This window comes from Oncorhynchus keta, unplaced genomic scaffold (assembly GCF_023373465.1).
Source record: "Oncorhynchus keta strain PuntledgeMale-10-30-2019 unplaced genomic scaffold, Oket_V2 Un_scaffold_1526_pilon_pilon, whole genome shotgun sequence".
NCBI classification, from domain to species: Eukaryota; Metazoa; Chordata; class Actinopteri; order Salmoniformes; family Salmonidae; genus Oncorhynchus; species Oncorhynchus keta.
The window spans coordinates 833,740-905,828 of record NW_026290798.1 but is presented as its reverse complement, the minus strand read 5'-3'; the positions used below and the strand labels follow the sequence as shown (position 1 = coordinate 905,828).

The following is a 72,089-nucleotide window of genomic DNA, read 5'->3' as shown; positions in this document are numbered from 1 at the left end:
GAGAGAGGTTGTGGAGGACAGAGAGAGGTAGGGAGAGAGAGAGAGGGAGGGAGGGAGAGGTGGTAGAGGAAAAAGATAGGTGGAGGAGAGAGAGTGTGGTGAAGGGGAGAGAGGGAGTGAGGTTGAGAGAAAGAGTGGTGGTGGAAGAGGAAGATGGAGAGGTTGTGGAGGAGAGAGTTGTTGTGGAGGAGAGAGAGAGGTGGTGGAGGAGAGAGAGATGGTGGTGGGGAGAGAGAGAGGTGGTGGGGAGAGAGAGGTTGTGGAGGAAGGAGAGAGATAGTGGAGGAGAGAGAGTGTGGTGAAGGGAGAGAGGGAGGAGGAGAGAAAGAGTGGTGGTGGAAGAGGAAGATGGAGAGGTTGTGGAGGAGAGAGTTGTTGTGGAGGAGAGAGAGAGGTGGTGGAGGAGAGAGAGAGGTGGTGGAGAGAGAGAGGTGGTGGAGGAGAGAGAGAGAGGTGCTGGGGGAGAAAGAGAGGTGTGGTGGAGGGGAGAGAGAGAGGTGGTGAAGGAGAGAGAGAGAGATGGTGGACGCGAGAAAGGTGGTGGACGAGAGAGAGATGGTGGAGGAGAGAGAGAGGGGGTGGAAGAGAGTGAGAGAGGTGGTGGAGGAGAGAGGGGGTGGAAGAGAGTGAGAGAGGTGGTGGAGGAGAGAGAGAGAGGTGGTGAAGGAGAGAGAGAGAGGTGGTGGGGGAGAGAGAGAGGTGGTGAAAGAGAGAGAGAGAGGTGGTGAAAGAGAGAGAGAGAGGTGGTGGGGAGAGAGAAAGGTGGTGGAGGAAAGAGAGAGGTGGTGGAGGAAAGAGAGAGGTGGTAGAGGAGAGAGAGGTGGTAGAGGAGAGAGAGAGAGGGTGGTGGAGGAGAGAGAGAGGTGGTGAAGGAGAGAGAGAGAGGTGGTGAAGGAGAGAGAGAGTGAGGTGGTGGGGAGAGAGAAAGGTGGTGGAGGAAAGAGAGAGGTGGTAGAGGAGAGAGAAGGAGGTGGTGGAGGAGAGAGAGAGGCAGTGGAGGAGAGAGAGAGATGTGGTGGAGGAGAGAGAGAGAGATGTGGTGGAGGAGAAAGAGAGATAGGTGGTAGAGGAGAGAGAGAGGTGGTGGAGGAGGAGAAAGAGAGAGAGGTGGTGAAGGAGAGAGAGAGAGAGAGAGGTGGTGGAGGAGAGAGAGAGGTGGTGGAGGAGAAGAAAGAGAGAGAGGTGGTGAAGGAGAGAGAGAGAGAGAGGTGGTGGAGGAGAGAGAGAGCTTTGTGGGGGAGGTTGAGAGAGAGAGGTTTGGTGGAGAAGTGGGAGAGAGAGGTGGTGGAGAAGAGAGTTAGGTGGTGGAGGAGAGTGAGAGATGGTGGTGGAGGAGAGAGAGAGGTGTTGGAGAGAGAGAGAGCTTTGTGGGGGAGGTTGAGAGAGAGAGGTTTGGTGGAGAAGTGGGAGAGAGAGGTGGTGGAGAAGAGAGTTAGGTGGTGGAGGAGAGTGAGAGATGGTGGTGGAGGAGAGAGAGAGAGAGAGGTGGTGGAGGAGAGAGAGAGCTTTGTGGGGGAGGTTGAGAGAGAGAGGTTTGGTGGAGAAGTGGGAGAGAGAGGTGGTGGAGAAGAGAGTTAGGTGGTGGAGGAGAGTGAGAGATGGTGGTGGAGGAGAGAGAGAGGTGTTGGAGAGAGAGAGAGGTTTGGTGGAGAAGTGGGAGAGAGAGTGTTGGTGGAAGAGGAGGAAGATGCAGAGGTTGTGGAGGAGAAAGAGATGGAGAAAGAGGTGGAGAGAGAAAGGGAGAGAGGTGGAGAAAGAGAGTGGTGTAGGAGGAGGAAGGAGAGATTGTGGAGGAGAGAGAGATGTTGTGGAGGAGAGAGAGAGGTGGTGGAGGAGAGAGATGGTGGAGGAGAGCGAGAGATGGTGGTGGTGGAGGAGAGAGAGGGGTTGAAGGAGAGAGGGAGTGAGGTGGAGAGATAGAGAATGGTGGTGGAAGAGGAGGAAGATGGAGAGGTTGTGGAGGAGAACGAGATGGAGAAAGAGATGGAGAGAGAAAGGGAGAGCGGTGGAGAGAGAGAGTGGTGGAGAAGGAGGAGGAGGAGGAAGGAGAGATTGTGGAGGAGAGATAGATGTTGTGGAGGAGAGAGAGAGAGGTGGTGGAGGAGAGATCGATGGTGGTGGGGAGAGAGAGAGCTGGTGGAGGAGAGATAGAGAGGTGGTGGGGAGGGAGAGAGGTGGTGGAGGAGAGAGAGATGGTGGAGGAGAGAGAGGTGGTGGAGGAGAGAGAGAGGTGGTGAGGAGAGAGAGAGAGAGAGAGAGAGAGAGAGAGAGAGAGAGAGAGAGAGAGAGAGGTGGTGGGGAGAGAGAGAGCTGGTGGAGGAGAGATAGAGAGGTGGTGGGGAGAGAGAGGTGGTGGAGGAGAGAGAGATGGTGGAGGAGAGAGAGGTGGTGGAGGAGAGAGAGAGGTGGTGAGGAGAGAGAGAGAGAGAGAGAGAGAGAGAGAGAGAGAGAGAGAGAGAGGTGGTGGAGGAGAGAGAGAGGTGGTGAGGAGAGAGAGAGAGAGAGAGAGAGAGAGAGAGAGAGAGAGAGAGAGAGAGGTGGTGGAGGAGAGAGAAAGAGGTGGTGGAGGAGAGAGAGATGGTGGAGGAGAGAGAGAGGTGGTGGAGGAGAGAGAAAGGGGTGGTGGAGGAGAGAGACTGTGGAGGAAAGATAGAGAGGTGGTGGGGAGAGAGAGACAGAGAGAAGTGAAGAGAAAGAGAGGTGATGGAAGAGATGGAGAGAGAGGTGGTTGAAGAGAGAGAGAGAGAGGTGGTGGAGGAGAGAGAAAGAGAGGTGGTGGAGGAGAAAGAGAGAGAGGTGGTGGATGAGAGAGAGAGGTGGTGGGGAAGAGAGAGAGAGTGGTGGAGGAGAGAGAAAGATGGTGGAGAGGAGAGAGATGGTGTTGGAGGAGAGAGAGAGGTGGTGGAGGAGAGAGGGAGTGAGGTGGAGAGATAGAGAGTGGTGGCGGAAGAGGAGGAAGGAGAGATTGTGGAGGAGGGAGAGATGTTGTAGAGGAGAGAGAGAGGTGGTGGAGGAGGAGATAGAGGTGTGGTGGGGAAGAGAGAGAGTGTGTTGGAGGAGGGAGAGATGTTGTAGAGGAGAGAGAGAGGTGGTGGAGGAGGAGATAGAGGTGTGGTGGGGAAGAGAGAGAGTGTGTTGGAGGAGAGAGAGGTAGTGGAGGAGAGCAAGAGAGGTGGTGGAGGACAGTGAGAGATGGTGGAAGAGAAAGAGATAGACAGAGAGAAGTGAAGAGAAAGAGAGGTGGTGGAGGAGAGGGGAGAGGTGGAGAGACAGAGGGAGAAAGAGGTGGAGAGAAAGAGAGAAAGAGAAAGAGAGTGGTGAAGGAGAGAGGGAGAGATGGTGAAGGAGAGAGAGAGAAAGACAAAGAGAGAGAGAGGTGGTGGAGCAGAGAGAGAGGTGGTGGGGGAGAGAGAGAGAGAGAGGTGGTGGGGGAGAGAGAGAGAGAGGTGGTGAAGGAGAGAGAGAGAGAGAGGTCGTGGAGGAGAGAGAGGTTTGGTGGAGAAGTGGGAGAGAGAGGTGGTTGAAGGAGAGAGAGAGAGAGTGGTGGGGGAGAGAGAGAGAAATGACCTGGTGAAGGAGTTATCAAAATCCGAAATGACCTTCCAGTGTGGTTGAAGGAGAGAGAGGTTTGGTGGAGAAGTGGGAGAGAGAGGTGGTTGAAGGAGAGAGAGAGAGAGAGAGATGGTGAAGGAGAGAGGTTCCAACGACCTTCCAGTGTCACCTTCAGTCAGTTATCAAAATCCGTTAAATGACCTTCCAGTGTCACCTTCAGTCAGTTATCAAAATCCGTTAAATGACCTTCCAGTGTCACCTTCAGTCAGTTATCAAAATCCGTTAAATGACCTTCCAGTGTCACCTTCAGTCAGTTATCAAAATCCGTTTAAATGACCTTCCAGTGTCACCTTCAGTCAGTTATCAAAATCCATTAAATGACCTTCCAGTGTCACCTTCAGTCAGTTATCAAAATCCGTTAAATGACCTTCCAGTGTCACCTTCAGACAGTTATCAAAATCCGTTAAATGACCTTCCAGTGTCACTTTCAGTCAGTTATCAAAATCCTTCGAACGACCTTCCAGTGTCACCTTCAGCCAGTTATCAAAATCCGTTAATGACCTTCCAGTGTCACCTTCAGTCAGTTATCAAAATCCTTCAAATGACCTTCCAGTGTCACCTTCAGACAGTTATCAAAATCCTTCCATGACCTTCCAGTGTCACCTTCAGTCAGTTATCAAAATCCTTCAATGACCTTCCAGTGTCACCTTCAGTCAGTTATCAAAATCCTTCCAATGACCTTCCAGTGTCACCTTCAGTCAGTTATCAAAATCCTTCCATGACCTTCCAGTGTCACCTTCAGTCAGTTATCAAAATCCTTCCAATGACCTTCCAGTGTCACCTTCAGTCAGTTATCAAAATCCTTCCAATGACCTTCCAGTGTCACCTTCAGTCAGTTATCAAAATCCTTCCAATGACCTTCCAGTGTCACCTTCAGTCAGTTATCAAAATCCTTTCAATGACCTTCCAGTGTCACCTTCAGTCAGTTATCAAAATCCATCCAACGACCTTGCAGTAACACCTTCAGCCAGTTATCAAAATCCTTCCAATGACCTTCCAGTGTCACCTTCAGACAGTTATCAAAATCCATCCAACGACCTTCCAGTGTCACCTTCAGACAGTTATCAAAATCCTTCCAATGACCTTCCAGTGTCACCTTCAGACAGTTATCAAAATCCTTCCAATGACCTTCCAGTGTCACCTTCAGACAGTTATCAAAATCCATCCAATGACCTTCCAGTGTCACCTTCAGACAGTTATCAAAATCCTTCCAATGACCTTCCAGTGTCACCTTCAGCCAGTTATCAAAATCCTTCCAATGACCTTCCAGTGTCACCTTCAGCCAGTTATCAAAATCCATCCAACGACCTTCCAGTAACATCTGACAAGGGTGCCGTAATCTTTCATTACATTTTCCACCTATAGTTTGTCATATTGTAGAGTCTGTATGCAAGGCTGGTTTCCTAGTCTTTGTGATTAACACCGGATCTCTGTCCCGCTTCTCTCTGTGTGTGTGTGTGTGTGTGTGTGTGTGTGTGTGTGTGTGTGTGTGTGTGTGTGTGTGTGTGTGTGTGTGTGTGTGTGTGTGTGTGTGTGTGTGAGGGTCTTGTCAGGCCCTTTCATCGGCAGCATTAGCATTAGCAGTAAATGGGTGGCCAATGAGAGACGTTATCATACAGCAACAAATGAGCAGTAATCCCCTGTTTAAACCAGCCAAGAAAGAGGGAGAGAACAGCCCAAGTCGATAGGAGGTACTGACCGTACGATGACAATGGAAAAGATCCAACTTGATTATGATGAAGGACAGTTAGTGTTTTTCCAACATAGAAAATGACCTCAGGCACACAGAGGTAGCATCCCTAATGGTACCCTGTTCCCTAGACTCTGGTCTAAAGTAGTGCACTACGTAGGGTTCCATTTGGAACGCAGTTAGAATCACATCTACCTGACCTCACATATACACACGTTTTCCCTAATCCTGAGACTATAAGGATTCAACCCTGAGAAGATTAAAGTGGATTTCTGCAAGGTAATGTGAATGACTTGATAAACACAATCTGATCACAGTGTGTTTGACCTTTTAACCCACATCCCCAAAACCATTTCCATTGGATAATAATCACATTTCTCTCAGTCTCTTCATTGGCTTTAGCATTTCAGTCAATGTAGAACTGTCTGACTCTCCCGTTTAGCAATTCAGCAAGGTTGAAACGACAACGTGAGGGTTATTTGATTATGATGAGCTTTAGCTCCCCCATGTGGTTACACGAGAGAGAGGAGGAGGAGTCCTTCTCCTTGGTCAGGTGACAGATCTATAACCTGCTCCTGACACACATTTTAAGTGATCAAATTCTACGTGACATCATAATAAATCCTTGTGGTAGGAATTTATGAAATCATAGTTTTGTGATATAAAATCATGAAAATCCTTGAGTCCTGTGATATGACATCACGGTCTTGTGATATAAAATCCTTGAGTCCTGTGATATGACATCACGGTCTTGTGATATAAAATCCTTGAGTCCTGTGATATGACATCACGGTCTTGTGATATAAAATCCTTGAGTCCTGTGATATGACATCATGGTCTTGTGATATAAAATCCTTGAGTCCTGTGATATGACATCATGGTCTTGTGATATAAAATCCTTGAGTCCTGTGATATGACATCATGGTCTTGTGATATAAAATCCTTGAGTCCTGTGATATGACATCACGGTCTTGTGATATAAAATCCTTGAGTCCTGTGATATGACATCACGGTCTTGTGATATAAAATCCTTGAGTCCTGTGATATGACATCACGGTCTTGTGATATAAAATCCTTGAGTCCTGTGATATGACATCATGGTCTTGTGATATAAAATCCTTGAGTCCTGTGATATGACATCATGGTCTTGTGATATAAAATCCTTGAGTCCTGTGATATGACATCACGGTCTTGTGATCAGATAGAACATGAGCTGATGCATAACAAGAAAACCTCGTAATGATCCTCTTTCGATGTGATGGGAGGCAGCTGTCCTCCAGCCATACTGAGGATGTTCCATCATTCATGAAAGGGAAGACCTTCCTTCACTCTCATAACTACCTCCTGTCCTGCTCTCTTGAATAGGAGTGAAGTTTGATGTACAGTATCAGTCAGAGGTTTGGACAAACCAACTCATTCCAGGGTTTTTATTTTAATTTTTACTACATTGTAGTAAAACTATAAAATAACACACATGCAATCATGTAGTAACCAACAACTTATTAAACAAATCAAAATATATTTTAGATTTTAGATTATTTTAAGTAGCCACGCTTTGCCTTGATGACAGCTTTGCAAACTCTTGGCATTCTCTCAACCAGCTTCATGAGGTAGTCACCTAGAATGCATTTCAATTATGAGGTGTGTTTTGTTAAAAGTTAATTTGTGGAATTTCTTTCCTTCTTAATGCATTTGAGCCAATCAGGTGTGTTGTGACAAGGTATACAGAAGATTATGCAAGAACAGCTCAAAGAAGCAAAGAGAAATGACAGTCCATCATTTAAGACATGAAGGTTAGTCAATCCAGAACATATCAAGAACTTTGAAAGTTTCTTCAAGTGTAGTTGCAATAACCATCAAGCGCTATGATGAAACTGTCTCTCATGAGGACCCCCACAGGAAAAGAAGACCCATAGTTACCTCTAATGAACTTATCCTCTGCAGCAGAAGTAACTACACCTCAGATTGCAGCTCAAATAAGTACTTCACAGAGTTCAAGTAGCAGACACATCTCAACATCAACTGTTCACAAGAGACTGCGTGAATCAGCCCTTCATGGTCCAATTGCTGCAAGAAACCACTACTAAAGGACACCAATAATAAGAAGAGACTTGCTTGGGCCAAGAAACATGAGCAATGGACATTAGAGTGGTGGAAATGTGTCCTTTGGTCCGAATTTGAGATTTTTGGATCCAACCTCCGTGTCTTTGTGAGATGCAGAGTAGGTGAACGGATGATATCTGCATGTGAGGAGGTGTGATGGTGCTTTGCTGGTGACACTGTCTGTGATTTATTTACACACTTAACCAGCATGGCTACCACACCATTCTGCAGTGATCTGGTTTGCGCTTAGTGGGACTATCATTTGTTTTTCAACAGGACAATGACCCAAAACACACCTCCAGGCTGTGTAAATGCTTTTTGACCAAGGAGAGTGATGAAGTGTTGCATCAGATGACCTGACCTCCACAATCACCTGACCTCAACCCAATTGAGATGGTTTGGGATGAGTTGGACCACAGAGTGATGGAAAAGCAGCCAACAAGTGCTCAGCATATGTGGGGACTCCTTCAAGACTATTGGAAAATAATTCCTCATGAAGCTGGTTGAGAGAATGCCAAGAGTATGCAAAGCTGTCTTCAAGGCAAATGTTGGCTACTTTGAATAATCTAAAATCTAAAATATATTTTGATTTGTTTAACACTTTTTTTGTTACTACATGATTCCATGTGTTTTTTCATAGTTTTCATGTCTTCACTATTATTCTAAAATGTAGAAAATAGTAAAAAATAAATAAAAACCCTTGAATGAGTAGGTGTGTCCAGACATTTAAATGGTACTGTAAGTACCTATTAATGAAGCGTTCAACTGTTTTCAGAGGTGTAAAAACCTTAGACATGACCCAGTAATCAACATGTACAGTTAGGGATGTGGGAGGGAGATTTTACAGTACAGGAGAAAGTCTTCCATGGTTCTGTGGCATGACATGACTCACAACCAATGATGTGCATAAACCCTGGATGACTGACAGGAGGCACTGTATTAAAGCCACAGTGCAGCCATCTTGGTACTCCTCCTCCATTGTAAAAATAATAATAATAATTTATGAATGTCTAGATTCGGGTTTTAACATGTTTTCTATTAATGCATTGAAATTGTATCATGTGCACTAAACATGTTAAAATGAAAAAATACATTAAAAAAATTCCTTAATTAAAGTATAGATTTTTAGAGATTATGAATGTTACTGTCCCCACAACAACAACAAAATCATGAATTATGTAATTTTGTCCTTAATTGAAATAGTGTGAATTTTATTCATTCCTACACAGCAGTGGTTCCCAAACTTTTTATAGTCCCGTACCCCTTCAAACATTCAACCTCCAGCTGTACCCCCTCTAGCACCAGGGTCAGCACACTCTCAAATGTTGTTTTTTGCCATCATTGTAACCCTGCCACACACACACTATATGATACATTCATTAAACATAAGAATGAGTGTGAGTTGTCGTCACAACACGGCTCGTGGGAAGTGACAAAGAGCTCTTATGGGACCAGGGCACAAATAATAATATAATAATAAATCAATAATTTAGCTCTTTATTTAACCATCTTACATATAAAACCTTATTTGTTAATTGAACATTGTGAAAAACTCACCACAGGTTAATGAGAAAGGTGTGCTTGAAAGGATGCACTTAACTCTGTAATGTTGGGTTGTATTGGAGAGTCTCAGTCTTAAATAATTTTCCACACACAGTCTGTGCCTGTATTTAGTTTTCATGAGGGCCGAGAATCCACTCTCACGTACTGTAGGTACGTGGTTGCAAAGGGCATCAGTGTCTTAACGGTGTAATTTGCCAAGGCAGGATACTCTGAGCGCAGCCCTATACAGAAATCTGGCAGTGGTTTCTGATTAAATAAAATCTTCACAGAACCACTTGTTGCAATTTTGATGAGTCTCTCTTGTTCAGATATCGGTAAGTGGACTGGAGGCAGGGCATAAAAGGGATAATGAATCCAGTTGTTTGTGTCATCAACCATTTTGGGAAAGTACCTGTGTAATTGCACACCCAACTCACTCAGGTGCTTTGCTATATCACATTTGACATTGTCCGTAAGCTTGAGTTCATTTTCACACAAAGAATCATACAATGATGGAAAGACGTGTGTGTTGTCCTTGTTAATGCAGACAGAGAAGAGCTCCAACTCCTTCATCATAGCCTCGATTTTGTCCCGCACATTGAATATAGTTGCGGAGAGTCCCTGTAATCCTAGATTCAGATCATTCAGGTGAGAAAAAGCATCACCCAGATAGGCCAGTCGTGTGAGAAACTCGTCATCATCAAGAGGTCAGACAAGTGAAAACGATGGTCAGTGAAGAAAACTTTAAGCTGGTCTCTCAATTCAAAACAACGTGTCAATACTTCAATACTTTTATGTTGTAAAAACATTACATGGTCACTGTCCATATCATTGCATAGTGCAGAAAATACACAAGAGTTCAGGGGCCTTGCTTTATCAAAGTTAACCATTTTCACTGTAGTGTCCAAAATGTCTTTCAAGCTGTCAGGCATTCCCTTGGCAGCAAGAGCCTCTCGGTGGATGCTGCAGTGTACCCAAGACCCTCTCAGTGGATGCTGCAGTGTACCCAAGTGGCGTCGGGAGAAACTGCTTGCCTGCGCGTTATCACTCCACTATGTCTCCCTGTCATGGCTTTTGCACCATCAGTACAGATACCAACATGAGCAGCAGCTACGTTTGGCTACATACGGACCGTTAGTGGAATCTCCGCGAGAGAGCAACGGTTCATGTGATTGGATGTTAATTATTTAACTAGGCTACCTGTATTTGACATTGTGTTGTTAACCACTAGATGGTTTAATTTTATTTTTGGCAGTGAAACAAGGTTAATCAGGCCAGGAAAAAACCTCACCGAAATGTATATCCCCATTGGACTGTTTGAAAATGTGAAATACAAAACTAAAGGATTACTTCTACTGGGGAAGAGACCGGTGGTTTTCTAGCCTCTCAATGGCCAATACATCAGCAATCCAGGGTTTATATGCATCATTGGTCACAACTTTAGACTAACGATTATTGCCTTTTCTCTTCTGCAGGACAATGTAGAACCAATATCGCCATCTCCGGTCTTCTCTAGGACAATGAAGCATCAATATCACCATCTCCAGTCTTCTCTAGGACAATGAAGCATCAATATCACCATCTCCTGTCTTCTCTAGGACATTGAAGCATCAATATCGCCATCTCCTGTCTTCTCTAGGACAATGAAGCATCAATATCACCACCTCCTGTCTTCTCTAGGACATTGAAGCATCAATATCACCATCTCCTGTCTTCTCTAGGACAATGAAGAACCAATATCACCATCTCCTGTCTTCTCTAGGACAATGTAGAACCAATATCACCATCTCCTGTCTTCTCTAGGACAATGAAGAACCAATATCACCATCCCTTGTCTTCTCTAGGACAATGAAGAACCAATATCACCATCCCTTGTCTTCTCTAGGACAATGAAGAACCAATATCACCATCTCCTGTCTTCTCTAGGACAATGTAGAACCAATATCACCATCTCCTGTCTTCTCTAGGACAATGAAGAACCAATATCACCATCCCTTGTCTTCTCTAGGACAATGAAGAACCAATATCACCATCCCTTGTCTTCTCTAGGACAATGAAGAACCAATATCACCATCCCTTGTCTTCTCTAGGACAATGAAGAACCAATATCACCATCCCTTGTCTTCTCTAGGACAATGAAGCATCAATATCACCATCTCCTGTCCTGACCACTGATCTAGCTGGCGTTCCAATCCATAGCCTCATCAAGTGCAGCTACAGTATATGATTGCATTACCTTCAAAGTCATTATTTAAAGATGGTCAATTAAGATTTGAAATGACCTGCATGACAATGTGGAGCTGCCATTTACGGTAAACCAATTGTTATCTGAAATTAACTGTGTTGACCTGAGGAGAACACCGGTGCCATTCAATGTGATGATGACACTGATCATTTTAAATCACCATTACGGATCTTGAGATTGGATTGCTTATTTAGACAATATGGGTTTCTCATGCAGAGCGGTCGCTGGAAGCAGTTTTAAGAGGACATCCAGTCATTCACATGGGCGAGTGGTTATCAAGGTTCAGCCCATTTCATTCAACAAGCCGTCATTTGGTCATGAAGTTAAATTGACTCAGATTCAATACGCCGGTATGTATTCTATTCCATTAGGTGTTGATTATCTCAGACTGCCTGAGACCCCAATCTGCTGACTGCAGTTGAATACAGTGGCCAGTTAGAACGTGCAGTGAATGTAACATCAATTATATGGCCTAGAGTTAAACTTCATCACCAATGGTTTGGTTCACCTTGAACACTACAGATCCAAATACTGCTGGGTGAGACTCACTTTCTTTTTCTGTCTTCAAACTACCCAACCAATACTCTCCTCTCTTCCTTTTGAGGAGTTGTGAAGAGACCCAGTGGACAGTACTTTAAAGTGAGATATATTAAAAACCATTAGTCATTTAGAAAAACTGCTCTGATGGACACAATTAAATCTTATTCCCCAATTCACTTCCATCAGGCAGATGCCTTTCCAGATGAATGCTGTGTGAGGAGAGCAGGGGACTCCCACAGGTTATCAAATAAGCTTCCACATACAGTTTATATACTCAATAGTATAGAAGTACCTTTCCTTTATATATTCATCTTTCTCCATACTTTCCTTAGAAAACAGCTTTAATAACCATATGATTTATTATGTCTTAGTGCTTTTCTTTGAACAATTGTGACATAAAAGGCTCAGGACACCAGTTATTTTTATAGGGATCGTCACTTTATTTTGTAAATAAAATATGATTTCCGTTTCAAATTAACACAGTGTGCATATCATATTTTTCCATGTCCATTATTGAAAGATGTCACGTTAAAATATGACATTAACAAAGAATGGTCCAACAGAACAGCCATCATCCCCAGTAACCCTTCAACAGCCCAGACACTGAGACACACAGGTCCAATCCAGCTGTACTTTAGGACCAGGACTTTTACCCAATGTAGGCAACACATTAAATAGCGCCTAGACTGCACTTTACCACAGGAAAACATCTCTATCCACCAGTTAAACAACAAAACATGTGGATGTTTCATTCACTGTGTACAATGACAGACTGATTAAGTAGTGCACCGTAAAACCTCTCGACAGGAATGTCATCTCAAGACCTCATAACCTGTTATAATCAGTACCCTAACCCAATCACATGAAACGGACAGGAGTGGAAAAGTGAAGTGCATCTTTTAAGAGAAAGAGTGTGAGATAAGACTAGGAGCGATGTGAAAAGAAAGAAAAGGTTGTGTCCATCTTAATGCAGCTACCCAGTAAAACTATTATTTGTAGATATGGGTTCAAATACTATTTGGAATCATTTCAAGTACATTAGGTGTTCTTAATTCTGCTTGCCTGCTGGCACAATGGATCCAATAGAAAAGCGCTGGCTAAACTGCCAACCCAGCCCCTCTGGCAGGTTAAAGTAAACCACACTATTTTTGAAATAAATCAAATAGTATTTAAATCCAGGTCTGATTATTTGGCACTGTGGCAACTCCACGGGAGTGCCTGGTTGCGTACATGTTGTACCTGGGGTAAAGAAGAACAGATAAAGACTAGAGATCACGTTCATTAGGCACCAAACGGAAGAAAACAGGGAGGGACTATCTGGACTAACTTCCCATATTCATTTTCCGTTGCGTGGTCCTAATGAAAGTGACCCAGGTGTTTTCCCTGACCTGACAAGTAGAAACTCTGGGCCCTCAATGTATAACTATATAACTAGGGCCTGTTTTCCCCCCTGGTGAGGTCTCGTGGTCAGGAGTAATCTCCTGTTCCTACAAGACATTTTCTGAACTAGCTACAATAGTGTTTCAGGATGCAGTTCTGTTGTTAAACAATGCTAGCACGGGAATAAATGGAGCCTCTGAAATCCCTTCTGCCTCAGAAGTAACTGTAAGAACAGGTACATGGAATGGTTTTGGGCCATCCTCGCTGACAGACAGCCTCCTTGGACGTGGCTGATAACTGCCCATCCTTGAGTGGAGGGCTGTGACGGTCATGGAGCTTTGTAGAACGGCAGTTTCGTCACCAAATGACTGCGGTCACCGTAACAACCGTTCAAATAGCAAAATAAATACAAATTAATAAATGTAGACGCACATTTCTCCTCCGTTCCTGACTGCATGTGCTGCCATAGAAACAGAATGAATAGAACGGGAGTCCCCGTTCAACTCAACGTTGGCATAATGGGTGGACTGGCAGTCATTGCGAGTCTACCCATAGGACCAAAGCAGGAAGTAAAATATGTGCTGTGATTTGGTGATTCAACTCAATAGACATGACAAAAAGTACAGTACATTCCATTGCATGAGCCACAGCAGTTAACATAATTTGAATGAACATTCTACATTACAACAAAGTTTAATCAAGAGTCCATGTTGCAGAAGAAAGGGACTTCACTGCACACATTAATTTTCTATGGTAATGGAGGTTACTTTCTATCCGGTATTCATCCATAACCGTGGGTTACAGGGTAATAGTGCCAGCCCTACGTGTGTTTCAGGGGTTGATCCACTACACTAGTGTGAATAGAGGCTGGAGATCAACCCCTAGCCCCTCCCCGCAAGGCCCTTTTCCTGACCTGAAAGGGACAGACAGCTATAACCAATTAGGTGGAGATTCCATCCAGCAGGCAAATCCCATCAGGAGGCCAAGGAAGTAACTACCATATTGCCTAAACTTTTCTAATCCCTTCAGGTCTACAGGTGTGCTTAGGGAAGAGGGGATAGGGCTCCATTTGGAATTCAGCAAAACACTAAGCTCAGCGGAGGTCAAGCCCATTGGCCAATTGACCTAACCCACTGTCAACATTCTAAAAGACAAATTCAAAAAGTGTCAGATTTCATAATACTGCTCCAAAGTGCTATGCATGTTTTTCTATACATGGAGGTACAGTCTTTGGTCACTAATACATATTTTCACAGACTAATTCAAGTTGCACTGTCAACATGTGAAGTACCAGATCATCTTTGTAGAAAACAGTAACATGAACAACTCTAAAACAGCTAATGAAGTAATGAATGGCAGGCAGGATGTGTGTCTGTTCAATGGAAGTGGCCCATAGCTTCAGCTGCCTTGACTCTCACCACTGGGTCTGGGTCCTGGAGCAGCATGACCAGACCTGGGAGACACCACACACAGAACACAGTATGAGGTCATTGTCTTCCCCCAGGTGGCATCACTCCTATGCAACGCTGGTCAGACAAGAAAATGAGGTTTCCCTGATCCCTGGTCAGACAGAAGACAATGAGTATGAGGAGGTTTCCCTGGTCAGACAGAAGACAATGAGTATGAGGTAGGTTTCCCTGGTCAGACAGAAGACAATGAGTATGAGGTAGGTTTCCCTGATCCCTGGTCAGACAGAAGACAATGAGTATGAGGAGGTTTCCCTGGTCAGACAGAAGACAATGAGTATGAGGTAGGTTTCCCTGGTCAGACAGAAGACAATGAGTATGAGGTAGGTTTCCCTGATCCCTGGTCAGACAGAAGACAATGAGTATGAGGAGGTTTCCCTGATCCCTGGTCAGACAGAAGACAATGAGTATGAGGAGGTTTCCCTGATCAGACAGAAGACGATGAGTATGAGGAGGTTTCCCTGATCCCTTGGATCTGAGCAGGAATAACTCCTGGCCCGACATACACAAGCACCTTTAGTGACAGTAATATCACATGGAAGGAGTACTCATCACACAGATTACTACAACCGTTCCAACAGGCCCAACTCACTGGGAAGCAGAACTAGAGAAACAGCCTACCTTTGGTCACACTCCCCATGTTGATGTGAGAAAATAATTCCTCAGGAAGATTACCCAGAAGGAAACCTACAAAGAAATAAAGGACTTTAACGTTTCATTAGATAAATATTTAAGTGAAAATCTCTACCATGGTAAATGAGAGAGAATATTTGGTTTGTGCAAACAGCTTCACTGATATTCTCTTCTTGAAAATTACAACTAATTATGACATGTATCCTATATTAATAACAGAACACTGTCTGAAAAATGACTAATACTTTTCTAACTCACGAATGACTACAAAGGGATAGCTACAGAAGCTAAGACACAGAGCAGAGCCATGTTGAGCAGGGTTGAGGTCAATTCACAAGGTAAACTAAATTCCAATTTTCCTTATTGAAAAGCATTGAAGAGAATTGGGATTTCAGTGTACTTCCTGAATTGAAATAGAACCCAACCCTGGTGTTGAGGTGAAGTTGAGGAAACAGAGACATCCCACTAACCAGTTTCCCTACCTACCGATAAACATAGCAGCGCCGGCCCGAACCTCGGCCCAGCTGCTTTTGAAGAACTGGATGACAGTGATGTGGTAGAAGTTGAGCATGCCAGGGAAGTCTTGAATCTGGGGACAGATCAAAGAACAGTTCTATCATATGAAGAGAGAAAAATAACTGTAACCTTTTGTAGTAGAACATTATTCAAGGTGGGTTTCCAAGGCAACTGCTCTAGTGATTGCATAGCGTGCAACGCATTTAAAAAGCTGTTTACAACAGTAAATCATTTCCGCCTCCTGACGCCAGATCTCCGTTACTGGTTTTGATGGCCGACGGTGAGGTCTGTACCAGTTTGTGGATGGTGAGTAGAGTATTACAGTATTAGACAGTGATCAACTCACAATATATTTGGTGAGGTCGTTGATGAACTCTCCGTAGTGCAGACTCTTGTCCTCGTGGAGATGGTTCTGGAACATAGTGGTGATGAGCTCTGAGCCCACCACCGGAGCACACACTCGCATGGCATACTTACACGCCTGCACGGACAAACAGACAGGAAACAGTCTTTTAGCCTACCATCTGAGTCTCTGCACAAAGGCTGCTTCAGTTCAATCCACATGACGTAATAATGTATCGTTTACTTTAATCTATGACATAAACCAGACTATATCAGATGAATCTTTGATATAACCTTTTGTAACTAGGGGGCAGTATTTTCATTTTTGAATAAAACACGTTCCCATTTTAAATGGGATATTTTGTCACGACAAGATGCCCGACTATGCATATAATTGACAGCTTTGGATAGAAAACACTGACGTTTCCAAAACTGCAAAGATATTGTCTGAGTGCAACAGAACTGATGTTACAGGCGAAACCCAGATAAAAATCCAACCAGGAAGTGCCCCATTTTTTGAAAGCCCTGCATGCCAATGACTCCTTATATGGCTGTGAATGGGCTACGAATGAGCTTACACTTTCTACGTATTCCCCAAGGTGTCTACAGCATTGTGACGTCTTTTTACGCATTTATGTTGAAGAATAGCCGTAAGGGACCACATTGAGCAAGTGGTCACATGATGGCTCCCGCAGAAAATCTTGCATAAAGTACACAAGTAGCCATTTTTCCAATCGCTTCTTATGAGAAACCAATTGTCCCGGTGGATATTTTATCAAATAGATATGTGAAAAACACCTTGAGGATTGATTCAAAACAACGTTTGCCATGTTTCTGTCGATATTATGGAGCCAATTTGGGAAAAAGTTCGGCGTTGTAGTGACTGCATTTTCCGGTCGATTTCTCAGCCAAACGTGAAGAACAAACGGAGCTATTTCAACTACAAATATAATATTTTTGGAAAAAAGGAAAATTTGCTATCTAACTTGGGAGTCTCCTGAGTGAAAACATCCTAAGTTCTTCAAAGGTAAATGATTTAATTTGATTGCTTTTCTTATTTTCGTGAAAATGTTGCCTGCTGGTAGCAGAGCCTAGCATAGCATTATGCCATGATAAACTTACACAAATGCTTGTCTAGCATTGGCTGTGAAGCATATTTTGAAAATCTGAGATGACAGTGTGATTAACAAAAGGCTAAGCTGTGTCTCAATATATTTCATTTGTGATTTTCATGAATAGGAACATTTTCTTGGAAGATTTGTCCGCTGTGTTATGGTAATTAGTTTGAGGCTATGATTACGCTCCCGCATGCGGGATGGGTAGTATCAGGAAGATAAACCAGACTATATCAGATTAATCTATGATATAAACCAGACTATATCAGATTAATTCTAGGTATGTAAAGCACAGGACTGCAAAGAAAACTAGACAACAGGTATAGTATACCAAACATCAAACCAGTTTGTAGAACCATAGTTCCCCAAGTCCACTGCCTGAGTGTTGATGTGAAGTTACCCACCTTGACCACCTGCAGGTTGGGGTCACTGAGGTGCAGCAGCAGGCTGACCAGTACGTTGTGGATCTGGTCTTTGAACACAGGCTCTCCTGAACCAAACTTCGACAGGTTCCCCAGGAGCATGATGGAGGCACAGCGGATCTCATCATTCTCCTGTTGGGTCAACAGTACAGGAGCGCAGTTAGAGGATTCACACTAAACCCATCATTACATTAAAACACAGCAGTAGACCTACAGTACAGGAGCGCAGTTAGAGGATTCACACTAAACCCATCATTACATTAAAACACAGCAGTAGACCTACAGTACAGAGAACCATGAGAGGATTCACACTAAACCCATCATTACATTAACACACAGCAGTAGACCTACAGTACAGGAGCGCAGTTAGAGGATTCACACTAAACCCATCATTACATTAACACACAGCAGTAGACCTACAGTACAGGAGCGCAGTTAGAGGATTCACACTAAACCCATCATTACATTAACACACAGCAGTAGACCTACAGTACAGGAGCGCAGTTAGAGGATTCACACTAAACCCATCATTACATTAACACACAGCAGTAGACCTACAGTACAGGAGCGCAGTTAGAGGATTCACACTAAACCCATCATTACATTAAAACACAGCAGTAGACCTACAGTACAGGAGCGCAGTTAGAGGATTCACACTAAACCCATCATTACATTAACACACAGCAGTAGACCTACAGTACAGGAGCGCAGTTAGAGGATTCACACTAAACCCATCATTACATTAACACACAGCAGTAGACCTACAGTACAGGAGCGCAGTTAGAGGATTCACACTAAACCCATCATTACATTAACACACACCAGTAGACCTACAGTACAGGAGCGCAGTTAGAGGATTCACACTAAACCCATCATTACATTAACACACAGCAGTAGACCTACAGTACAGGAGCGCAGTTAGAGGATTCACACTAAACCCATCATTACATTAACACACAGCAGTAGACCTACAGTACAGGAGCGCAGTTAGAGGATTCACACTAAACCCATCATTACATTAACACACACCAGTAGACCTACATAACAGAGAACCTTGAGAGGATCCAACCTAAACCCATCATTACATTAACACACACCAGTAGACCTACATAACAGAGAACCTTGAGAGGATTCAACCTAAACCCATCATTACATTAACACACAGCAGTAGACCTACATAACAGAGAACCTTGAGAGGATCCAACCTAAACCCATCATTACATTAACACACAGCAGTAGACCTACATAACAGAGAACCTTGAGAGGATTCACACTAAACCCATCATTACATTAACACACACCAGTAGACCTACATAACAGAGAACCTTGAGAGGATCCAACCTAAACCCATCATTACATTAACACACAGCAGTAGACCTACAGTACAGAGAACCTTGAGAGGATTCAACCTAAACCCATCATTACATTAACACACACCAGTAGACCTACATAACAGAGAACCATGAGAGGATTCAACCTAAACCCATCATAACATTAACACACACCAGTAGACCTACATAACAGAGAACCATGAGAGGATCCAACCTAAACCCATCATTACATTAACACACAGCAGTAGACCTACATAACAGAGAACCTTGAGAGGATCCAACCTAAACCCATCATTTAAAACAATAATTTGTTCTTAACTGACTTGCCTAGTTAAATAAAGGTTTAAAAAAAAAAAAAACATTTTTAAAGGTAAGAAACCTCTTTTGCAACCTTGCAAAGTTTCAGTAATCGTATTATTTTTTATTTATTTAACCTTTATTTAACAAGGCAAGTCAGTTAAGAACAAATTATTGTTTTCAATGACGGCCTAGGAACAGTGGGTTAACTGCCTTTTTCAGGGGCAGAATGACAGATTTTTACCTTATTAGAGCTGGGATTCGATCTTGCAACCTTTCAGTTACAAGTCCAACGCTCTACCCACTTTATTTTGTCCCCCTACACCAAACGCGATCACGACACGCAGGTTAAAATATCAAAACACACACTGAACCTGCCGCCCCTAAGTAATAAAGTCAATAGACAAAAGCTACTGGACATGGAATCAATGTACAGGGACCAGGATTCACCTCTATTTATTTGATTGAACCCAAACTACCAATTAAGTTGACTGAAAAACACATTCCCATTTACAGCAATGATCTGGGGAATAGTGGCGATGAATGAGCCAATAGTAAGCTTGGGATGATTAGGTGACGGTATGAGGGCCAGATTGGGAATTTAGCCAGGACACCAGGGTTAACACCCCTACTCTAACAATAAGTGCCATGGGATCTTTAGTGACCACAGAGAGTCAGGACACCAGTTTAACGTCCCATCCGAAAGACAGCACCCTACACAGGGCAATGTCCCCAATCACTGCCCTGGGGCATTGGGGCCCTCCCACACCACTTCCAGCAGCATCTGGTCTCCTATCTAGGGACCGACCAGGACCAACCCTGCTTAGCTTCAGAGGCAATCCAGCAGTGGGCTGCAGCAGGGTGGTAATGCTACCATGACAACAGTGGGCTGCAGCAGGGTAGTAATGCTACCATGACAACAGTGGGCTGCAGCAGGGTGGTAACCATGACAACAGATGTGTGTATCTGCTCAACTCACACTCTCCAGGAAGGGTTTGATCTTCATGAAGATGTAGACGACCAGCAGCTGGACGTTCTTCTTGTCCAGGTAGAGGAGCACCTTGGACAGGCCCGACATGGCCTCCAGGGTGATGAGTTTCCCAGGGTCGTCCTTCTCCTCCATCCCAGAGCTCATAGCAGCCAGCAGCTCCTTGGCATACTTATTTACCTAGAAAATAGATTTGGTATAGGTTGTGATTACCTAGGAGATGCATATTTGTCTGAAACATTGTTCCCCTCTGCTTCTGTCTTGGTTAGACGAGAAGGATGTACTACAAAGTAGGATTAGCCAGAACTTGCCTAATATTCTGAAATCACTTATTTTATATAAGCTTGAAATTGGCATGGTCTAATTGATTCAACCAAAAACACAGTTCAGATTTCTTAATGAACCAGAAAATCAATATATATTTTGGGTTGTTTATAAAACATATCTGGCTAACTCATTGCTCCTGCTCTGTAGTATATCCTAACCCGATCCATCTGATATCTCTTGAAACTTCTGTTAATACTTTTTGCCTGCGTAATATTGCCACATTGAGGTAAGATTAGTCATACCTTCTCAGGTGATCCTATGGTGATGTTCCCCAGCCCCCTGACAACCAGCACCTCCCCTCCCCCCTCCATAAGTACCTTCTCAGGTGATCCTATGGTGATGGTCCCCAGCCCCCTGACAACCAGAACCTCCCCTCCCCCCTCCATATGTACCTTCTCAGGTGATCCTATGGTGATGTATCCCAGCCCCCTGACAACCAGCACCTCCCCTCCCCCCTCCATATGTACCTTCTCAGGTGATCCTATGGTGATGGTCCCCAGCCCCCTGACAACCAGCACCTCCCCTCCCCCCTCCATATGTACCTTCTCAGGTGATCCTATGGTGATGTATCCCAGCCCCCTGACAACCAGCACCTCCCCTCCCCCCTCCATATGTATCTTCTCAGGTGATCCTATGGTGATGTTCCCCAGCTCCCTGACAACCAGCACCTCCCCTCCCCCCTCCATATGTACCTTCTCAGGTGATCCTATGGTGATGTTCCCCAGCCCCCTGACAACCAGCACCTCCCCTCCCCCTCCATATGTACCTTCTCAGGTGATCCTATGGTGATGTTCCCCAGCCCCCTGACAACCAGCACCTCCCCTCCCCCCTCCATATGTACCTTCTCAGGTGATCCTATGGTGATGTTCCCCAGTCCCCTGACAACCAGCACCTCCCCTCCCCCCTCCATATGTACCTTCTCAGGTGATCCTATGGTGATGTTCCCCAGTCCCCTGACAACCAGCACCTCCCCTCCCCCCTCCATATGTATCTTCTCAGGTGATCCTATGGTGATGTTCCCCAGTCCCCTGACAACCAGCACCTCCCCTCCCCCCTCCATATGTATCTTCTCAGGTGATCCTATGGTGATGGTCCCCAGTCCCCTGACAACCAGCACCTCCCCTCCCCCCTCCATATGTACCTTCTCAGGTGATCCTATGGTGATGTTCCCCAGCCCCTGACAACCAGCACCTCCCCTCCCCCCTCCATATGTACCTTCTCAGGTGATCCTATGGTGATGGTCCCCAGCCCCCTGACAACCAGCACCTCCCCTCCCCCTCCATATGTACCTTCTCAGGTGATCCCACAGCGATGTTCCCCAGCCCCCTGACAACCAGCACCTCCCCTCCCCCCTCCATATGTACCTTCTCAGGTGATCCCACAGCGATGTTCCCCAGCCCCCTGACGGCCAGCATGCGGACGGTACAGCAGGGGTCAGAGATACGCTCCATCATGTTGTTCATCAGGACATCCATCATCATCAGCTCTGTCACTACGTGGTGGTTCAGCAACTAGCGTTACAGAGACAGAACACAGTAGTTCAGCAACTAGCAATACAGAGACAGAACACAGTGGTTCAGCAACTAGCGTTACAGAGACAGAACACAGTAGTTCAGCAACTAGCGTTACAGAGACAGAACACAGTGGTTCAGCAACTAGCGTTACAGAGACAGAACACAGTAGTTCAGCAACTAGCGTTACAGAGACAGAACACAGTAGTTCAGCAACTGGCGTTACCCACAGAGACAGAACACAGTGGTTCAGCAACTAGCCTTACACACAGAGACAGAACACAGTGGTTCAGCAACTAGCCTTACACACAGAGACAGAACACAGTGGTTCAGCAACTAGCCTTACACACAGAGACAGAACACAGTGGTTCAGCAACTAGCCTTACACACAGAGACAGAACACAGTGGTTCAGCAACTAGCCTTACACACAGAGACAGAACACAGTGGTTCAGCAACTAGCCTTACACACAGAGACAGAACACAGTGGTTCAGCAACTAGCCTTACACACAGAGACAGAACACAGTGGTTCAGCAACTAGCGTTACACACAGAGACAGAACACAGTGGTTCAGCAACTAGCCTTACACACAGAGACAGAACACAGTGGTTCAGCAACTAGCGTTACACACAGAGACAGAACACAGTGGTTCAGCAACTAGCCTTACACACAGAGACAGAACACAGTGGTTCAGCAACTAGCGTTACACACAGAGACAGAACACAGTGGTTCAGCAACTAGCCTTACACACAGAGACAGAACACAGTGTGAAGCCGGTACATTGAGATATACATGAAGGAGACCTACAAAAGCACAACAAATGCAATGTAAACTACTTTGACTCCTGGTGACAACGACAATTAAAATGCAATCCCTTCTAAGTATTATAATACTGTAAAGCCACTATGTCCAGTTTGACATCCTAACTCTGTCACACCTGTGGGCAGCCCCCCCTCCAACACCAGGTTTTACCTTACGACCCCCCCCACAAGCATCACGGGTACATCCGATCTGCCAACTGCTGTCTGTAGTGTTTGAACAGTTTGGGCTACACACTAATATGATCCTCACAAACATGTACATGTCAGTTGTTTCACTCCAGGACGCCCACAACCCTTATAAGACTAGTCTGAAGGTAGCCGTGCACCACTTTTAAAAAAATATACATGGAACTTTATGGAGATAGTTTAGTGCTTAAACTAAGGGGTTAAATACATCAACAAAATGTTAGCTTAGTAAGCAGAGTTGCAGTTCTTGACACAAACCAGTATGCCTGGAACCTACTGTACTACCATACCCTGTTCAAAGACACTTCTATATTGTCTTGCCCATTCACCTTCTGAATGGTACACATATACACTCCATATCTCAATTGTCTCAAGGCTTAAAAATCCTTCTTTAACTTGTCTCCTCCCCCAGACCTTTCTGTCCAACATGAACTGCGCTAGCTAGCTAACTTAGCTCATCGCTAGCTTGGTTTGCTAGCTAGTTACAGTAGCTTGGCAAAACAGCAACATTTTCGATAACTAGCTAAATTTTACAGCCAGCATTGTCTATAACGATTATGTTACAATTACCAAACGTTTGGCAAAACAAATAATTTATGATACCATGATGTATGACAGGGTTGGATGTTGCATGCAATTTCTATTGCATTTGAATTGCTTTGTGTAGCAGCAAAGCTGATGTCACTTGCATCTGCAACAGAAATTGCATCCAAATTGCTGGGTGTGACACAGGATTTATATGTTTGCAGATGTGAAGGGTCTGGATGGGTATAATCAGTGTGGTGGTGGACATTCTACCATATTCCCTCCTTACAGACCTACAACAGTGGGCCCTGGGCTTGGCTCACCTTACAGACCTACAACAGTGGGCCCTGGGCTTGGCTCACCTTACAGACCTACAACAGTGGGCCCTGGGCTTGGCTCACCTTACAGACCTACAACAGTGGGCCCTGGGCTTGGCTCACCTTACAGACCTACAACAGTGGGCCCTGGGCTTGGCTCACCTTACAGACCTACAACAGTGGGCCCTGGGCTTGGCTCACCTTACAGACCTACAACAGTGGGCCCTGGGCTTGGCTCACCTTACAGACCTACAACAGTGGGCCCTGGGCTTGGCTCACCTTACAGACCTACAACAGTGGGCCCTGGGCTTGGCTCACCTTACAGACCTACAACAGTGGGCCCTGGGCTTGGCTCACCTTACAGACCTACAACAGTGGGCCCTGGGCTTGGCTCACCTTACAGACCTACAACAGTGGGCCCTGGGCTTGGCTCACCTTACAGACCTACAACAGTGGGCCCTGGGCTTTGCTTACAGACCTACAACAGTGGGCCCTGGGCTTGGCTTACAGACCTACAACAGTGGGCCCTGGGCTTGGCTCACCTCAGAGAAGAAGGCTGTGATAGTGACCCTCTGACACTCGTAGATGTTGTTGAGACAGGGGCACAGACACTCCACTATGGCCGGGAGACGAGGGCCTGCGTGTTTGGCCATGGCCCTGAAAACAACAACACACCTCTCACACTAACTGGTACAGCATATAGGGTAGCTATACTGTACATATCATGAAGAAAGAGTTAGGGCTGAGGTTAGGGTTGAACCAGGATGTGGACATGAAGCCAGGGTCAGGGTGTACCTGGCGAGGAGGGTGACCCCGGTGATGTGCTGCTGGGGGTCCTTCATCTTGTCCCAGGCCCCCTCCTGGTCCAGGGGTTTAACTACATGGTCCAGCTGGGCCCGGGCCAGGAGGATCCGCAGCGCCTCCACCGCTACCCTGCAGACCCAGGAACACACACAGACAAAGGAGTTAAACCTTGAATAAAAATAACTACATTTTTCTTCACATTGTATGGTAACTTTGATCAGTGAAACAGATACTGTCATTACCTGTACTGAACTTCATAGAGTATGTCACCAGTACTAAGTGTATATTTACATTTTATATGTGTGGATGACTTCCGGTATCACATTTCTGGGAGGTATATGTGGACCCCTGTAGGACCTAACCTCTAGTTATTTTCTAACAGTGTCTCTCTAGATAATCTAATGGAGTGTCCCTGCACTCCAGCCCGTGTGTCTTATGATACAGTATGTGCTAGCTAGCGTGTGTCTCTCCAGATGATCTAATGGAGTGTCCCTGCACTCCAGCCCGTGTGTCTTATGATACAGTATGTGCTAGCTAGCGTGTGTCTCTCCAGATGATCTAATGGAGTGTCCCTGCACTCCAGCCCGTGTGTCTTATGATACAGTATGTGCTAGCTAGCGTGTGTCTCTCCAGATAATCTAATGGAGTGTCCCTGCACTCCAGCCCGTGTGTCTTATGATACAGTATGTGCTAGCTAGCGTGTGTCTCTCCAGATGATCTAATGGAGTGTCCCTGCACTCCAGCCCGTGTGTCTTATGATACAGTATGTGCTAGCTAGCGTGTGTCTCTCCAGATGATCTAATGGAGTGTCCCTGCACTCCAGCCCGTGTGTCTTATGATACAGTATGTGCTAGCTAGCGTGTGTCTCTCCAGATGATCTAATGGAGTGTCCCTGCACTCCAGCCCGTGTGTCTTATGATACAGTATGTGCTAGCTAGCGTGTGTCTCTCCAGATGATCTAATGGAGTGTCCCTGCACTCCAGCCCGTGTGTCTTATGATACAGTATGTGCTAGCTAGCGTGTGTCTCTCCAGATGATCTAATGGAGTGTCCCTGCACTCCAGCCCGTGTGTCTTATGATACAGTATGTGCTAGCTAGCGTGTGTCTCTCCAGATGATCTAATGGAGTGTCCCTGCACTCCAGCCCGTGTGTCTTATGATACAGTATGTGCTAGCTAGCGTGTGTCTCTCCAGATGATCTAATGGAGTGTCCCTGCACTCCAGCCCGTGTGTCTTATGATACAGTATGTGCTAGCTAGCGTGTGTCTCTCCAGATGATCTAATGGAGTGTCCCTGCACTCCAGCCCGTGTGTCTTATGATACAGTATGTGCTAGCTAGCGTGTGTCTCTCCAGATGATCTAATGGAGTGTCCCTGCACTCCAGCCCGTGTGTCTTATGATACAGTATGTGCTAGCTAGCGTGTGTCTCTCCAGATGATCTAATGGAGTGTCCCTGCACTCCAGCCCGTGTGTCTTATGATACAGTATGTGCTAGCTAGCGTGTGTCTCTCCAGATGATCTAATGGAGTGTCCCTGCACTCCAGCCCGTGTGTCTTATGATACAGTATGTGCTAGCTAGCGTGTGTCTCTCCAGATGATCTAATGGAGTGTCCCTGCACTCCAGCCCGTGTGTCTTATGATACAGTATGTGCTAGCTAGCGTATGTCTCTCCAGATGATCTAATGGAGTGTCCCTGCACTCCAGCCCATGTGTCTTATGATACAGTATGTGCTAGCTAGCGTATGTCTCTCCAGATGATCTAATGGAGTGTCCCTGCACTCCAGCCCGTGTGTCTTATGATACAGTATGTGCTAGCTAGCGTGTGTCGTCTCCTAACCCACCCGCACACGTCGAAGCCGGCGGACACTTTGGTGGGGCTCTTCCTGTGTGTTCCGGAGCTGTTGATGTCTTTGGGTAGTGTGACCCCCACGCTGGAGCCCAGGCGGACCAGCAGGGAGCTGAAGAGCTGGGGGAACAGGGACACCACCGCCTCCTGGCTCTGCCCGTTCAGCATCATCTCCTTCAGGGCACAGGTCATCTGACAATAGAATAGCATAGAAAATGATTGCTCAGACTTGTACATTTGATACAAATATACCGAGCAAAACACCACTACCCAGATATCTACAGTCTCATCATAGCACTCTACAACCTGCTACTCACAGCTAGAGGGTGACTGGTGGCCACCTTGGTGAGGCCTCCTCTCATCATGGACTCCTTCTTGTCCACGTAGGGCACCATGATGTTGAGCTTCTCCATCAGCATCTCCATGATCTGAGAGGCCAGTTTACTGTCTGCCCCCAGGGCAATCCACATCTCACAGCTCCAACTGGGGATCACACAGGGAGAAGTGACCATGAGGGGTAGGGCTCACTTTGAATGGGAGGCAGTGAAAACATTTCCTCTGCTACTAAACAGAGTTGCAAAATGTCAAACATTCCCCAAATCCATCAGTTCTCCAGAAATACTGGTTGGAAGATTCATGGAGTCTCACTCGTGTGTGTGTGTGTGTGTGTGTGTGTGTGTGTGTGTGTGTGTGTGTGTGTGTGTGTGTGAGAGCAAGAGAATTAACATGTCAAATGAAGCAGGGAGAAAGGGAGTTGACTTTTGGAAAGGAGAAGGACAGGAGGAGAGAGCTGTCACTTGTCAAATGGAGAAACAAAAACAGAGGAATCTTCCTTGTTGAACAGAGGGGAGATAGAAGAGGGAGAGAGAGATGGTTCTCACCTGTCAAAGGGTAGGGGGTAGGAGATGGAGGGAGAGATGGTTCTCACCTGTCGAAGGGTAGGGGGTAGGAGATGGAGGGAGAGATGGTTCTCACCTGTCGAAGGGTAGGGGGTAGGAGATGGAGGGAGAGATGGTTCTCACCTGTCAAAGGGTAGGGGGTAGGAGATGGAGGGAGAGATGGTTCTCACCTGTCGAAGGGTAGGGGGTAGGAGATGGAGGGAGGGAGGAGAGGAAGAGAGAGATGGTTCTCACCTGTCGAAGGGTAGGGGGTAGGAGATGGAGGGAGAGATGGTTCTCACCTGTCAAAGGGTAGGGGGTAGGAGATGGAGGGAGAGATGGTTCTCACCTGTCGAAGGGTAGGGGGTAGGAGATGGAGGGAGAGATGGTTCTCACCTGTCGAAGGGTAGGGGGTAGGAGATGGAGGGAGAGATGGTTCTCACCTGTCGAAGGGTAGGGGGTAGGAGATGGAGGGAGAGATGGTTCTCACCTGTCAAAGGGTAGGGGGTAGGAGATGGAGGGAGAGATGGTTCTCACCTGTCAAAGGGTAGGGGGTAGGGGAGGGAGGGAGGAGAGGAAGAGAGAGATGGTTCTCACCTGTCGAAGGGCAGGGGGTAGGAGATGGAGGGAGGGAGGAGAGGAAGAGAGAGATGGTTCTCACCTGTCGAAGGGCAGGGGGTAGGAGATGGAGGGAGAGATGGTTCTCACCTGTCGAAGGGCAGGGGGTAGGAGATGGAGGGAGGGAGGAGAGGAGAGAGAGATGGTTCTCACCTGTCGAAGGGCAGGGGGTAGGAGATGGAGGGAGGAAAGGAGAGAGAGATGGTTCTCACCTGTCAAGGGTAGGGGGTAGGAGATGGAGGGAGCTGGTTCTCAGGAAGGGTAGGGGGTAGGAGATGGAGGGAGATGGTTCTCACCTGTCGAAGGGCAGGGGGTAGGAGATGGAGGGAGGATGAGAGGATGGTTCTCACCTGTCGAAGGGCAGGGGGTAGGAGATGGAGGGAGAGATGGTTTCTCACCTGTCGAAGGGCAGGGGGTAGGAGATGGAGGGAGGAAGAGAGAGATGGTTCTCACCTGTCGAAGGGCAGGGGGTAGGAGATGGAGGGAGGAAAGGAAGAGAGAGATGGTTCTCACCTGTCGAAGGGCAGGGGGTAGGAGATGGAGGGAGAGATGGTTCTCACCTGTCGAAGGGCAGGGGGTAGGAGATGGAGGGAGAGATGGTTCTCACCTGCCGAAGGGCAGGGGGTAGGAGATGGAGGGAAGGAGGAAGAGAGATGGTTCTCACCTGTCGAAGGGCAGGGGGTAGGAGATGAGTGTGTTGATGACAGTCTGGAGGTGCTGTGTAGCCAGGATGAGGATGGACTGGGCCACAGACACCTTCACCTGCTCCTCACTGATCATCTGCAGACGGATGTGAAGCACCTCCAGCATCTCTGATACCTGACACACACAGATCATTTAGAGGGGGTGAACGTGTGTGAGAGAGCCAGTGAGTGTGAGAGCCAGTGAGTGTGAGAGCCAACCAGGTCTTGTAGTCCAGCTCCTCTGTTTTTCAGCAGGGTGTTGAGTAGAACACTGGAAGCTCTGGAGCAGTTAGATTGGGAGTCCACCAGCCCCTCAATCAACATGAAGATCAGAGTGTTGAGCTGCTGCTGGGGCAGACGCTTACTGATGATCTACACAGATGAGGGGAAAAGACAGACAAAATAAACACACACATTATGAAAGCAGAGTTGCAAAAATCCAGTAACTTTCCCTAAATTCTCAGGTTTTCCAGAAAGAGTTGACCAGAATTTTGAAACCCAAGGTGAAACATGTGTAAATATGTTTGACTATGTAATGCTGTATTCTCCTATCCTCACCTTGGCCAGCTCAGAGCACGTCTTGTAGAGGACAGAGTGGTCTGGGTTGTCCATGTTCTCCCTCAGTGTGATCAGTCTCTCCACAGAGTCGTCTTTATAGTCCAGAGAGAAGCCTACCGGGGCAGGGAGACAATGAGACCAGCTGCAGCTGAGCTCCACACACTGCAATCTCCCTCCCAGCGGAATGCCACACAAACAGAGGTGTGCTTCCCAAATGGCAGCCCATTCGCTATATAGTGAACTCCTTTTGACCAGAGCCTTATTGGCCCTATATAGGGAATAGGGTGCCCTTTGGGAGGAACCAGAGTTTCCTGTATTAAAGGGGCTCACAAATGGGCTGTATTGGTCGCTGGGAGAGTTAAGCTGGTCGCTGGGGGAGTTAAGCTGGTCGCTGGGGGAGTTAAGCTGGTCGCTGGGGGAGTTAAGCTGGTCGCATTAAGCTGGTCGCTGGGGGAATTAAGCTGGTCGCTGGGGGAATTAAGCTGGTCGCTGGGGGAATTAAGCTGGTCGCTGGGGGAATTAAGCTGGTCGCTGGGGGAATTAAGCTGGTCACCAGAGAATAGGAAACTAAACAAAACAAGGCGTCCTGAATCAGAGACAGTTTGTGTGTGTGTGTGTGTGTGTGTGTGTGTACCTTCGTAGCGTAGCTGGATGTAGAGCAGGGTGTAGATGCAGTCGATGGCTGCCCTGCGGACCAGGGGGTTGGGGTCGGTGCATCGGGGGGCCAGGCGGCCCAGGAGAGAACCCAGGTTGTGGAAGGTTACCATGTTCTACAAAGACAGAACACCCAGATTAAGGCTATGGGTTGGTTCCACGTTTAAAGGGATCCTTCAGGATTTTGGCAATGAGGCCCTGTATGAGGCCCTGTATGAGGCCCTGTATGAGGCCCTGTATGGAGGCCCTGTATGGAGGCCCTGTATGGAGGCCCTGTATGGAGGCCCTGTATCTACTTCCCCCACTTGTGGATACCATTTTTATCACTCTGTGTCCAGTATTAAGGAAATTAGAGGTTGTTTCGCAAGCAAATGCTAACTAGCTTTAGCGCAATGACTGGTATCTACAAGGCTGCTGCTAGCAGATACCCATAGACTTTAGTTCAGTTCACCTGTTCATCAGAGTCTGGGAAAGTAAATAAATGGCCTCATTGCAAAAATCCCCAAGAATCCTTTTAACAATAAAGAAGCACTTTTATCAACTACTACTGTTCTCCAGGAGTTCTCCAGGAGTCCTTCAGTATTTTGTGGTGCTGGTACCACAAGCCCCATATTTCTTCCAAATGGGCCTTTAGAACAACTGCAAACATCGGTCAGCTCATAAGATACACTACTGAACATTATGGCAACGTTTTGAAGAACACAAACGCAGCTATATTTGCTGTTAGTTCATGTCTACAGAACTCAGCTAGTAAGGCTTCAGCTAGTACGGTCCAAATATACCTGAGAAAGAAGGGTTTGCAGAAGTTTTTCTGACTCACTTTGACGTGGAGGTTGTTGAAGTAGAACTCTAGGATGTGAGAGGTGGTGATCATCGCCCTCTCCCTCTCATGACCCTGAACAGAACTCAACCACTCCTCAATGTGCTGAGGACAACCAAAGACAGGGTCAAAGTGGAGTTCAAGATCAAGGTATAAATAAGTCAACATTTAAGCGTATAATTCTTATCACCAACTTACCTTGAATACACTCTGAAGTCCGTCTGGACTCAGGTCTCTTGCAAGAATATTCCTCAACAACTCCTGAAGAGCATTGAAGGTGTCTTTGTATAACGCCTGTGGGAAAAGCAGTAGATAGAAGCTTTACCATCTCCACTGTCAGGGTATCTGCTGGTTCCATGAAGTTGAATTAAAGACTGTTCCCAAGCATTCCCACACAGAGAGAGACACGTGATCATACACAAATGTAAGCAAGGTTTGATCTGTTTGGGCTTCTTGTGGTCAACTTGTAGTCTACAAATTATTAGTCATTATGTTCCATCCGCTCAATAAAAAAATGAATATTTTTGTTGTTGTTTTAATTAGCCTGCGTCTGAAACTAGTTGATGATTCCTGGGCTGCTAGGCTATAGATGACTGAAGCATGGAGTCGCCCATCTGCATTTGTTTAGGCCCAATGGGCTGATCATTAACTAGATCACAAACTAAGGCTTCGATACCTATACCTGCTACAATGATACTTCATAACATCACCAACATACCACTGTGAACAAATGCTTTAAGTCAAAAATACAGCACAGTAAGTGTATAAACACGTGGTCAACTCTCCACCTGGAGAACCAGGTCACTGGGTGTGCAGGCGTTTGATTCAGCACCGAGTCAGATTAACAAGGTCCTGTTGAGCAGCTGATTTGTAGAATCTGACGTGTTAGACTGGGGCTGGAACAAAAGTCCACACACCCAGTAGGTCTCCTGGAGGTATTATCCAATAATAATTATGGGATATGACTAGAACATTAGCCTACAACCAAAAAGTCTAATAAAATAACTCATTCAGTGAATCCAGGATCAAACGGTGGTACTTTGAAGCAAGGTAGCTGAGAGGGAAGGCTCTAAGACTGACTTTATCCAGTGCAAAGACAGACATTATTATAGACATCTGACGTGTTCAGGGAATGTATGATAGTTATTCTGATGTGCAATAACAAAATAGGATCCAGAATAATCAAATATTAGTTTGATTTATTTGCCTGCATGTTTGTGTATATTGTCCTAGGCTTTATGCTACATAATGATACAAATAAATAAATATAATGTATTGTCACATACACCAGATAGGTGCAGTGAAATGTGTTGTGAAATGTGTTGGCTTTAAAGGGTCAGCCATAGTAGTGAGGCACCCCTGGAGCTAATTAGGGTTGAGGTGCCTTGCTCAGATTTTTCACCTTGTCGAGTCAAATATTGAAACCAGAAACCTTTTGGTTACATGCAGTGGATCCAACAGTAAATGTAACATCCTACAAAAACCTTCCATTGTATTCACCCCAGATGCTACGCCCCTCTCCGTTCCACTGGCTCATCATCCGTTTGTAAAGTGGTGTCATTTCCTCCATCTTGACAGAAATTATTTTTACCGTATACACAAGGTTGAGACTCTACTCTTAACAGTAACAGTAGTTGTTTTAAAACAGCTGTGTCTTTCCCACAATTATATTTCTAAAATGTTGCTCAACTGTCAGTATGCTCTTATCAGAACGCATCTCTCCCTTCACTCCGTGTGTAAAGGGGGGAGAAGGAGCGAGAGCCGGCAGCGAAACAGGGCAGATTCTTTCATTTCAGGAAGCAGATTAATGCACATTACTGTTGAGCAAAAAATGTTTTTAACAACCAAAACAATCTGCAGGAACGTTGTGTAGCCTCATCACCAACATAAGCAAAATGTATTAGGTAAGAAGGACAAAGTCCGTTTATCATCCCAGATCGGGTTGTTGTCTGATTGTATAGGCTACCTTCTCTCTCCCGACACACACCTAACATCTTGAAAGTGCGGTTAGATTGTTATTTAATATTGCCCTTTTGTCACTGTAGCAACAATTACGCAGAAGCACATTGTAAAACAGTGTAGTCATCTCCGTCACATTATTTAAGAGACTTAAACTGAATTTAAGGCATTCTTAAGACTTATTAAAATTATTCAAATCAGATAAATTAATACATTAAGATTTTAAGGACCCGCGAACACCCTGTTTCATACTGTCACAAAATGAGTGTGAAGGAACAAAGTGCAGGTTTATGTTGAGATGCCTGTATGTCTACACACAGAGAGAAGGTCTGTGCATACAGTATATGTATACTTGTTGTTCAGGTGTGTCCTAAAGTTGAACATAACTAAGGTTTCTCTATAACAGGATACATAATAATTCACTTACTGCTTTAGTCACATGGCTTGTGACTCACCCTATGCCAATCCACTGACTTTGAAATGTCCTCGATGCAATGGTTTGATTGCACTCGGGTCAAGATCAATTATACTGAATCAGGAACACACTTCCTTTTCAATATGGATTGGTTGATTTGTATGAATAATGGTTCATGTACCTACATGTACAGTAATTCTCATTTTGCTCCCCCTCCAGGTTTGTGCACCTGTTGACTACAGCAACCCACTGACGGTGAAGAATCACAACGAGGTATTGAGATGCTCCAGTTCTCACCTCTCTCTGTTGGGGCTCCAGCACCTCCTCGTCTTTTCCCCTGTCCTTGTCCGGAGTGTTCACCGGGGGAAGGCCGTACACACCGTTCAGACACGTCCGCAGCATATCAAAGTTCTCATTCTCCGTCAGCGCCGGCTCCAGGTTACTGGGGTCAACCTGGGGTCAAGGACCAACTATGTCACTCAGTAGAGGCTAGGGTTGCAAAAACTGCCCAGGTTTTCCAGACATCCTGGTTGGAAGATTCCTGGAATCAGGAGGGAAGGAATATCCAGAATCATCCAACGAGGATTATTGGAAAACCTGGGAGTTTGGGGAAAGTTCCCTGATTTTTACAACCAGAGAAGAAGATGAAACACCTGGTACTGACAAGCTCCTGACAGGCTGACAGTCTACAGCTGACATCTCTGGGCTCTGTTCCAATATGCAACCCACTAGCACACCTCTGGGAATTAAAGGATACATGAGGTTGGCACACGTGGTCATCACAAGGTGGCGAACCGGAGTCCGCATGGCATCCGTGGGTTCTGCCTTGATAAAATCCTTCAACAAAATGAAGATATTGAGATGGGTCAACACAATCAGAACCACTTGACTGTAGCAGACCTTCTATCATAAAGCCTTTCTAACAGCTGCCTAAGATATAACAGCTGTCATAGGCAGTCATAAACAATGTTTTACAGTTGGTGTGATCTAAATCCAGTAACATTTAATGTAACCCTCCATCATAAGGACGACAACACTGTCCTAACAACGACACAACACTGTTCTAACAACACTGTCCTAACAACGACATAACAGAGCACATAAACATGACAAACACTGACCATCATGACTCCCATGAGTTCCTGCTTGCGTACGAACATGTAGCCCTGATTACGTACGACGGTGCTGATGGCCCTGGCTATGAGCCCCACACTCTGAATCAGACTCAGCTTCATGGTCAGGTCCTGACGGGGGGGGATACAGCGTACACACACACACACACACACACACACACACACACAGAGACAGGGAGACAGACAAACAAAAACACGGACACAGAGACAAACACAGCCTCAGACTGTGTTCATGGCAATTGGCGATCGCAGTCAGAGGTTTAGTTTGTTCGCATCATTGTGAGCAAGACAACCAAATATTAGTTGTATAGTGCAGCCCTCAAGCATACATAGACAGTCACTTACCCTATGATTCTAAAGTTCCCTATGCCATTCATAAAACATCTAGAGATATCTGGATAGCCTAGAGCAGGAACAAGGATTTCAACCAGAGTGATTTTTAGATTCTGTTGAAAATGTCAGGGGTCCATAAAAAATAAAAAAACTTATAAAAAACTTAAGAGCATCTCAACAATAGAACTGTTTCAGAAAATGGCATAAGAAACAACAGCTTATGGTTGGGTAAGACACACATTCTACTGAAGATGAATTTGACTACTTTTCAGTTGGCTTAAAAATCAATGTGTAGATACAGGTCAATATGAATTAAACAATCAAAGAGTAGAGGGTGTATTGCCTTGATTTGGAGACTGTAAATGTCAGACAGAAATGTAAGCTTTGCGATCTGGAAGGGGAAAAAGAATTTGAACATCAAATTCCACCATCTGATTTGGCATCACAACCTAAGAGCTGGTGTGTGTCTTCGATCAAAAAGGGGAAGGAGGAAACCACAAGGCCCTAGAAACACCATAGTGTCAGACCGTGTTAGTAGGACATGGAGGGCATTCAGAAACACCATAGTGTCAGACCATGTTAGTGGGACATTCAAAAGCACTAAACGTTCTGAACTTTTGAAACACAGGCAAACAAATACACTGCCTCCCATCATAACTACATGTGGTGCTGATCTTTCAACTGGAGCCATTTACTTCTAAAAGTTCAGAAAGTTGAAGCAGCAGTGTTCTAGAGAGAAGAGATTGTTAGAGGAGTTTTAGTGAGAGATCGACAGAGGATCCTTCATTAGGGTCCAGTCACGGTACCTTGGTCTCTATTTTAATTCCCAGAACCTGTACAACATAAAAGCAACAAGGGGTTTAATCCACAAGTGTACGCTACTAGACGAGAATATATCCTATCCCCCTAAAGAGAAGAGAATATGCTCTTTCCCCTCATTAAGAAAATGTTATGAGACTACAGTGTTCCCCGGTTAGATGGTTAACCATGGTATGGGACAGCGATACATTAAATGTCTCACAGATACAGATGAACTCAACCTCTATTTCCACATTGCAGTAAAAAGGTTAGCAAATGTTACAGTGCTAGCCAACTAGCCAATTAAATGAGCCCTGTGTGGAACCCAAACGACTCGATGGATATAGACTCGGCTTCTTAACATTAAACACCTTGTGTGTGCGTGTGTGTGTGTGTGTGTGTGTGCCCAATGACCCACCCTAACCACGGACATAAAATCCCATGATCCAATTCAAGTGGACATCTGGAGGTCATAGTGTACATTGGCAGCGGCCCCTGAAGGCTGCAGTTTAACAGGACTCATTTAACCAAGACAACTAGTTTTCAGACAGTCATTGTGATGCTAAGCATATGGCCGGCAGCTACAGGAGAAGAACCCGAGGATATAAACCAGGTTCATCGGTAGCCATGGAGAGACAGAGACCTCCTGAATGAAAGGAGTGAGACATTTGAAACACTACAACGTAGCGTGACTTCTCCAACTGGTTGATATAATCACACATTCCTTTCACTGTGGTTTGTGCTGTGTGGTTTTATGTACCTTTCAAATGCCTCAATTATGACCCATCGTTGGTTTTAACGATATAACCACCAGTATGTAATTGTGAGCAGTGAGCCTAACCGACTGTCTGTGTACATCCCAAATTCACTATATAGTGCACTATGTAGGGAATAGGGTGCCATTTGGGATGGATCCTCTGTCTGACCAGCATGTCTTAACTCCATCAGACTCAGCCTTATCACAACTTCTGCTCTGTGAGGTCACTCGGTACCATGCCAACCCAAGCATGCTCACTGGGCCAACGGAGAAGGTTAAAAAATAGATTTTCAGGAATAATGTGAAACTGCAGCTATTCTGACTAGGCTAGCTAACGCTGCCATTGAGGAAAGAGAGAGCATTACAAGTCGATGGTAAAACACAGTGCTGTGTGGTGATCAGCAACGGGTATCGCTCAGTGACTATTCTCTCTCTCTGCAATGGGGGGATAAATGGATGGTTGGAGATGGGAGTGGGGTTTAATTTGACTGGCCTCTGTACTCTAACAGTATGGGCAGCCAAATGTAACACCCAAACTAACTCTCTTCGGTCTTTATGCTGATGAAGGCCTGGGCCTGTAGTGTCTCAGAGTAGGAGTGCTGATCTAGGATCAGGTCCCCCCCCTCTTATTCATTATGATTTAAAAGATAAAACTGATCCTAGATCAGCACTCCAACTCTGAGACACTTTGTGACTGTGCCCTGAAGGCCAAAACGGGTCCATTGAGACTGATGACAACATCTAAAATAACTATTTAAATTTGAGAGATGCTGGCTGTCGGTTTCATCCAGGGCTTCCTGACAGAGATTCCCTCTTGGGTGGAAACGTTGTGGACTAGCTTTATTAAAGGGATGTGGTGGAGCAATCATGTGAGTGTCTTCCCCAAGACCTAGCTCCTTACCTTGGTGTTGAAGTGCTTACTGATGCTGCGGAGGACGTCCGAGTCGATGCGGGACAGGATCTGGTCCTCTGGGGCGTGGAGCGCTACGTAACCGTAACACAGGATCAGCGTGCTCTTCATCTTCTCTACATCCAAGTCATTCTTGTCCTGAGGAGGAGGTGGTAGAGATGGGAAGATTATGGTGTAGGGGCTGGTCTCCCAGACACAGATTGAGCCTAGTAGGACTAAAAAGCTATGTCAACATTATAAAAACATTCAAATATATAAATTATATATATTAATTAAAAATCAGTTTATCAATACCGGTACACGTTTCCTTTAAAATGACTTTAGCAGGGCTTGATCGAGCTTTTCTGGTGAAATGGAACCAATGGAATAGTCCCAAAAGTGCAAACCGTGCCTACTGTACCTGGCACTCCAGGCAGGCTCAATCAAATGCTCAAAGTAGTAGAAAGAGATCAACAAACTCCATAAAATCTTCAATCTGAACGTGTTAAATTGCTGACTGTACGGTGCAGATAGAACCTCCAAGGCAGGCAGACATTGCCAAGTTTGTGTTTATCCACCTACAATGAAAATAAAAACACGAATAGCATACTAACTTTGAGCAGGCTGAATATTCCTGAGGCTTTCTTGAAGGCGTCAGATTTCCCGAAGTCGTCCAGTTTGGCCAGAGTGGCATCGAGATGACTGCTTGCACACAGCCCGATCCCCATGGCGACACCCTGGGAAACCCATTACCCCACCCTATTAGCACAGTTTAATGGACGCTTCAGCCTCCAATGACCAAACAGTACATCTAGATTACCATTAACACCGGCATTACAATTTCACTACCACTCTCCATTAGGCCTAAAGACTGTAAAAACACCACAATTCCCAATCATCTGGTTAAAATACAACAGAAATGAGGGGAAACTTAACACCAGACACAAATTACAGCTTAGCAAGGCAGACGTGACCTCCATTTTGAAAATAAGCAAAGGCTTAGGAGTGCATGTCACAAGACTGTCTTAACTGGGCAATTCAGCTGCACAAAGAAACACTGTCCTGCCCGGCGACGCTCTGCCTTACACAGACAATTACATCACAGGTCACGCTGAACATAAGATGATAAATAAAAGCAAATGCTATCAAGAGGATCATGGCCTGACTCAAAACGGGGACTAAGAGGTTTTACCGCTCTCTCGATGGCGTCGTTGTGTCGTGCACTGATCAGCATCTCCTGTAGCTGCTTCTGGACCACTTCCTTATTGGAACACTGCTGCAGAGTCACACCAATGCACCTGTAGAGGAAACTCTGGAAAGAGCCATGAAGCCAAGACGAGAAACCTTGATCGTTTGTAGAAGACATTATTTTACTAAGATTTTGCTAAGGCTTATGAGGTTCTACCAACCTGGATACTTTATAAAATATATTGTTTTAATATGTTAACGCTTATTAGGTTCAGAAGAGTTCCTTGAGGTACTTTTAAATAAGATCATGTTCAAAGAGACAAATAAATAGAATGTGTTACATCTCATGGTTAGGGCCAGGAGTTTTCCCTGAACTATAAGTAGAGACCAGAGACCTTCCTGGTCAGGTCAACTCTTGGCCCTACTCATGTTTGAAGAGAGGTTAGGATGAGGTTGTTCACTAACCTTCTCTTCCAGGGACTGGTTGTAGGTGGACAGGTAACGTGTGGCCTCTACAGCCAGCTGACAGCTCCACTTGTCATCAGCTATGGCCACCAGGGACTTGGCTAGGAACTGCATATGTCCAAACAAAACCCCACCACACAGACATGTGACCACATCATAATGTTGTATATCAAATCCCTTTGAAACAGAAAACACTTATCCAACACTGTCAGACAGTGCATGCATCCCAAATGGCACCCTATTCCCTATGTAGTGAAATACTGTTGACCTTGGTTAAAAGTAGTGTATTATAAAATTAATAAGATGCCATTTGGGACAAAATTTGTTCTACATATTGACAGTGTTGTGAGGACAGACAAAGAGGATGTTAGATAAAGATCACCATAGTGACTGTTATTGACAGTGTTGTGGGGACAGACAAAGAGGATGTTAGATAAAGATGGGCATACCTGTAATAGACTCTCTTCCCATTTCTTGTTGTCTAGTGTTTCTGGGGTAGACTCTGTAAAGAAGAATAGACCATACTACTCAGACTAGTAACCGGAAGGTTGCAAATTCAAAACCCCGAGCTGACAAGGTACAAATCTGTCGTTCTGCCCTTGAACAGGCAGTTAACCCACTGTTCCTAGGCAGTCATTGAAAATAAGAATTTGTTCTTAACTGACTTGCCTAGTTAAATAAAGGTAAAATAAAAATAAATAAAAGACCTCGCTTGCCGGACTTCCTCACTGACAAAAACAAAAAAATAAAAAGAGCAGCAGCAGAATATTCTGTACATGTTCCAAAACCGACCAAAGAGCTAAAATGATTTAAGATGCGTTTTAATACCCTGCTCTACTTCAATCCAAGCTATGTATTTTTATGATGGAAAGATGAAAATGGCCCACAGCTAAAAAAATTAAAAAAAAGTTCTCAAAAAAAATATATAGCCCATAAAATATTGCCTTTAAAATTGTGAATCAATTATAACATCCCTTAACTGCAGCTGTTGTGGTAGAAGCATGCGTCTTTTTTTATGTCAGTTCTCAGTAGACTACATGGAGGAAAAACTATTTTAAACCAGTGACATTAAAATAAGTTTGAAACAGCCTCCTATGCTGTCAATACTGCAGCAGCAATACAAGTCCCTCAGGGTTATTTCTGCTTTGGAGAGAGAGAGATATATTATGAGCCCCAAATGGCACCCTCTTCAGTGCACTACTTTTGACCAGGGTCCATAGGCACTACATAGGGAATAGGGTGCCATTTGACAAACAGACATAGCTCGCTACAGGTTATAAGACTCTGGGGTCATTGAGTTGAGGTCCTTTACCTTCCAGGTAGCTGAGGAGAGCAGGGATCTCCTTCTCCCAGAGTGTCTCAGCGTTGGGGTGGATATTAGGACTTATAACGTTCAGTAGAGACAGAGACGGTGCACCATGGCCACGACTCCGGAACGGGAACGAACCATTCACCTGAGACACACACATCCCAACTTACAGGTAAGACAAAGACATAGCCTAGCTATTACTGGAGACATTGATCATATTTCATGGGGGTTTAAATCAAGTTCACGTTTTATAACACCCACATAGCAAAGTGAAATCCATGAGCATTCAAGTGGCCTGTCATTAGGGTTTCATACTCACCAAGAGCCGCACCATCAGTATATGTGGGGAGGGAAGATTAACTGAATTAGAAAGAAGAAACAGATGAGAATAAACAAGGTTGATAGCAGACTAAGCATTATAATGAATGACTGAATGATTAACTGGCCAGGCTCATACTTCTCCCACAAAGAGTTCAGCTTAATCATTGAAACAATGACCTTACAGTTCAGGACCCAGCTGACGCTAGTGCTTTATTTAGTGATACATGTGGCTTCTCATTCAGCTAATCAGAACCAGACACTCTGGTCTGTCTGGCCTCTAAGAACCGACCAACAGCCCTTTAATGAGAACAAAATGGCTGTATAAAATACAGTTTCAACGAAGAAAAAAACTAAAACATTCCCAATCCCAAAGAAGTGCTGACGAGGAGTGGGCCCGGGCTGTGACCATCTCCTTTACATTAAAACATTCCCAATCCCAAAGAAGTGCTGACGAGGAGTGGGCCCGGGCTGTGACCATCTCCTTTACATTAAAACATTCCCAATCCCAAAGAAGTGCTGACGAGGAGTGGGCCCGGGCTGTGACCATCTCCTTTACATTAAAACATTCCCAATCCCAAAGAAGTGCTGACGAGGAGTGGGCCCGGGGTGTGACCATCTCCTTTACATTAAAACATTCCCAATCCCAAAGAAGTGCTGACGAGGAGTGGGCCCGGGTGTGACCATCTCCTTTACATTAAAACATTCCCAATCCCAAAGAAGTGCTGACGAGGAGTGGGCCCGGGTGTGACCATCTCCTTTACATTAAAACATTCCCAATCCCAAAGAAGTGCTGACGAGGAGGAGTGGGCCCGGGGTGTGACCATCTCCTTTACATTAAAACATTCCCAATCCCAAAGAAGTGCTGACGAGGAGTGGGCCCGGGGTGTGACCATCTCCTTTACATTAAAACATTCCCAATCCCAAAGAAGTGCTGACGAGGAGTGGGCCCGGGCTGTGACCATCTCCTTTACATTAAAACATTCCCAATCCCAAAGAAGTGCTGACGAGGAGTGGGCCCGGGCTGTGACCATCTCCTTTACATTAAAACATTCCCAATCCCAAAGAAGTGCTGACGAGGAGTGGGCCCGGGGTGTGACCATCTCCTTTACATTAAAACATTCCCAATCCCAAAGAAGTGCTGACGAGGAGTGGGCCCGGGGTGTGACCATCTCCTTTACATTAAAACATTCCCAATCCCAAAGAAGTGCTGACGAGGAGTGGGCCCGGGCTGTGACCATCTCCTTTACATTAAAACATTCCCAATCCCAAAGAAGTGCTGACGAGGAGTGGGCCCGGGGTGTGACCATCTCCTTTACATTAAAACATTCCCAATCCCAAAGAAGTGCTGACGAGGAGTGGGCCCGGGCTGCGACCATCTCCTTTACATTAAAACATTCCCAATCCCAAAGAAGTGCTGACGAGGAGTGGGCCCGGGGTGTGACCATCTCCTTTACATTAAAACATTCCCAATCCCAAAGAAGTGCTGACGAGGAGTGGGCCCGGGCTGCGACCATCTCCTTTACATTAAAGGGACTGTGTGCCGAATTCCAATACGGAAACGCCAGACTGACTCCGAGTGGGAAAGGGAGGGAGGAAAAGACCCCCCCGGCTCATGGTGATGACATCATAATGCCTTGTTAATATGAATGGAATGTGTATGAACCTACTGTAAATGTCTACCAGGGAGGAAGGGATAGAAAATATACATTTCTGTTGCACACCTAGTAAATAGAGCTCCTTCTTCTAAAAGACACCTACCATGCTCGTTGAAGTCGATGTTGAAGTTGGGTTCCTGGGAGGCTCTCTTCTTGGTTCCCAACAGCGTGAGGCTCTTACAGAGCGGTGCGGTGGCGTTGGAGTACTGACCTGGGGTCAGGTAGTACAGCAACATGGGCCACAGGACCTGAAGAGAGACAGTCAGGTAGTACAGCATGCAACACAGCACCTGCCACAGATGTACAGTAATATCACAAGATTGAGTTTGCCTGGTGCAATTGAACCAATAGAATAGTCAAAAAAGTGCAAACCCAGAGCTCCTAGGCATGCTAAATCAAACCCAGAGCTATAAATCAAACAAAATATTTCATGTATGATTTGAACCCAATTCTGCAGACATGTAATACCATGAAGACATGGTAAATCATTGTTCTCTTCAGTCTCTGTCAATGCCTTGTCTCATAGCTTCCAGTGGGAAGTAATACAAGAGACATATCATCTCAGAGAGTGTTGATGTTGGGAAGTGCAAAGGAACAAGTAACTAAGAGCAGAGTGATTGGCTGTAAAACAGACAGGGTGATGCCGTCTTTGGATGTGAGCTGGTTTTCCCCTCAAGACATCTGATGATAGGAAAATATGAACTGACTGAGCTTCTTTACACAAAACTCCATATTATAGCAATTCCACCCTCAGGCTCTTCTCATAAAACGGTATTATGTTTGGTGTTAAGTGTGACTTGGCTTCGATGTATTCGAAAGCCGTTTTTCCAGCAGGAACAAACATTAAAATGTCATTTGTTCACTGCCTCTATACCTGAAATGATTTCATGAACGACAAAATATGTTTGTGCATAAATATGCTGATCAGATAAATAATGTTAATGTGAGAGAAGAAAACAGGTGATGGATTGCCTGCCGAGAGAGACCTCTTATCTCCATGCAGTAGACTCACGTCAGTCAGGCGTCCCACGGTCGTAGTGAAGAGGTGAAGTGTGTTGTCACACATGCTCCGCAGCGCCTCATTGGTTACTTCCTCTGGGTCACTGGGGCGCTGGCCTGGACGCTGCAACAGACCAAACCCACACACAGTTCTTTAGAAACACACGGACCACCGTCAGAGAGTAGTTTTAGCTGATCCACCATCTACAATGTCATGCTAATCCCTCGCCGAGGAGAATGTCTCCAGGCCAAAAGGGATTGTCGATATGACAAACGTACATAGTAGGTGTCGGGGAGAGCACAGTGTTGGATGATAAACTTGACCAGCAGGTCTCCTCCCTCCAGCTCCAGGTAACCATGGTGAGCCATGGCACTGATCACCTGGACAACCCTCTTCTTCACCTGCAGGGGGCAATGATTGATCTCTGTCTGAGGTCAAGCAAAATACTAATACAACACAACAAGAATAAAATGTAGCGCTGGTTTCCTGATTAAGCATATGTTTGTACTGAAAGACATGTTATAGTCTATTGAAAGTGATTTTCAAACCAGGACCAGATTTAATGCATGTCTGGGAATTGGCCCATAAAGTGTGATATGTTTCCCAATGGAAAATGTGTTTTTACAGCACATGGATATGGGTCATTGAAACTGTGTTCATTGTTATTTTCTATGCCTTTTAGGAGAGAAAACTATGCCACATTGTATCAGTTCAATATTTACACGGCATGAGGTTACCTTATTGCTGTGGTCAGCCAGTGGTTGTCTGATGCTGGCCAGGATGAGAAGCTTCTTCGACTCCATAATGGATGCTAGATCACAGACAGAAAGCCTTCAGTAACATCATGAGGTCATTTCATATCAAAACAAGTCCTTTGTAAGTACCAGTGATGCTTTCAAATCCAGAGAACAGGGTCAAATAACACTAACTGCTAATGTAGTCATTTTGACTGTTCATGAAAGTATTTTATTACTCTGCCATTTAAGTCATGCCCCCCCCCCTGTCCTTGACTTCCCTTAAATAAGTCTACATAAAAAGACACGGGTTGTTAGAATCTTAATATCACAAACAGAACTGGAGTTAGAACCAGTTTTAAGAGGGCATATAATTATTTGAATGGTTTTACACCATAAATTGGTGTGGATGTTTTTGATCAGATGGCACAGCTGCACTCTGAAAGGAGGCACCCGATGCTGGCCTGTTGCTGTGTTTTACAACATGCTTGACTTGGCTGCTGTCACCACACACACACACACGTGTTGTTCAAGAAGTACATGGCCAACACCATGCCCAGGAGAGACTTCATCACGATTCTGGCATATGGGCTACCTGAGAGACATAGGAGAGTCAAGGTAGCAGCAGATTCCCCATGAGCCTTTGCACGAGGCAAATTGCACACAGCTCCCAGGGAGGAGACAGATGCACAGAGAACAGAACCCAAGACACCTGTGTCCCCTGCAAATGACGTGTGGTGAAAAAAAAAAAGTGGTGAAGATGTGTCGACTGTTAGGACATGGGATAACCGCTAAATAAAATCCAACTGATGCCATTATGTGAAGCACACCATGTACAGTGGCTTGGGAATGTTTTTTCTCTACATTTTGTTATGTTACAGCCCTATCCTAAAATGTATTAAAGGTTTTTTCCCCCTCATTAAATCTACACACAATACCTCATAATGACAAAGCAAAAACAGGTTAAGACATTTTTGCTAATTTATCAAAATAGAAAAAACAGAAATATAACATTTACATAAGTATTCAGACCCCTTACTCGGTACTTTGTTAAAGCACCTTTGGCAGTGATTAAAGCCTTGAGTCTTCTTGGGTCTGACGCAGCAAGCTTGGCACACAGCTGTATTTGGGAACTTTATCCCATTCTTCTCAAGCTCTGTCAGGATGGATGGGGAACATTGCTGCATAGCTATTTTCAGGTCTCTCCTGAGATGTTCGCTCGGGTTCAAGACCGGGTTCTGGCTGGGCCACTCAAGGACATTCAGAGACTTGTCCCTTAGCCACTCCTGCGTTGTCTTGGCTGTGTGCTTAGGGTCGTTGTCCTGTTGGAAGGTGAACCTTCGTCCCATTCTGAGATCCTGAGCTCTCTGGAGCAGGTTATCATCAAGGATCTCTCTGTACTTTGCTCCATTCATCTTTGCCTCGATTCTGACTAGTCTCCCAGTCCCTGCTGCTGAAAAACACCCACACAGCCTGATGCTGCCACCACCATGCTTCACCATAGGGATGGTGCCAGGTTTCATCCAGATGTGACACTTGGCATTCAGGCCTAAGAGTTCAACCGTGCTTTTATCAGACCAGAGAATCTTGTTTCTCATGGTCTGAGAATCTTTAGGTGCCTTTTAGGTAGGAAAAGCAGCCAACAAGTGCTCAGCATATGTGGGAACTCCTTTAAGACTGTTGGAAAAGCATTCCAGGTGAAGCTGGTTGAGAGAATGCCAAGAGTGTGCAAAGCTGTTATCAAGGCAAAGGGTGGCTACTTTCAAAAATCTCAAATGTAAACTATATTTTGATTTGTTTAAAACTTTTTTTGGTTACTATAGGATTCCATGTGTTATTTCATAGTTTTGATGTCTTCACTATTATTCTACAATGTAGAAAACCGGTAAATAAAGAAAAACGCTTGAATGAGTAGGTGTGTTCAAACTTTTGACCGGTACTGTATATAATGTAGTAAATTAGTAGTAGTGTCTATGTATACTGTAGCAGTGACTATAGGCATACGGTAAGTTAGTAGTAGTGCATATATATATATATATATAATCAGTCTGTAGTAGTGTCTATATATACACTGCAGTAAGTGCCTCCTGTCCTGTGCAGACAGGCCCGAGCCAGACTAATTAGCAGTCTTACTGGAGGAGTTGATGAGGTGTCGGAGCACAGCCAGGGAGCCCATGCGGATCCTCTCATTACTGTTCTCCAGTTTCTGAAGCACAAACATGACCAGCCGGTCTGGGAAGGTGTTGGCTGAGAAGGAAGGAAGCGTATGGCACAGAGTCAGACCACTGTTTAAAGTTTAAACACATTTACCTCTGAGTGAAGTCATACCATCTAAGATCTAAATCATGGATTATCTCATTACAGGAGGACATGGTGTCCATCATGTAGTTTCTCTGCAGAAGCTCTGTGTTCTAGAATAACAAAGACCTTGTTCACAATAGCACCCTATTCCCTTTATTGTGCACTACTGTTGACCAGGGCCTATAGGGTTCTGGTTAGAAGTAGAGCACTATATAGACAGTAGGGTGCCTCTTGAGACACAAGGAGTCTTGTATTAGTTGTAGAGGGAAAACAGTCGAACTCTGAATATGTTATATCGGCCTAGTACCGTACCATGTAGGTAACAGAACCAATTAATACTGATTCTACAATTCCATGATCATTTTATATTATACAATGTGAAGGAAATTACCCAGATCTGAAAATATATAAACACTGCTCAAAAAATAAAGGGAACACATAAACAACACAATGGAACTCCAAGTCAATCACACTTCTGTGAAATCAAACTGTCCACTTAGGAAGCAACACTGATTGACAATAAATTTCACTTGCTGTTGTGAAAATGAAATAGACAACAGGTGGAAATTATAGGCAATTAGCAAGACACCCCCAATAAAGGAGTGGTTCTACAGGTAAAAACCACAGACCACTTCTCAGTTCCTATGCTTCCTGGCTGATGTTTTGGTCACTTTTGAATGCTGGCGGTGCTTTCACTCTAGTGGTAGCATGAGACGGAGTCTACAACCCACACAATTGGCTCAGGGAGTGCAGCTCATCCAGGATGGCACATCAATGCGAGCTGTGGCAAGAAGGTTTTCTGTGTCTGTCAGCGTAGTGTCCAGAGCATGGAAGCGCTACCAGGAGACAGGACAGTACATCAGGAGACGTGGAGGAGGCCAACAACCCAGCAGCAGGACCGCTACCTCCGCCTTTGTGCAAGGAGGAGCAGGAGCACTGCCAGAGCCCTGCAAAATGACCTCCAGCAGACCACAAATGTGCATGTGTCTGCTCAAACAGTCAGAAACAGACTCCATGAGGGTGGTATGAGGGCCCGACGTCCACAGTTGGGGGTTGTGCTTACAACCCAACACAGTGCAGGACGTTTGGCATTTGCCAGAGAACACCGAGATTGGCAAATTCGCCACTGGCTGCAACATCCTCCAGCATAACCGGTTTGGCGGTGGGTCAGTCATGGTGTGGGGTGGCATTTCTTTGGGGGGGCCGCACAGCCCTCCATGTGCTCGCCAGAGGTAGCCTGACTGCCATTAGGTACCGAAATGAGATCCTCAGACCCCTTGTGAGACCATATGCTGGTGCGGTTGGCCCTGGGTTTCTCCTAATGCAAGACTTCATGTGGCTGGAGTATATCAGCAGTTCCTGCAAGAGGAAGGCATTGATGCTATGGACTGGCCCGCCCGTTCCCCAGACCTGATCCAATTGAGCACATCATGTCTCGCTCCATCCACCAATGCCATGTTGCACCACAGACTGTCCAGGAGTTGGCTGATGCTTTAGTCCAGGTCTGGGAGGAGATCCCTCAGGAGACCATCCGCCACCTCATCAGGAGCATGCCCAGGCGTTGTAGGGAGGTCATACAGGCACGTGGAGGCCACACACACTACGGAGCCTCATTTTGACTTGTTTTAAGGACATTACATCAAAGTTGGATCAACCTGTTGTGTGGTTTTCCACTTTAATTTTGAGTGCAACTCCAAATCCAGACCTCCATTGGTTGATAAATTTGATTTCCATTGATAATGTGTGATTGTTGTCAGCACATTCAACTATGTAAAGAAAAAAGTATTTAATAAGAATATTTCATTCATTCAGATCTAGGATGTGTTATTACTAAAATAATATATATTAGGCCCAGACAGTAATATCTAGATGCAAGCACACAGAATGCTCACAGTCCAAACTATGATGACCAGCCCCTCATAACATCCTTCTACACGTTGCAGCCCAAAGGTCTTCAAGCCAAACTCCATAAGTTGGAAGAGCAGTGAAGACAGACATGTGGCATATTGCTGCAGCAGCATTGTGTCTGTGTGGCAGGGGGACTGTTGCTTAAATCCCTCCCTCTCCAACAGGCAGCAAATGACTCCTGGATTACAACTCCACATACTGGTCTAACAAAGACCAGGTCAAGGAGCCTGTTCTAGAACCTTCCAGTAGAAATAGATTGGGTAGAACAGTTGTGATTGTCATGTAGAATAAGGAATCGTGTCAATTCTATTCAACACATTTCTATCTGTAACATTCACTTAAATGACTACAACCCTGACCTCTCAATCCAATAAACCCAGAGAACAACACACACACACGGATTATTGAAGAACAGACAACCAACCTAGAATGCTGAAGCATCTCAATACCTCGTTGTGATTCTTCACCGTCAGTGGGTTGCTGTAGTCAACAGGTGCACAAACCTGGAGGGGGAGCAAAATGAGAATTACTGTACATGTAGGTACATGAACCATTATTCATACAAATCAACCAATCCATATTGAAAAGGAAGTGTGTTCTTGATTCAGTCTAATTGATGTTGACCTAAGTGCAATCAAACCAATTTGAAATTTCAAAGGCGCATAGGGCGAGTCACAAACCATGTGACTACAACAGGAAGTGATTTATTATGTATCCTGTTATAGAGAAACCTTATAGTCCGTGTCTAGTATTACTAGCTATGCTAAATACAGAAAAACATCCTATTGACATTGCGCAAACAGCCCAGGCAGAGTGACCAGAAGCTTTGTGTGTTCAAGGAAGTACTTTCAAATCAAATGTTATTAGTTATATCAACAGTGTGCAGCATGTGTAAAAGGTGCAGTGAAATGCTTGCATGCTAGCTCCCTCAACATTGCATTGTACTGTGCCATCAGGGGACTGTCACGTTGCCGTACCTGCTGGTATAGAGTAGTGAGCAGGCTGTCGATCTGCGTCTCCAGAACTCTGCTGCCCATGTTCACAGAAGCATCCAGAACTTGACACAGGCTCTGCAGGAGAGGTGAAAACAACATGAGCTGATTAGTGAGCAGAGCAGACAGTGTTGGGAAACTTAGACTAAAATACTGATACAGGACTGATGAATGACTGGGAGAATAGGACTCCATTAAAGAAGAAATGAAAGTCCCAATCAACATAAATACCATAGTGCCAGACTGCAGAGTACCCTGGTCTGAATCGGTATGTGCTTCAGTCAACTCCACAGCTAACTACCATTGTCATGCCAAGACAACCAGGCATCTTGGTGTGAGAACATGACAAGCATACCTCCTGGGGGAGCCCTACCTCCTGGGGGCCCTACCTGATTGACAGGACACTGGCAGGTCAGAAGAGTTAGCTAAACTATTACACACACAGATCTGGACCAGGCAAACTGCTGAACTCTCTGGGTGCCTCACATACAGCACTTTATTCCCTGTATAGAACACCAGCAGCGGTCATTAGAGGCCGACCTACCTTACTGATGACGTAATGCTCCGTGTTCTTCTTGTACAGGGAGAGGATTGTGGGAATGAGTTTGGGAAGCTGCTCCTCCAGTTTATCATGGGCCATCAGGTGACTCATGGATCCCACTGCTTCTGCCACCGTCAGTCGTAGCTACGGCCCCAGCCAGGGAAAGAGAGAAACACCACAGTTAGTCATAGCTACAGCCAGGGAGAGAGAGAGAAACACCACAGTTAGTCATAGCTACGGCCCCAGCCAGGGAGAGAGAGAAACACCACAGTTAGTCGTAGCTACAGCCAGGGAGAGAGAGAGAAACACCACAGTTAGTCATAGCTACGGCCCCAGCCAGGGAGAGAGAGAGAAACACCACAGTTAGTCATAGCTACGGCCCCAGCCAGGGAGAGAGAGAAACACCACAGTTAGTCGTAGCTACAGCCAGGGAGAGAGAGAGAAACACCACAGTTAGTCATAGCTACGGCTCCAGCCAGGGAGAGAGAGAGAAACACCACAGTTAGTCATAGCTACGGCCCCAGCCAGGGAGCGAGAGAAACACCACAGTTAGTCGTAGCTACGGCCAGGGAGAGAGAGAGAAACACCACAGTTAGTCGTAGCTACGGCCCCAGCCAGGGAGAGAGAGAGAAACACCACAGTTAGTCGTAGCTACGGCCAGGGAGAGAGAGAGAAACACCACAGTTAGTCGTAGCTACAGCCATGGAGAGAGAGAGAAACACCACAGTTAGTCGTAGCTACAGCCATGGAGAGAGAGAGAAACACCACAGTTAGTCATAGCTACAGCCAGGGAGAGAGAGAGAAACACCACAGTTAGTCGTAGCTACGGCCAGGGAGAGAGAGAGAAACACCACAGTTAGTCGTAGCTACAGCCAGGGAGAGAGAGAGAAACACCACAGTTAGTCGTAGCTACAGCCAGGGAGAGAGAGAGAAACACCACAGTTAGTCGTAGCTACAGCCAGGGAGAGAGAGAGAGAAACACCACAGTTAGTCGTAGCTACAGCCAGGGAGGAGAGAGAGAGAAACACCACAGTTAGTCGTAGCTACAGCCAGGGAGAGAGAGAGAAACACCACAGTTAGTCGTAGCTACAGCCAGGGAGAGAGAGAGAGAAACACCACAGTTAGTCGTAGCTACAGCCAGGGAGAGAGAGAGAGAGAAACACCACAGTTAGTCGTAGCTACAGCCAGGGAGAGAGAGAGAGAAACACCACAGTTAGTCGTAGCTACAGCCCCGGCCAGGGGGAGAGAGAGAGAGAAACACCACAGTTAGTCGTAGCTACAGCCAGGGAGAGAGAGAGAAACACCACAGTTAGTCGTAGCTACAGCCAGGGAGAGAGAGAGAAACACCACAGTTAGTCGTAGCTACAGCCAGGGAGAGAGAGAGAAACACCACAGTTAGTCGTAGCTACGGCCAGGGAGAGAGAGAGAAACACCACAGTTAGTCCTAGCTACAGCCCCGGCCAGGGGGAGAGAGAGAGAAACACCACAGTTAGTCGTAGCTACGGCCAGGGAAAGAGAGAGAGAGAGAGAAACACCACAGTTAGTCGTAGCTACGGCCCCAGCCAGGGAGAGAGCGAGAAACACCACAGTCAGTCGTAGCTACGGCCCCAGCCAGGGAGAGAGAGAGAAACACCACAGTTAGTCGTAGCTACGGCTAGGGAGAGAGAGAGAGAAAACACCACAGTCGTAGCTACAGCCCAGAGTTAACACCACAGTTAGTCGTAGCTACAGCCAGGGAGAGAGAGAGAAACACCACAGTTAGTCGTAGCTACAGCCCCAGCCAGGAGAGAGAGAGAAACACCACAGTTAGTCGCCAGCTACGGCACCAGCCAGTGGAGAGAGAGAGAAGAGAGAACACACAGTCCTAGCTACAGCCAGGGGAGAGAGAGAAACACCACAGTACTAGCCAGGGAGAGAGAGAGAAACACCACAGTTAGTCGTAGCTACAGCCAGGGAGAGAGAGAGAAACACCACAGTTAGTCGTAGCTACAGCCAGGGAGAGAGAGAGAAACACCACAGTTAGTCGTAGCTACAGCCAGGGAGAGAGAGAGAGAGAAACACCACAGTTAGTCGTAGCTACAGCCAGGGAGAGAGAGAAAACACCACAGTTAGTCGTAGCTACAGCCAGGGAGAGAGAGAGAAACACCACAGTTAGTCGTAGCTACGGCCAGGGAGAGAGAGAGAAACACCACAGTTAGTCCTAGCTACAGCCCCGGCCAGGGGGAGAGAGAGAGAAACACCACAGTTAGTCGTAGCTACGGCCAGGGAAAGAGAGAGAGAGAGAGAGAGAGAGAGAAACACCACAGTTAGTCGTAGCTACAGCCAGGGAGAGAAAGAGAGAGAGAGAGAAACACCACAGTTAGTCGTAGCTACGGCCCCAGCCAGGGAGAGAGCGAGAAACACCACAGTCAGTCGTAGCTACGGCCCCAGCCAGGGAGAGAGAGAGAAACACCACAGTTAGTCGTAGCTACGGCTAGGGAGAGAGAGAGAAAACACCACAGTCGTAGCTACAGCCCCAGCCAGGGAGAGAGAGAGAGAGAGAGAGAGAGAGAACCACCACAGTTAGTCCTAGCTACAGCCCCGGCCAGGGGGAGAGAGAGAGAGAGAGAAACACCACAGTTAGTCGTAGCTACGGCCAGGGAAAGAGAGAGAGAGAAACACCACAGTTAGTCGTAGCTACGGCCAGGGAGAGAGAGAAACACCACAGTTAGTCGTAGCTACGGCCAGGGAGAGAGAGAGAGAAACACCACAGTTAGTCGTAGCTACGGCCAGGGAGAGAGAGAGAAACACCACAGTTAGTCGTAGCTACGGCCAGGGAGAGAGAGAGAGAGAAACACCACAGTTAGTCGTAGCTACGGCCAAGGAGAGAGAGAGAGAGAAACACCACAGTTAGTCGTAGCTACGGCCCCAGCCAGGGAGAGAGAGAGAGAAACACCACACTAGGACTGCGTCCCAAATGGCACCCTATTCTCTACAGTGTGCTATTTTTGACCAGATACAGCAGCATCAGGTTTGACCAGAACCCTATGAACCCTAAGGGTTCTGGTCAGAAGTAGTGCACACTATAGGGCAGGGGTGTCACTCTTTCCACGGAAGGCCTAGTGTCTGCAGGTTTTTTTTTTTTCCTCTCAAGAACTCAACAGCCAGGTAAGGAGTTGTTTACTAATTAGTGACCTTAATTCATCAATTAAGTACAAGCGAGGAGTGAAAAGCAGCAGACACTCAGCGCTCCATGGAATTAGTTTGACACGTGATTTAGGGAATACAATGCCATTTGGGACACATACCACCACTGGAAAAAGATTGAATCAACAGAATCCACATCTAACTGAAGCAGAAATCTGTTTACCAATGCAGAGACGGGGAGTCATGTTACTTCTGGCATTCTCAAACATGAAGAGAGCAGCAGTTATGCTGCAGTTACTCTGTGGCTAATCATGTCATAACCAAATGGAGGAATACAGAGTTTATGACCAGATTACAGATAAGGGAATATTTGTTAGCCCACAAGCCTAGACCAACCTGCACTGTGATTATGTCCTCTACTCGGAAACCACAAGAAAACATTTCTGCATAACCTTGCTGAGAATTAACCAGGCAAATATGTTCAGGAAACTCTCCTCAATGTCTTTATTCATCTGATATCAGTCATTGACCTGGCTGTGACTGTGGACCTCTCCTCCCTTCCCTATAAATACCAGCACAGTCTAAGGGGTTGCGTTCATCAAGACATCCCTACAACAGAGGGACCGTTGAGACAGAAATGTAATTAGGAGAAATAAATTGGTTTCCTGCTCCTCTTAATGTCATGTGGTGTACCTTGGATTCCCTGCTCTGGAGCCAGCTGCAGTAGAGGATGTCATAGGCTGCGTAGATCTCACTGGAGAACGTGTCCTTTCTCACCGTCGGGTCGGGAGCTTTGTCCAGGTTGGCTAAGTACTCCAGGATACTCTCACTGAAGTGGGACAGAGCTGGGAGAAGGAGGGAAGGTCTGTCTATAAACTGGGTCTGGTAATGCATGTTTAACCATGTACAATAATAATAATAATAAACTATAACACTATAAACTATAATACAGTATGTTGGACATAGTGCATCTAGTCCTACCAGAGGAGAACACCCACTTCATGTTGTCCTGCTTGGCCATGCCCAGCATTGGGAGCATGGTGCCCAAGATGGCATTGAGAAACGGCACCATGCCATAAACTGTCAACAAAAGTGAGATTAGACGTTAGACTCTACCTCTATTACAATGCCAAGAGATCTCTAAGCAATTTGAAAACACTGAGGGGGATAGTCTTTGTAAAAAGACAAACAACTGCTTCTCGGAAGCTAGGTGACAGGACAGAAAGGATACATGACAGCAGCCTCAGTATTTAGACAGCTCTATACAGTGTGCTTGACACCGTTGTGTCTGGCGTTTGCCTACCATTGGATTCAGAGAGACTTGATAATGTTTGGACCACAAAAAAATGAGGCAGGATCCCTGGCTGGAACTTGCTGAGGATTTCCTCCATGATGTCATTGATGTACTTGTTTCCCACAGCAACCAGAATATTGCTGGCTGCCTGTTGCCAATCAGGTACAACATCCTGTAAAAACATGATAACTGAGCTGTTGAAATCAAACCCTGGGCCATTGTTTTCATGTAAATACAAAAACTAACAGGTACTATTCATGTGTTCAGCTTGATGCAATGGCCTCAATGTTAGAACAAAGTATAACCACTGATAAATCAAGTACATTCTCAGAAGAATAACTAGAGTACATGTTAATATTAGGCTAAAAGCATAGAAATTTAATGACCAACTTTGTATTTCAGATGAGACCAAATAACAATCATCAGAAACAATCTAACCTTTGATCGGGTCATTTCATCGGAGGCCAAAGAAATGATGCTTTTGATTTTCGGGTAACTGATATCGTCTATCTTGGTCTTCACAATCAGCTCAATCGTCTGCAGTATGACAACTCTGTGCCCAACGATAAGCTGCAGGAAAATAAGTTTACATTGTAATTCACTTCAAAACACAGGCCTTAAGTCTACATGCATTAATGTCAACACAGTGGCCTGTATGAAAAGTCTCTCCCATACAGTACATTTCATCATCTCTTTTGTATTCATATCATTGGTGCAGCACATGCAGAGTCCCAGTCAACAGAGAAGTGATGATAAGGTCTCCAGCTTCTGGAAGGATGTGTGTTATTTCTTCATGTTAGAACATATCACATCCTAATGCAATACTTTATTATTTCATATTGTTGTTGCACTGTCGAGAAGGAACCTGCAAGTGAGCATTTCATTGGACGATGTATACCATGTGTATCCCATGCAAACGACTAATACAACTCTAAAACCTTATCTCTCCAGCATTGTAAGGAAATCTGCAGCACAGAGCAGCATTGGTGCTGTCTGAAATTGCACTTGCATCAGAGGGCTATGGTCACACAGTACAGTAGCCTTCTCATCTCTAAGAACCCTTTCACTGTCACACCTCCACTTCCCATGTTCTGAGAGTGAAAGTTACATCAAGGATGTTGACAGGACAGATAAATGGCTGAAATTAAGAGGAACGACACCTCAAAAACAGAACTAGAAATCTATGCTGTTATTCAGGTACAATGGAAACACATGACTGCCACAGTAGGTTTTAAACATCAGGCTTGTATTACAATTTTATTGGGTCTTGGTAGTAAAAGGATTATATTAATATTGTTAACATAGAGCAATGTTTACATAGGCCAGCATTGAGTACCACCTACCTCAACACAAATACAGACACAGACAGCCTACAAACATGGGCCACATCAAGTTCTGCATAAATTGCTAATGAGACTGGGGACTTTCTATTATAGTGTTCCAGTCTCTCTAATCAACAGTAAGTGGCAGTAGTAGTGGTGGTGTCTGACCTTGGGGTGCTTGACCAGGTAGTCCTGGCACATGGACAGGACCTTGTTAGGCTGCTGCTTCCCCAGGGTCAGTATGGACTTCCTGACCTGCTCCCTGACCACTGGGTCCTTGTCATTGGCTGAATCCAGCAGGGCCAGGGTAACCTCTGACGGGGAGAGAAGACGGAGGAGGAGGAGTGAGAGAACACAGAATAGACGAGGAGGAGGAGTGAGAGAACACAGAATAGACGGAGGAGGAGTGAGAACACAGAATAGACGGAGGAGGAGAGAACACAGAATAGACGGAGGAGGAGAGAGAGAACACAGAACAGGAGGAGGAGGAGAGAATAGACGAGGAGGAGTGAGAGAACACAGAATAGACGGAGGAGGAGGAGTGAGAGAACACAGAATAGACGGAGGAGGAGGAGTGAGAGAACACAGAATAGACGGAGGAGGAGGAGTGAGAGAACACAGAATAGACGGAGGAGGAGGAGTGAGAGAACACAGAATAGACGGAGGAGGAGGAGTGAGAGAACACAGAATAGACGGAGGAGGAGGAGTGAGAGAACACAGAATAGACGGAGGAGGAGTGAGAGAACACAGAATAGACGGAGGAGGAGGAGTGAGAGAACACAGAATAGACGGAGGAGGAGGAATAGACGGGGAGGAGGAGTGAGAGAACACAGAATGAGAGAACACAGAATAGACGGGAGGAGGAGTGAGAGGAAGAGAACACAGAATAGACGGAGGAGGAGGAGAGAACACAGAATAGACGGAGGAGAGAGACACAGAATAGACGTGGAGGAGGAGGAGTGAGAGAACACAGAATAGACACAGAATAGGAGGAGGAGGAGTGAGAGAACACAGAATAGACGGAGGAGGAGTGAGAGAACACAGAATAGACGTGGAGGAGGAGTGAGAATAGACGGAGGAGAGAGGAGTGAGAGAACACAGAATAGACGGAGGAGGAGGAGTGAGAGAACACAGAATAGACGAATAGAGGAGGAGGAGTGAGAGAACACAGAATAGACGGAGGAGGAGGAGTAGAGAACACAGAATAGACGAGGAGGAGGAGTGAGAGAACACAGAATAGAGAACACAGAATAGACGGAGACACAGAATAGACGGAGGAGGAGTGAGAGAACACAGAATAGAGGAGGAGTGAGAGAACACAGAATAGACGAGGAGGAGTGAGAGAACACAGAATAGACGGAGGAGGAGAGAGAGAACACAGAATAGACGGAGGAGGAGGAGTGAGAGAACACAGAATAGACGGAGGAGGAGTGAGAGAACACAGAATAGACGGAGGAGGAGGAGTGAGAGAACACAGAGAGGAGGAGTGAGAGAACACAGAATAGAAGAGGAGGAGGAGTGAGAGAACACAGAATAGACGGAGGAGGAGTGAGAGAACACAGAATAGACGGAGAGGAGGAGTGAGAGAACACAGAATAGACGGAGGAGGAGGAGTGAGAGAACACAGAATAGACGGAGGAGGAGGAGTGAGAGAACACAGAATAGACGGAGGAGGAGGAGGAGAACACAGAATAGACGGAGGAGGAGTGAGAGAACACAGAATAGACGGAGGAGGAGTGAGAGAACACAGAATAGACGGAGGAGGAGTGAGAGAACACAGAATAGACGGAGGAGGAGAGGAGGAGTGAGAGAACACAGAATGACGGGAGGAGGAGAGAACACAGAATAGACGGAGAGAACACAGAATAGACACAGAATAGACGGAGGAGGAGGAGTGAGAGAACACAGAATGAGAGAACACAGAATAGAGGAGGAGGAGAGAAGAACACAGAATAGACAGAATGGAGGGGAGGAGAGAACACAGAATAGACGTGGAGGAGGAGTGAGAGAACACAGAATAGACGTGAGAGAACACAGAATAGACGTGGAGGAGGAGTGAGAGAACACAGAATAGGAGGAGTGAGAGAACACAGAATAGACGTGGAGGAGGAGTGAGAGAACACAGAATAGACGTGGAGGAGGAGTGAGAGAACACAGAATAGACGTGGAGGAGGAGTGAGAGAACACAGAATAGACGTGGAGGAGGAGTGAGAGAACACAGAAGACGTGGAGGAGGAGTGAGAGAACACAGAATAGACGTGGAGGAGGAGTGAGAGAACACAGAATAGAGGAGTGAGAGAACACAGAAGTGGAGGAGGAGTGAGAGAACACAGAAGAGGTGGAGGAGGAGTGAGAGAACACAGAATAGACGGAGGAGGAGTGAGAACACAGAATACAGAAGTGAGAGAACACAGAATAGACGTGGAGGAGGAGTGAGAGAACACAGAATAGATGGAGGAGGAGTGAGAGAACACAGAATAGACGGGGAGGAGGAGTGAGAGAACACAGAATAGACGTGGAGGAGGAGTGAGAGAATACAGAATAGACGTGGAGGAGGAGAGAACACAGAATAGACGGAGGAGGAGTGAGAGAACACAGAATAGACGGGAGGAGGAGTGAGAGAACACAGAATAGACGTGGAGGAGGAGTGAGAGAACACAGAATAGACGTGGAGGAGGAGTGAGAGAATACAGAATAGACGTGGAGGAGGAATGAGACACAAATGAGAGACCTGGGGTCTATTCATACCACCAAACAGCATGCAAGGGATAGCCAATATCAAAAGAGGTAATGGCATAAGCACACAACTATGAATAGAGGTCACTCACGCTCCACATCTGACTCCTCCATTGTGCCTGTCTGAAGGCTGGGACTGGAGATATTTAGGATTTCATTTGGTGGTCAGAAAGAGTTCAAACTTGTTCATCTGGTTTCACCACACTGCAAAGAGAGAAAACATGCATGTTTGACATGTCAAAGAATGTAGTCTATGGTAAAAGTCGGGCGAATGGAGAATACACCAACACAACGTGATTATTATTAATGTGCTTAAAACGGTGCAATCTCCATTATATTCTCACTGGCGATGATGTTCAGTAACATCATGACTAGCTCAGTGGCGTCACTTTATGTGGCAACTTTAAGACTAGTGCGAACAGCCACATGACATGTCCTATGCTGGATACAAACAAACTGAGTTGCAACACACCGTTGCAGTGCATGACAAAGTAAATCAACTGTTAACTAGCTGTCAAATCATAACGAGCCTGAACCTGAAAACAGTCAAGAGAAGTGCAGCACTTCCTTGTCAGACCAAGACTTGTTTTTCCTTGGTTGGGATATTACTGTGGCTAATTTAGCTATTCCACATGTTCTGCGCTGGTAGGTGGTTAATAGTATGGTTGTTGTCAATGTACTATAATTGAATTTGGATACATGAAGTGTCGTCGACCTATTTTGTCTATTACTACAGGTGACAACAAGCTAGCTCTGTTTCGGACTGAGACAGAAGGGCAAGTCCTGTAACAGAGCTCGCTAGCGGTCACCTGTAGCAATAGACAATGTGGGTCGATGACATTTCACGTATTCAATTCTAGTATATTGACAACATCCATACTGTTAACCTTATACCAGCGGCGACCATGTGGAATGATGAGCGTCGTTAAATGCAGCAAAGTAGGCTCCCCACCTTTCAAACAGCCCGTCTGACAGGCTAGCTGGATGTTAACTAACTAGCAAGCAGGCTAGCTAAAATTACACACAAATGCAAGGATGAATCTCCTCACGCGCAGTAATCCAGTGAAGATGCGATGTATATTGTCCGATACTTGGCTGACTAACTGTCTTCCACTGTGATATCGTATTTGTCCTCAATATAAAGAGAGAGACTTGTTAGCATCCAGTAGCTAGATTAGCCCTACGCCACTGCAACGCATCGCAGGTTAACACCCCTAATCATGTGCGTCATCAGTGTGGGCGTGACTTTGACAGCAGTTCAGCAGGTTGAATGATTTTGATCCATGTGATAGATCACTGACTGGATATCACGAGGTACGTGAGATATCACTTTTCTGTAACTTTTGCAACTTTATAGCCATAGGAAAGTAATGTGTTTTTGTGTCATGCACTTGAAATACTTTGACAATGTGTACTGGATACATCTCAATATCTATGTTTTCATATTCTATTTCTATTTTCTATCCGACAATTACAGCAATATTAGCCATATTACTGTGAGCATGCGCTGACCAACCAGCAACCGTATTCACTGACATTTTCAACCTTTCCCTCTCCGAGTCTGTAATACCAACATGTTTTAAGCGGACCACCATAGTGCCTGTGCCCAAGAACACTAAGGTAACCTGTCTAAATGACTACTGACCCGTAGCACTCACGTCTGTAGCCATGAAGTGCATTGAATGGCTGGTCATGGATCACATCAACACCATTATCCCAGAAACCCTAGACCCACTCCAATTTGACTGAAAATATTTGGCGTGGGTCCTCAGATACTCAAAAGGTTCTACAGCTGCACCATTGGGAGCTGGTTGCATCACCGCCTGGTATGGCAACTGCTCGGCCTCCAACCGCAAGGCACTACAGAGGGTAGTGCGAACGGCCCAGTACATCACTGTGGCCAAACTTCCTGCCATCCAGGACCTCTATACCAGGCGGTGTCAGAGGAAGGCCCTAAAAATGGTCAAAGACTCCAGCCACCTTAGTCATAGACTGTTCTCTCTGTTAATACACGGCAAGCTGTACCGGAGCGCCAAGTCTAGGTCCAAGAGGATTCTAAACAGCTTCTACCCCCAAGCCATAAGACTCCTGAACATCTAGTCAAAAGGCTACCCAGACTATTCACATTTCCCCTCCCCTCTCCACACCACTGCCACTCTCTGTTGTCATCTATGCATAGTCACTTAAATTAACTCTACCTACATGTACCTACTACCTCAACTAACCGGTGCCCCCCTCCACTCTCCACACCACTGCCACTCTCTGTTGTCATCTATGCATAGTCACTTTAATGAACTCTACCTACATGTACCTACTACCTCAACTAACCGGTGCCCCCCCACATTGACTCATCTATGCATAGTCACTTTAATGAACTCTACCTACATGTACCTACTACCTCAACTAACCGGTGCCCCCCCACATTGACTCTGTACCGGCACCCCCCTGTATATATTGTTATTTTTTACTGCTCCTCTTTAGTTACTTGTTACTTTTAGAATGTATGCACACATGACTGTAAGTCGCTTTGGATAAAAGCGTCTGCTAAATGGCATATATTATATTATTATTATTCTTATCTGTATTTTTTGAAACTGCACTGTAGGTTAGGGGCTCGTAAGTAAGCATTTCACTGTAAGGTGATACACCTGTTGTATTTGGCGCATGTGACTAATACAATTTGATTTGTTTTTTAAAATGTGATTTGATTACACAGGAGGTTGGTGTCATAAGAACGGGCTCGTGGTAACGGCTGGAGCAGAACAGGTGGAATAGTATCAAATACATCAAATCATTGGTTTCCATTTAGTTCCAGCCATTGTTATGAGCCATCCTCCCCTCAGCAGCCTGCTGTACCATCTTGGCTATTTAACATCTCTTGCTGAAGGTAATAACATTAACAACAAGCCACGGGGACTTGGACAAACCCTAGAAAACTGCACTAGGGGGAGCCAGTCAGTTGGACAAGGCTCCTATATTTACCTGCTTCCAGTGCACTCCAGCCAGAGGCCGAGGCATGTGCTGTACCATTACCATCACCTGCAAAAACACCAGCACAACCTGACAAATGTTTTCAATAAGCTCTTAGTGATGACAACATCAGCACCACTCTTCAAATTAAAAAGATAATGGCATCATGGTCGCTCCAAGAGAAGAGAGGGGGAAAAACATGGTTTATGGTCAAGGACATTTGGATCCAAGGTAGGCCAATAGTCAAGGCATAGCAACATCCTGTGGAACTCATAATGAAACTGCCCTTCTTTCTTGAAGCCTTTGGAAATTGGAGAGGCAGATCAATCTAGGGCTTCATTATGAGTGTAGTGAATCACGTTTGCCTCTGTTAAAGGTGCAATGCCATATCTATCAAGATAAAATCTTGCTATACTCATGGTAAATAAACACAACTTACTTCCTCTCTTTCTCAACTATTAGGGATCCGTCCTCAATGGCACCCTATTCCCTTAACCCCCCCTATTCCCCATGGGCTCTGGTCAAAAGTAGTGCACTATATAGGGGGTAGGATGCCATTTGGGATGCTCAGTGGAGATAAAGACGAGTCATATTGTTTTAGGCATGGTGAATGTAATTACTTTCTCTCTTCCTCAACTATAAGTGCTATTGCAAGTCAAACAGGACGAATGTGATATTACATCCCATGACTTCTTCTATTCAATGTGGCACAAGTCTATCATAATAATTCATCAGCATGAACTAAACCCAACCCAACAATTTACTGGGGGGGACTGGTCCAACTCAAGGTGTCATTGAAAGAAATGCACCCCTCTCCCTAAAGTTATAAATATTTTCACATTACCCTCCCCTTGTACTGTAAAATAAATTGAACATGCTCATAAAATTTACTCAAAATAATGTTTACGACCACAAATAACAATCCCTGTAGCGACTCTGTGTTTATAACCGTGGATATCGACTTTACTACTTCAGCATGGGTTCGTGGTACAGTTGATGCCACGCAGGGATACGGGCCAGAAGGTTTAGGGTTCGCCGACCACCACAGACGAGCTCACTCTCCCTGCCTATTTCATTACAGTACAATCAGATCTGGCAGCAGACAATGATCAGCTAGGGGGAAATTCAATTTTCAACATTTTTATGCCATATTTCTAATTATATAAAATAAATGCAATGAACTTAACACAAAACAGGTTTCTGTGCCAATGCACCACACAACCAATAAACAAAGCATACCATCTTCGGGCACTTCAATATCATGGTTTGCATTTTCAACACCACAATAGATTGACTATTCACACTGTAGATATGTCAACCTCTACAAACAGAGAATACATCCTTCCCCACCTTGTAGAATTACTCAGTATCGAAGGCTTGGCTTCACAATCTACGAATGTCATTCAACTTTATGCTGTTTTGTAACAGATTTGTTTTGTAACAAACTACACAACCCTCCCCTGTGCCCCCCAAAAACTCTACAACCCCCCCAATTGTGCCCCCCAAAAAATACACAACCCTCCCCTGTGCCCCTCAAAATTACACAACCCTCCCCTGTGCCCCCAAAAACTCTACAACCCCCCAATTGTGCCCCCAAAACTACACAACCCTCCCCTGTGCCCCCAAAAAAATACACAACCCTCCCCTGTGCCCCTCAAAAGTACACAACCCTCCCCTGTGCCCCCAAAAACTCTACAACCCCCAATTGTGCCCCCAAAAACTACACAACCCTCCCCTGTGCCCCCCCAAAACTACACAACCCTCCCCTGTGCCACCCAAAACTACACAACCCTCCCCTGTGCCCCCCCAAAACTACACAACCCTCCCCTGTGCCCCCAAAAACTACACAACCCTCCCCTGTGCCCCCCCAAAACTACACAACCCTCCCCTGTGCCCCCCAAAACTACACAACCCTCCCCTGTGCCCCCCAAAACTACACAACCCTCCCTGTGCCCCCAAAACTACACAACCCTCCCCTGTGCCCCCAAAACTACACAACCCTCCCCTGTGCCCCCCAAAAACTACACAACCCTCCCCTGTGCCCCCCCAAAACTACACAACCCTCCCCTGTGCCCCCAAAAACTACACAACCCTCCCCTGTGCCCCCCAAAACTACACAACCCTCCCCTGTGCCCCCCAAAAACTACACAACCCTCCCCTGTGCCCCCCCAAAACTACACAACCCTCCCCTGTGCCCTCCAAAAACTACACAACCCTCCCCTGTGCCCCCCCAAAACTACACAACCCTCCCCTGTGCCCTCCAAAAACTACACAACCCTCCCCTATTTTGGACCACCCTCCTCCCAGTCAATTTGGCATGAAAGTATTTTGTCTGATGTTTGTAGTAAAATATTGTGGTGTGTTTGAATGCTGTCTAATGAGCTATTTAGGACATGGAGTTGTAGTCTCTGTGTGGATAGAGTTGTAGTCTCTGTGTGGATAGAGTTGTAGTCTCTGTGTGGATAGAGGCTTTGTTTGTCATTTGTATGGGAATGTATTTATTATCTATTTAATAAACCACAAATAATAGTTTTCCGAAACAGTGCAGCTGTAGTAACAGGCCCAGACTGTATATCTTGATATTTAAACTTCATTACACAAATTGTATATTTAAATGAGGCACTTGTTAAAAGAATGTGTCAAATCCAAGTCCTGCTTCAAATTCACAGGGTGTGTGTGTGTGTGTGTGTGTGTGTGTGTGTGTGTGTGTGTGTGTGTGTGTGTGTGTGTGTGTGTGTGTGTGTGTGTGTGTGTGTGTGTGTGTGTGTGTGTGTGTGTGTGTGACTTTGACTTTCAAGGGCACTGAGCTGTCACTCTAAGCAACCTAAGCAAACATCTAAATAACCATGATTTGGTAGGTGCAGAGTGGATACGGATATTTCAAGACTGATGGACATGAATCAGATATGAAATAAAATGACAAAGCATTACTTTGACATTTGATTTATACATTTTCCAATACCACATTGCTTACATAAAGGTTTACATTTGCCAGCTAGTTAAATAATATCCTACATTCAAACATTTGCTATAGCTTAAAGTCAGTATAAACAATGAGGGTGAGAGGCCCATTAGGAAACCAGTCATGGTTAAAGCTCAATAACTCCGTTAAATATCGCTGCATCTGTTGATTTGGGGAGCCAACTGTTTATAAAACTACGCATTTTCACGGCTCCAAGTCCGTTAGCTCCCCGAGCCAAAATGAATGGTCTCTCCTGGCGGCCCAGTCTATCCTCCTGAGTTTTAACACAGTCCATAATGAAAGGTTTAAGGAGACAGACGAGACGGAACGGAGGTTTAGACTTTTATTAAACAACATTAAACAAATTACAGGCCAACAGGCAAATCAACCCTGTGACCAATTTTAATTAGGAATGCAAAGCATTGAGACAATATGGCCCTGTCCATATGGTGACTGAGACAGTTTGGCCCTGTCCATAGTCCATATGGGGACTGAGACAATTTGGCCCTGTCCATAGTCCATATGGGGACTGAGACAATCTGGCCCTGTCCGTATGGGGACTGAGACAATCTGGCCCTGTCCGTATGGGGACTGAGACAATCTGGCCCTGACCATATGGGGACTGAGACAATTTGGCCCTGTCCATATGGGGACTGAGACAATCTGGCCCTGTCCATATGGTGACTGAGACAGTTTGGCCCTGTCCATAGTCCATATGGGGACTGAGACAATTTGGCCCTGTCCATAGTCCATATGGGGACTGAGACAATCTGGCCCTGTCCGTATGGGGACTGAGACAATCTGGCCCTGACCATATGGGGACTGAGACAATTTGGCCCTGTCCATAGTCCATATGGGGACTGAGACAATCTGGCCCTGTCCATAGTCCATATGGGGACTGAGACTATTTGGCCCTGTCCATAGTCCATATGGGGACTGAGACAATTTGGCCCTGTCCATAGTCCATATGGGGACTGAGACAATTTGTCCCTATCCATAGTCCATATGGGGACTGAGACAATCTGGCCCTGTCCATAGTCCATATGGGGACTGAGACAATCTGGCCCTGTCCATAGTCCATATGGGGACTGAGACAATCTGGCCCTGTCCATAGTCCATATGGGGACTGCATTGACAACCATGAACGTAAATCAATGTGATCCCTGGTTGCCATGGAGGATCAGCCCGTTGAATAGTTATAGGTTCTAGAAATGGTTAGTACAATAAACACAACTCTGTCCCTCATTCTCAACAAACTAACGCCTCTGAAGGAAAACCAATCACCTGATGAAATAAGGGCCTAGTTTGAGCGTTGTTGAATGTATTTTCCCCACTACTGAAAATTGACCTTGGCTTGAAAGTTGTGGGAGAAAGTTAATTCACTCTGATGAGGGGAAAAATTTGCTTATTCAGGTATTTCTAAACTGTAACAGGTATAGTCAAGTTTTGTACAAATATGACAAACCAAACTGTAAAAGTGTTGTTTTATGAAACCACAATCTATAGTTCAAACATATTGTTAACATATCAGTGAGACATTGTCACGTACTGTATTTCACCCTAAAAACAGAGTTACCAGGTACACTCTTGGTAAAAAAGGTGTTCTATAGAGCCTATAAGGGTTTTCTGCTATCCCCATAGAAGAACCGTTTTAAGAACCCTTTTTGGTTCCAGGTAGAACCCTTCTGAGTTCCATGTAGAACCGTTTCCACAGAGGGTTCTACATGGAACCCAAAATAGTTTTATGTTGAACCAAAAAGGGTTCTTACTGGAACCAAAAATGGTTCTCCTATGGGGCCCTTTTCTCCTTCAGAGTGTACAGGGAAGGGCTCTCAGGGTTCTGCACTAGGTCAAACCATATGGCTCTGGGTCAAACTTGTGGAAATCATTTAAATCCACCTAAGCTATATGTACCAGTTAAACAAATCTTTATGCCCCTCAGGCAAGTACCTCACCCTCTTCGTTAATATTTTCACATTCAATAAAATGAGGGTGTTTAAAGCGCATTAATACAAAGGTTAGGCACAGGCCAAAGCCCTTAAGTCTGGGTCCACCCCTACATGGCTTAGACTGGAGTAGTGTCCCAAATGGCATCCTATTCCCTATATAGTGCACTAGTTTTGATTCACGCTCTGTTCTAACATAGTGCACTATATAGGGTAAAGGGTGCCATTTGTGATGAAACCGGTGGAACATACACTGTTTATTCAGCTGAAATCATGGAGCAGAGCAGCTTACAGCCCACAGCCCACAGCACCCCAACACCCTCTCCCTCCATCCAGCCCACAGAGACTGATTGTATCATCTGTAAGAATCTGAAAGGATCTCGGTGAACTTTTGACCCTCTTCCCTTGGTGTAACTTTGCTAAAATGTCCTGCAGATCTATGGTTATTGGTGGGGGTTCTGCAGACATGTCTCCCTCATGTGGAACATCACCAAAAGCATGGTAGAAATATCACTATCTACTCTCCTTGGCAAATGACAGATTACATTCTACTCCTCTTTCATTTCTGACCTGTCTGTCGCTGAAAATATCTAATTCACTTACAGTTGAGTTTCCGTTACTATTCTTATAGACTTATAGATACTCACTCACTCACTCACTCACTCACTCACTCACTCACTCACTCACTCACTCACTCACTCACTTTCTCTCTGTCTCTCACTTTCTCTCTGTCTCTCTCTCTCTCTCTCTGTCTCTCTGTCTCTCTCCCTCTGTCTCTCTCTCTGTCTCTCTCTGTGTGTCTCTCTCTCTGTGTCTCTCCCCCTCTCTGTCTGTCTCTCTCTCTCTCTCTGTCTCTCCCCCTCTCTGTCTCTCTCTCTCTCTCTCTCTCTCTCTCTCTCTCTCTCTCACTCTTCTCTCTCTCTCTCTCTCTCTCTCTCTCTTTCACTCACTTTCTCTCCGTCTCTCTCACTCACTCACTTTCTCTCTGTCTCTCTCTCTCTCTCTCTCTCTGTCTCTCTCTGTCTCTGTCTCTCTCTGTCTCTCTCTCTCTCTCTCTCTCTCTCTCTCTGTCTCTATCTGTCTCTCTCCCTCTCTGTCTCTCTCCCTCTCTGTCTCTCTCTCTCTGTCTCTATCTGTCTCTCTCCCTCTCTGTCTCTCTCCCTCTCTGTCTCTGTCTCTCTGTCTCTATCTGTCTCTCTCCCTCTCTGTCTCTCTCCCTCTGTCTCTCTCTCTCTGTCTCTCTCTCTGTCTCTCTCTCTCTGTCTCTCTCTCTCTCTCTCTGTGTCTCTCTCCCTCTCTGTCTCTCTCTCTCTGTCTCTCTCTGTCTCTCTCTCTGTCTCTCACTTTCTCTCTCTCTCTCTCTCTCTCTCTCTTTGTCTCTGTCTCTCTCTCTGTCTGTCTCTCTGTCTCTCTGTCTGTCTCTCTCTGTCTCTCTCTCTCTCTCTCTCTCTCTCTCTCTCTCTCTCTCTCTCTCTGTCTCTCTCTCTCTCTCTCTCTCTCTCTCTGTCTCTCTCTCTCTGTCTCTCTCTCTCTCTGTCTCTCTCTCTCTCTGTCTCTCTCTCTCTCTCTCTCTCTCTCTCTCTGTCTCTCTCTCTGTCTCTCTCTCTCTCTCTCTCTGCACAATTTGATGACTGGAAATTTCACTTCATCAGCACTGTTTACTTTGGATCTATCCAAATCTGTTGAGTTTCTCCTAAATCTTACTTGCCTAAATATTCCTTCTTGGCTGCAGGTTTGGTGCTCACAAACAGATTTACTCACATCAATATAATTATGCAGCCTAATATGAGGATATAAAAACATTCTTACTTGTAAGGAAATGGAACCAGAAGAGAAGGAATTGACAGATCTCCATTGAATAATTATCTATTCAAAACAAAGAGTGGTTTTGATGTATTTTTTACTTTTGGTAAAGAATGATATAATAGGGGGGAGGAATGGCTCTATTGTTTTATTTTTGGTAAAGAATGATATAATGGGGGAGGAATGACTCTATTGTTTTATTTTTGGTAAAGAATGATATAATAGGGGGGAGGAATGGCTCTATTGTTTTATTTTTGGTAAAGAATGATATAATAGGGGGGAGGAATGGCTCTATTGTTTTATTTTTGGTAAAGAATTATATAATAGGGGGGAGGAATGGCTCTATTGTTTTATTTTGGTAACTTTTTTGGTAATTTTGGTAACGTGTCCAGGTCGCAGTTGTAAATGAGAACTTGTTATCAACTGGCCTACCTGGTTAAGTAAAAGTTAAATAAATAAAATTGAGTTGCAACCCATTTTGCCCCAGAACAGCCTCAATTTGAGGGGGCATGGACTCTACAAGGTTCCATGCTGGCCCATGTTGACTCCAATGCGTCCCACAGTTGTGTCAAGTTGGCTGGATGTCCTTTGGGTGGTGGACCATTCTTGATACACACAGGAAACTTGAGCATGAAAAACCCAGGACCGTTGCAGTTCTTGACACACACAAACTGGTGCACCTGGCACCTACTACCATACCCCGTTCACCTTCTGAATGGCACACATACACAATCCATATCTCAATTGTCTCAAGGCTTAAAAATCCTTCTTTAACCTGTCTCCTCCCCTTCATCTACACTGATTGAAGTCATTTTAACAGGTGACATTAGTAAGGGATCATAGCTTTCACCTGGATTCACATGGTCAGTCTACGTCATGGAAAGAGCAGGTGTTCTTAATGTTTTGTAGACTCAGTGTAGCGGCTGTTGTTGTAGCATGTCCATGTCCATCCCCTCTGTTGGTCATCTATAACACACTGTTCACACAGGGACATAACCAAGCAGAAGCAGTATCACTGTAATGGGTTGCCTCCCAAATGGCTCTCTATTCCGTATAGTGCACTACAATAATACCCTTCATCCTGGGTGACCCATAGTCAACTCTTTCTTTTGTCTTGTTAAATCACTGTGAAACAGCTATTGAGCATTATAAACACATTATGACTCATTTGAATGTTTTCAATCATTTATTATGTTGACTATAGGCTGCCATTTTAATTATTAGCTCTGGTCAGGGCCAGAACTGCTGTTGTAGTATGTAGTTTGAAGACAGAGAACAGTGGTAAAGCTCTAGAACGACTCAGCACAGGTGGTAAGAGAATTAACCTTAAAACGAACCGTCAAAACCTGCGAACCTGAAAGCCATCTCTAGAATTTCAGGTGGCAGGAGCAGGACTTAATGAATGGGAAGAAATAAATTACACGTAACGTCCAAATGGATCACAGCTTGAAGTAAACTTCAACAATTCTCCTGCTTCAAAATCCTGTTCGGGGTCTGTAGTAGTAGTATTACTCTGTTTTACTTTGATTTCATTGCCAAATCTCCCCAAACAGATGGGTCAGAGTCAGTTCAACCCTTTCAGTAGACGCTACGTTGGCCCAATAATGAATTACAAGCAGCCAGAGGCTGAAAGTACCTTTGCACTGGCATGGCTTGGTGAAACAACATATCATATTAACTAATGCATGAGAGCACAGGTGTGTCTCTCAAAGTGATGGGCTAACTTCACCAAAATAGTGATCTCACCAAAACAGACTCAACAAAATAGTGATCTCACCAAAACAGACTCAACAAAATAGTGAACTCTCCAAAATAGTGAACTCTCCAAAATAGTGATCTCACCAAAACAGACTCAACAAAATAGTGATCTCACCAAAACAGACTCAACAAAATAGTGAACTCTCCAAAATAGTGAACTCGCCAAAATACTGAACTCGCCAAAATAGACTCACCAAAGTAGTCTGGAAGCATGATGTTGATTTTGCTCATCATATACCATATTTGATAACTATATTTGGAAATCTTTAAAAAATAATCATAATTTCCTTCAACAAAGTGATATTTGAATATGTCCCTCTTTGGCTAGAAGTCCTCTTATCTACAATCCCAGAGTGGCTCCATCCAACCAGCCCTGCATACAGCACCAAGCACACCGGCCACAACTTAAACACTTTTATGTTCTTTTACAACCTTAGTGGGCTTTCTCTTATTAACCATGGTGAAATAGTTTTGTGTTTTAACAGCTGCTAACTAGAATTTTGATTTCTCTCCAGTCTACTCAACACTTGCGATATATGAGTTCACCTCTGTTTTTGTCTCATTTCACTGACCCCTGTCAGTTAGTAAATCAGCTAATCTGAGCATATAACATGTAACTTCCAATGATAGCCCCCCCTGACATCAGTCTCTGTGTTTACAGCCCTGTTGCCCTGAGCTCATGTGTTTTGTTTGGTCTACCCTCGTCTTAGTGACATATATATAGAGCCCACATGCCATAATGTTTTGATAGTGAATCCCTTAATTGCTGTTTTAATCTCCAAATACCATAATTCATACTTCCTCATTCTTGAACAGAAAAATGAGCCTTCTTTATGACCGTTACTCAACAGTCCAGGTATGTGCCTGCTCAGGAAGGCTTGTCTAATGCCAAAATACAGACAAATGTACTGTTTCATTGTTGTCCTTTCATGAAGGATGCCAGCCTCCATTACTAGAGGCTGCTGTGGTCAGTTTATTATTGGTATGCGCTTGGCGGGCTCCTGTTACCAAGCTCAGATGTGAGGCAAGCACGACCACAGAACTGTCTGTCCAACTGAAATAGCAGTTACAGAACTGTAGTATTGGCTACTACTTCAATATTATAACCCCTATTTCACCCTCGCCTCAATCTTTTTGAATTAGATTGATGAACCTATAACTTGCTGAAGTGATACGATCAGCCTATACATGCATCATAATCCTCTTGACTTTCAGGTGACACTAAAGAGAACTGTTAGAATGAGTTATATGGGCTTGTGTTTCTCCAGACAGAGGCTGCTGCTTGTTGGATGTTGGCCTTCACTGTAAAATATGTTGATTTGACCTAAATATCTCTTAGATTTTTATTTTTATTAGATTTATTTCACATGGAATAAACAAACATACAGTCAATAATACAGTAGAAAAAGTCTATATACAGCATGTGCAAATGAGGTAGGATAAGGGAGGTAAAGGCAATAAATAGGCCATGGTGGCGAAGTAATTACAATATAGCAATTAAACACTGTAATGGTAGAATGTGCAGAAAATGAATGTGCAAGTAGAGATACTGGGGTGCAAAGGAGCAAGATAAATAAGTAAATACAGTATGGGGATGAGGTAGTAGGGTGGGCTATTTACAGATGGGCTATGTACAGGTGCAGTGATCTGTGAGCTGCTCTGACAGCTGGTGCTTAAAGCTAGTGAGGGAGATATGAGTCTCCAGCTTCAGTGTTTTTTGCAGTTCGTTCCAGTCATTGCCAGCAGAGAACTGGAAGGAAAGGCAGCCAAAGGAAGAATAGGCTTTGGGGATGACCAGTGAGATATACCTGCTGGAGCGCGTGCTACGGGTGGGTGCTGCTATGGTGACCAGTGAGCTGAGATAAGGCGGGGCTTTACCTAGCAAAGACTTGTAGATGACCTGGAGCCAGTGGGTCTGGCGACGAGTATGAAGCGAGGGCCAGCCAACGAGAGCGTACAGGTTGCAGTGGTGGTAGTATATGGTGCTTCGGTGACAAAACAGATGGCACTGTGATAGACTGCATCCATATTAGAGTGTTGGAGGCTATTTTGTAAATGACATCGCCGAAGTCGAGAATCGATAGGATGGTCAGGGCTGTTGACTGGGGTAGGGGTAACCAGATGGAAAGCATAGCCAGCCGTAGAAAAATGCTTATTGAAATTCTCAATTATAGTGGATTCATCGGTGTTGACAGGGTTTTCTAGCCTCAGTGCAGTCGGCAGCTGGGTGCTCTTATTCTCCATGGGCTTTACAGTGTGCATTGGCTTGACATCTAATGTAAATTATTTTAGTACTCTGGCAGATCATTTAGCTTATTTTAACCCAAGAAAACGCTTGATACAAGTGGGGTAAGATAAATTATCCTATTTCAAGATATTTAATGATATGTCTTAACAAAACAAATGATCTTCGTGCACTGGCAGATTTTTCCTTATTTTAACTTAAAAAAGGTTTGAAATAAGTCAGAATATCTTAAAGCAAAACAGATTATCTTGATATCTTTTCAGCTCAAAACTAGTAAATAGATTTTACTTCATTATCTCAATACCATTATCTTAAAAAATAAATGACTATAGTAAGTGCCTATTGAATGCCAAATAAAGTAACAGGGTTGAAGAGTTCATCTTAAATCAGCCATAAATTCCCTTGTGACAGGAAATGGAACCTTGTTGTGAACAACAAGGAGGGGCAATTGAATGAAAACA

General features: G+C 45.2%; 1 protein-coding gene and 1 long non-coding RNA gene across 3 annotated transcripts; both read right to left on the bottom strand.

The window, feature by feature from the left end:
• Window positions 1–12,148: 12,148 nt before the first annotated feature.
• mroh1 (maestro heat-like repeat family member 1) lies at window positions 12,149–59,169 on the bottom strand. The gene is made up of 47 exons (XM_052514109.1): window positions 58,897–59,169; window positions 58,037–58,148; window positions 55,377–55,522; window positions 54,325–54,456; window positions 53,896–54,058; window positions 53,574–53,672; window positions 53,286–53,437; window positions 49,470–49,610; window positions 48,911–49,003; window positions 48,358–48,436; window positions 45,858–45,971; window positions 43,728–43,801; window positions 43,269–43,391; window positions 43,003–43,113; window positions 42,094–42,238; window positions 40,334–40,374; window positions 40,018–40,159; window positions 39,155–39,207; window positions 38,706–38,813; window positions 38,245–38,364; window positions 37,667–37,789; window positions 37,065–37,211; window positions 35,415–35,441; window positions 34,264–34,386; window positions 33,900–33,979; window positions 33,440–33,584; window positions 30,967–31,062; window positions 30,769–30,873; window positions 29,929–30,064; window positions 29,295–29,407; window positions 28,956–29,108; window positions 28,718–28,872; window positions 28,567–28,610; window positions 27,973–28,143; window positions 27,627–27,737; window positions 27,439–27,532; window positions 26,875–27,040; window positions 26,553–26,749; window positions 24,704–24,841; window positions 24,451–24,565; window positions 21,914–22,060; window positions 20,214–20,402; window positions 17,589–17,738; window positions 16,074–16,208; window positions 15,698–15,800; window positions 15,200–15,265; window positions 12,149–14,565 (listed from the first exon to the last, which is right to left on the bottom strand). Exons 2-47 carry the CDS (start codon window positions 58,056–58,058, stop codon window positions 14,489–14,491), a joined length of 5,364 nt encoding a protein of 1,787 aa, XP_052370069.1. The 5' UTR covers window positions 58,059–58,148; window positions 58,897–59,169; the 3' UTR covers window positions 12,149–14,488.
• LOC127927564 (uncharacterized) lies at window positions 17,748–20,206 on the bottom strand. Of its 2 annotated transcripts, none has more exons than XR_008128008.1 (3): window positions 19,188–20,206; window positions 19,084–19,119; window positions 17,748–19,015 (listed from the first exon to the last, which is right to left on the bottom strand). It is a non-coding gene; the product is annotated as an uncharacterized LOC127927564 (long non-coding RNA). The 2 variants fall into 2 exon arrangements; XR_008128007.1 differs by having other exon boundaries at window positions 17,748–18,947.
• Window positions 59,170–72,089: the final 12,920 nt, after the last annotated feature.

Excerpts from the sequence above, each read along its gene's own strand:
- mroh1 (XM_052514109.1), bottom strand. The coding sequence starts at position 58,058 with ATGGAGGAGTCAGATGTGGAGC. Across the intron at positions 48,437-48,910 it reads TCACTACTCTATACCAGCAG|GTTTGTGCACCTGTTGACTA; the intron begins GTACGGCAACGT and ends CTCCCCCTCCAG. Across the intron at positions 35,442-37,064 it reads GTAAGCACTTCAACACCAAG|GTTCTGGGAATTAAAATAGA; the intron begins GTAAGGAGCTAG and ends TATGTTGTACAG.